Raw genomic sequence first — 72,089 nt, 5'->3', positions numbered from 1 at the left:
CAACCATTTCGATTTCAACATGGCTACCTACTCTGAATAGATAAAACTAAAAAGGTTTCCGTTTGAGAATTTTCCCCCATTTACTATTTTTATTCCAAACCACAGCATGTAATTTGTTTGTTGAGAGATATATTTGGCTGAGATGTAACAACAGGCCACGAAGTGCTGTCTGAAAGTACAAAACTTTCATTACTTCACGGTTAATCTCTTCCGAGTTAAGTTTGCTGTAGGAACCATATTCAATGTTGGGGGCTATTTATATGTTCTAACCTCTAATTCCTTTAAAAATGCACATCTAGTTCAACAGGGAAATATTTTTGGAGGTGCCTTCTCTTCTCTTTGGTCATTTGAGGTGCAAATCAAAGGGAAGTGATTTATGGACTTTCAAGTAACATTCACTGACTTGAGTTTTCCATTATTTTTCTTATCTAAAGTTTGAGTTAATACGTACTATATAAATAGAAAAACCATACCTATTCATGTTTGAGAAATGCAATGTTTCCTGCCGGTTTAATAGGGTGTTATGGGGATCAAACTACCAACAAATGATTGCATCCACACTTTATAGTCAGTCTGCCTTAGCACAGCATCAACTAAATTGATTGATATTCCCCAAGAAAATTGCACTTGACTTGACTAATCATGCTTAATAATATGTTCCGCTATATTCTGCACACATGATGTATGGAGAATATAGATCTATAGTACAAGCCACGATGATGCCCCTGAGACATTGTGAGCTTGTAGATCAGCTATAGACCGATTCACAGAGGGGTGCCCTGGGCGCGGCCATTACTGAGGTGTAATCCATGGAGCAGGTGCTCTGTAGGCCAGGTGTAGCTAATCAGTGCTGTTGCGCTTAATGGTACACCTCAGTAATGGCCGCACCCAGGAAACCCTCTGTGAATCGGTCTATTGGCAGTGCACGACACCCTTGTTTTAAGTAGTAAGTAGCCTTGGAAACGAATGGGTCCCGAACCATGTGGCTCATAGGCTTCCCTATCTGCTGTTTCTGTAGCGTGAGGCGGCTTGATTTACAAGTGTATCCTCATCCATGATGTTATAGTCTTTGGTATGAACACTGTTGTATGCTGAAGTATAAATCGGGCTTCACGCTGAACAGTGGTGAGTGGATTATTATTTTTTCATTCCTAAGCCAATCATTTGATGACCAGCTGCACTTCCGTCTTCCGGTAAGAGACCCAAAGAGTCTCTTTTGAGTCTTCTACCAGAAACACAGCCGGTTATCAAATTATAGGCTTAGGAATGTGAGGGGGGAAAATGAATGAATTGAAGGTAATTGATAGAAATTAAACATGGAGTAGTAATAAGTCATTTTTGGGTGATGTTCTCCTTTAAAGTTCTGATATCAATATTTTCAGTACAGCAGACCTACAGTATTAGTTTGTGTACGCCTAGTCCATGACTATTTCAGAAGACAATGCTCCTCTGGTTAGCTACCGCTCTGTCTTGCGGCAGTTAAAAAGCTGAACTTTTCTCAACGTTGCCGACTGGTTCTCAACGTGGGTTGAGAATCCCTGGTTCAACCACCAGGCGTCCAAATGGATCCTACTGAATACGTAACTCTGCGTACACATGGAACCAAAATAGGCCCTTACGGTTCCATTTGTTCACTCTCAGAATTAAATCAACAGTGTAGATTGGGGTCTCTCTCGAAATAAATTGGGGGTCCTTGAAATACAAAAGGTTCAGAACCAATGTCATAGTAATCCAGTGAACCTCACCACATTATCAGAACACCGAAGCGTTCCGTTCTGACAAAAGCGAATTGTGAATTCAGCCCATTGTCATTTCAAAGCATCAAGAACTGTCCCTGCTATGTTCCCCAGGGTTTGAGCAGGGCCCAGAACAATGGTCGGCTGCCAGTTCCTCGGGACGGGCGGGCAGCAGTCGCCGAGAGGAGGCAGTTCTGCCAGTGGCCCTGCAAGTGTCGGGCAAAGCCTCAGTGTGCACCCGGGGTGAGCTCCGTTCTGGACGGGTGTGGCTGCTGCAAGAGCTGCGCCCGGCAGATCGGGGAGCCGTGCAACGAGCGGGACGTGTGCGACCCACACAAGGGCATGTACTGCGACTTCTCGGCCGACCGGCCCAAGTTCGAGGTCGGAGTTTGTGCTTGTGAGTGATTCTTATGCTTTTGTCACTGATTAACCTCCGTCACCCCGGTGTCACCATTTTCACACTAATGTGTTTACATTTATAATACAATTATTAACACAAGAATAACATTACACACACGCACCTATTCTTGCAGACATGATGGGAGTGGGGTGTGACCTGAACGGAGCCCACTATGACAATGGCGAAGCCTTCCAGACCAGCCCCCTCTATAAGTGCACATGTATCGCCGGTGCCATCGGCTGTACCCCTGCTTTCATCCAGAAACCAGCGGGTCTGCTGGGCCCTGCCCCGCTGATGGGCAACATGCCCGCCGGCCTGCAGGGCTCCAGGAAGCACCAGCAGGATACTACCTACATGGCCATGCCAGGTGTGTGTGTTTGTAGAGCAAACCAGGAGGGGAGCGTTGCCAGCTTGTCTTGGCCTGGAATGCTAATTGCTGTCAAAGTGTCTTGGGACTGGGAGGGACTGGGGATCGGGCGTTTCACTGCTTTGTAGAGTGCAGTGGTGAAAAGTAAGAACAACTTTGAGGTACTTTTACTTTACCTCGATACTCTGATGCTACAGCTACGCCTCAGTGGAGTGATGCTACAGATACGCCTCAGTGGCAAATATTATTTGCAGACTTTAGTAACTAGTTACTTTGTAGAATAATATTACGAAAAAAATAAAACGTATTCCATAGTATACTTCAGTTTCTCGAAAATAGCAGAGCTTGTAGATGCCTATTTTAGCCTTTTCTCCTACATTCTTTCTTTTCCGTTTTTCTTTTAGACATTTTAAAATGTCTTCAGAAAATGTGCACTTAAGTATGTTTTATGCTTTTGTACATTTTGTCAGGTAAAAAAAAAGCCTTTAAATAGTGGAATTTTCCCTGGAACAGAGCTACATTGTGATATTGTTGCCATTAGTAAAATGCACCCCTGTAGTAGAGTGCATGTGAGAGCGACTGGGCTGTGGTCAGCCAGTCTCATAGCGGGAAAAAAAAGAGGGTGGAGTCGCTCACTTTTCATCCAAAGATCTTACACGACTTCACTTTCATGTATTTTGAGGGAAATCTTTTTTGCTTTGCTTGGCACAAAGAAAGGTTCTAGTTTCTTGGGACCTTCAGCCACACAACCGATACTTCTTATGAAGATTTATTTTAAAATGCAAGACATGAATTCAATTCCACTTCAATCGCATTTTCATAGGGAGAACGCGTCAATGTGATTCAACCACTCTGGCGTCCCTATTCTGGGGGAAACATTCAGCAAAAATAGGAGATCTACAAGCTCACAACACATTGCGATTTAACTGTGAGCTTGCGCTTGGTAAGAGATTTAATACAAAAAAGAAAATAGCATATCTAACAGCCCACATGCATTGTGTGCTCGTACAACAGCTTATTTTGCCATGTGTCTGTAGCTTAGTGTACATTTTCTGGAAGGAGGGGTGAGTGGCCAGATGTGTGCTCCCCACCTCTAAAAATAGCACTACAACACTGCTACTGCCTGGCAGTATTGTCTCAGGCCCAGGTGTGTGTTTAGGGCATTGTTGACACAAAGTGGCCTTTAACCACTTAAACCCTATATGGTTGACCGGAGTCCCTCAGGGCTCTACATAGGGTCCTTTCTGTTTTCTGTTATTGTGGGGAAAGCTTTCGCGGGACAAATAGCAGATGGCGGCGGTTATTTTCAAACAAAAGCTTTCCCCACAATATGGATGCTGGGGTTTAAGTGGTTAACTGTAATACTGAAAGCTTACAGGGATCCTCCTTTAGCCTGGAAGAAGAACTGCCTGATCCAGACCACACACTGGAGCCCGTGCTCCAAGACCTGCGGCCTGGGCATCTCCGTGCGTGTCAACAACGACAACGGCAAGTGTGAGATGAGGAAGGACCGGCGCCTGTGTCTGCTGCGGCCATGCGACAAGCGCCTGATCAAGAGCCTCAAGGTGACCAGTAGGGATGCAACTATCCATTACTTTACTTTTTTGTGCGTTTTTCGTCACTCAAAATCCCCATACATGGGGCATTTTTCATCACTCAAATTAAGCCCATTATATGGAGATCCCTGATGTCATCAATATGACTATATGGATATATGTCAGAACCGGTTCTATGTTGATCCTTCCCCATCCATACTTCCTCTTCGATGTCTCCCTTTTGACTGATACCTGTCCATTTAAACTCTAAACTCCTGCCCCAAAGTTATTAGTGCAGCCACGCCAGGCAGCCGGCGAAAACTAGAGTTCTCAACATGCCCGGAAATTAAGGCCCGGCCCTACCTGGGCCAACATCAAACCCTGTACACTCCGCTGCCACCCTTAGATCTCCATATATGGAGAAGACTTGTTCCGACACTCCATATGTTGATCTGACCTCATCAAACCATGTAGAAACGCTCCATATATGGCCAGCGCCCTTTAGGGCGAGGTCGCTTCTCGCCCTCATGTGTCTTACTGGTATTTATGTGTATCGTTGCTGTCGGGCAGAAACCTCTTATTTCCACATTTTAACTTTGTGTTTTTTGGTAAACTAATTCCCTACTTGATCACACTACAGCGTCACATCATAAGTAGCAGATCTGCAAGCTCCAAATGCGCTGCGAAGCGATGCATTTTGAGGTTGTTGATCTGCTACTTCTGATGCTTTTATATTTGGATGAGCATAAAACACCAGTGACCTTAATGCCAAAGCGATCTGTGGAAGTAAGTGAAACAATGCAACAATGAAAAAACAAAGAAGGGTATGAATATATATAAAGAATAGATACGACCCATGCCTATTGGAGACCGTCTGAAACTGCCTTTTTAATATAAAATTAGCAGTGGCTGTATTAATTCTGAAATATTCAATCTCCTCTGTAGATGCCAAAGGGAAAGACTTGCCGTCCAAAGTTCCAGGCAAAGAAAGCAGAGAAGCTGTCTCTCTCTGGCTGCACCAGCACCAAGAAGTATAAACCCATGTACTGCGGCGTGTGCACCGACAAACGCTGCTGTGTGCCCAACAAGTCCCGCATGATCACTGTCAACTTCACCTGCAAGGGAGGCTCCAACACGCGCTGGAAGATGCAGTGGAACACTTCCTGCGTGTGCCAGAAGAAGTGCAACGACCCGGAAGACATGTTCGCCGACCTGCGCTTCCTTTAGCTATATGGACCTGAGAGTCCCTATTCCGGTCAGGGTCAGAATAGGCGAACATTCGCATGAAATAGGCAAACGTTTGCCGAAAACAACAGATCAATAAGCTCACAACACATCGCAGTGCGACGTGTGGTGAGCTTGTGGATCGGCTATTTTCGCCGAATAGATTTGGTGTAGAGGGGAAAAAGGAGGGGACCAAGTAGGGACCTCTGGGGAACCCCAAAGACAGGAGGACAGGTTTGCTGGGGTTACTGTGACAGACTATGGGAGGACTGAATCCATGTGCCTCTGGACAACTTATAAAGAAAACAACCAAAAAAACTAACTCAAAACACACAAAACCTCAATTCATTAAGAAAGAAATGGATTGGAAAAAAATATATGTACTGTATGAAGAGAAAGATGTTAGAAAAGAGGAAGTCACAAATCCTGTCTTCGGCTGTGTGTGTGCATTGCAATAACAGCCTAGAGCTGCACGTTTTATAACTTAAGTGACAATCCCAATTTGAATTATTTTACTTACTTGACCATGCCCAATACTCACATATTGGTGTTGATGGTTTTGAGGAGCAAGATCATTTTATGGCACTTGTATGAATCGAATATTATGATTTTGTTTTCCAACTAAGCTGGAATTTGTAAAGGGGGGGGGGGGTAGTTACATACAGTATAATTAACTGTGGGATAATAGTTATAATAATACAATACTGCCACACCCAGGGCAATTTTCATTGGATAACTTTTCCAGGCGAGTCCGCCTCTTCTTGTCAAGTTAGTCAAATAGAGGTGAATTTTTCTGGGGTGGCAGCCATTTCTTTTCTAAGCTTTTCTGTAGTTACTGTACAGTATGTTGAACGTTGGTTAAATTTCTAAATTAATTATAAATGATTCCAACTCTATCAGCTAGTCGATGTGCAAGAACACAACCCTCCACTGAGACAAAGCCAAGTAGACAACAGATGAATGGTACCATATCGTTGCTGTCGAGAGGAAACCATACTCTAACTCGGTTTTTGATTTTTTTTTGTAATATATCCGTGCTATTGAACGCCCTTAAGTCTGTGTGCTGGATAAAACAATATTGAACCAATGAAAAGTAGTAAAAAGTGCTTCGGACAAAAGGTCTTAACTCAAACTGTTTGCTAAAGCAGCCAACTCCACCACCTCTCCCTCTCTCATGCAAGTAATTGACAATATAAAAAATACCAACTTTGATGGCTCGCTTTGTTTTCAAAATATACGGTTTTCTTAATTTCCTAAAACAAAGCAATACTGCCTCATCCAAGTTGGTATTCTGCCTTTGAATATTGTCAGTTATGTGCATGGGTCATTATATTATCACCACTTTACCCAAATTCAGCTCAAGTGGACATTGGAGGTTTTCTCTGTCATTTTCCGCTATTGATAAGAACAACCGACAATGGATCTCCAAGCACACACAATGCAACGTGTGAAAGAATGGCCCTGTGCTTCACTGACACTGATTATAGGCCTACAATAATAAGCAGGACTTTGAATATTACAATAACTTCTGCAAAGAGAGATTCGCGGACAGAGTTTAAGTAAACTAGCGAGAGAAGTGTGTTTATCTTCCGCTCCGCGAGTCTGACAGGCAGGGCTTTCACAGACAGCTTGAGGCTGTGGAGGTTCTTTAGCGGCTTTTGACACTTTTCATTGGTTCAATATTTTCGAAACACACATACGTAAAATGGTGTTTAATAGCGTTGATTTATGAAAAATAAAAAGCGGTATCCTCTCAACTGCGACGATTATATGATAATGGATGAAAATAGGTGAAGTGCAACTCTAGCAGCAGCACTCAAATGTTTCAATATGTTCTGCTCATCCATTCATTCCATTGCCATAAGTTCATGTAGTGTGTATTTATTTTTTCATCAATATAAAACTTTCTGAAATCACCTCATGAGCTGGATATATAACTTTGACTTGAAGTACAAATAGAATTTAATAAAAAAAAGAGTAATACATACAAAACACTTTTGGTTGTGCCAAGTATTATTTGCAAAATTAAGTCCATTGTATCACGCGCACGCGCACACACACACACACACACACACACACACACACACACACACACACACACACACACACACACACACACACACACACACACACACACACACACACACACACAGTATAGATCGGTAACTATGTTGCGTGACACTGTCCTACGACGCCATTTTTCTCTGGAACTAGTGGCCTCAAAACAGGTCTGTAGAAACCAATGGGTGACGTCCTTTTTACGGTCTATGGTGTGTGAATATGGTCAAATATAAACACAGGGAGATACACCCAGAAAAAGACAGTGTGTGGACCTTCAAATGGCGACGGTGAGTCGAGGTGCGTCGGGTACGAGTCTCCTCTTGGTGGCGTCCAGTTGACTGTACTCCTCGATCAGTGAGCTGAGGGAGTCGGCAGCCTCGGAGAAGAAGCTCTGCTCCATGCCCTCCACGTGAAGGTAGTGATGTAAATGAGCCTGGAAACAAAGAAGGCAATGTCTGATCAAACTGTGTGTCTATGTTCTATGAATCCAAGAACACCTGACATATATGACAGTGACCACTTAACAGACACTTAATGATCAATCGACTGTGTTCCCTGCTTGGATCAATAGAACTATACTTTATCACTTAGTGTGCTACAGTTTCTAGTGGACCAAGGATTTCTGGTGCTAAGCGATTAACTTTTTTGGGGGCCCACAGCGAGGGGCCTCTTATAGCGAGAATCACACCGCATAAATCAAAAGAAAGCCTAACTTGTCCACTTCAATTTAAAAAAATATATATGATTCTACCATCTTCCATTCTGGAGATATTAAAACAACAGAGATATGGAGGCTTGAAGTTGACAGACATTGACAGACAGATATAAAAATGAACACAAATAATATCATATACATACTATACACTGAATGAAAGCCCTGAATGTCTACTTTTAGGAGGAAAACAAATACACATTGATCCCATGTACAGTTTGTCACTAATTGGCTATTGAATGCAGCTTGCGCCCACCAGAGAACTTTAGAGAAGGCATGGACCCGAATAACTATCATTCACAAAATAAGGCCTATAGCGACATGTACATACTATATACCGTATGAAACAGTAGACTCTCTGCTTTCATAAGAAAAATACTAATACTGTAATAATAATAAAAATCACACCCCTGTGAAGTGAGCAGTGCAATTGCACTGCTCACTTCACAGGGGTGTGATGATAAAGCGTACGGGTACGCTCTTAGCGTTCGATGTGTTAAATTCATATTTATTGTTACAAAGAAAAATATTTTTTTCCCAAGGTTTTAAAGAAAATATACCAAAGCTTGTTTTTTGAGTAAGGAACAGCAATGTCCCCATGTCCTTACCTATGTCCCGATGTTTAGAGTACCAATAGGGGGTGCTGTTGCACCACTCGCTGCAGACTGGTCTGATTTTTATATATTATAATTAAATGTTTTGCCAATTATTTGGGCGCTCACTTGCAATGACGGCCCACCAGATTGAGAACAACTGGTCTAGAACACGGAGACACTGTTCTTAGTTTCACAAAGACCAGTATTCGAGTATTCAACCCCAGTACAAATACGACCTGTTCAGATTTACTCCACTACAAGTAAAAGTAGCTCAGTCAAAATGTGACTCAAGTAAGTGTAAAAAAGTACTTGCTTTTAAATATACATATTATATATATATATTAAGTATTCAAGAGTAAAAGTACATTTATATTTTTTACATCAACAAATTGCTGTCATTTCCTCACAAATATTTTAAAGGACCTTGTAACTCCTGTTTCAGAGACGTAAACTCTGAAACCATCACCTGCACTGCATGCACTGGTGTGCTTGCTTGTTACTGTAGAACTACGTTTTTTTAATACAGAATTGATTGCGCAGATCGCCCCCTCTTAAAGGAGAATTCCATGCTAGAAGGCTTTCTTACCTTTATTTGTAGTTGTTACTTCCCCACCAAAGAGGTCCAGGTGTAATTTTGTGCAAAACCTCCTTATTGGCTATTTCCCGTACCATAAGCCCTAAATTAATTGCATTGAATGGAAATTGAATGGGGATATGGGGTGTTGTGCTAATTCGCTTATTTCCATCGCTAATTTTTTTTTCTTTTTGTATATATCCTCTCTTCATAATGTTCTTCACACTTTACTACTTATTTCGATGAAATAAGTGTTAATAAGCGAATTACACCCCATAGCCCCATTCAATTCCCATTCAATTCAATGGAATTCATTGAGGGCTTATGGTAGGGGAAATAGCCATTAAGGAGTTTTTGCACTAAAAACACCTGGACCTCTTGGGGGGGACGTAACAACTATAAAGAAAGGTAAGAAAGTCTTCTAGCATGGAATTCTCCTTTAACAACAAGTTTGGGGAATTAAGCCCTGCTGCTGGTGAGCGGAGGGGGAAGCCACAGACACGGCTAATGTGAGAGCAGAATTAGTCCAGCTGGGGTGTGGAGTGGGAAATTTGGTATATATATATTTTTTTTATTGGCCTAAAATATTGTCTATATAGATTCACTAATGCACCTGCTGACCTGCTATTAGCGTCGAGCAATTATTTGGCTATGGCCACTGGCCCAAATGTGGGTTAAATGTGGATTAATTATATTTTTTTGAGGGGCACTGTAAACACAAACATTGTCCTAACACAAACATTGAATGCCATTCATAATGAATGACGAGTTTTGAGTGTTTGTCCTAACACAAACATTGAAAGCCATTGACAATGAATGGTCAGTTTTGAGCGTTTGTGCAAACACAAACATTGAATGCCATTGACAATGAATGGCCAGTTTTAAGTGTTTGTCCTAGCACAAACATTGAATGCCATTCATAATGAATGGCCGGTTTTGACTTTTGAGCGTTTGTGCAAACAAAAACATTGAATGCCATTGACAATGAATGGCCAATTTTGAGTGTTTGTGTAAACACAAACATTGAAGACAAAAGTGAGGACGCAGATTGTGATTGGCTGGAATGAGATGATGTATGATGATAAGATGCACACAGGTGTGATTTTTCTGATATTAGGTGAATATGTTTAAAAAACAATCCCAAATAAATTATGAAAATACCCGATCCATGTGTTTAAAGATTTGGAATGTAAATAGCCTAAATTGTTTGACGACAATGTTCTGTGTCATGCATCACATTCCATGCTCAGCCAATCAAATCATTTAAAGTTTTGTACACACAGATACACAACAAAAAAGGGGTTATGAATGTGAATGTTCATTATTTTGCTGTCAACACAGAACATCATTTCAGTTGCACAGAAAAAACTGAAGTGGGGGTGAAAAAAAGGAAAAAAGACACCAGACCACAGAATCTGTCCCTGGTCGTCATTTTTCAAGTAAATGCACGCTCATGTGGTCAATTGATTGAAGACTGTTGTCACATTTGATTTGTCAGACTTTGTCATAGCTTCATTTGGCAGTGACCTCCAGAACTCATATTGTTAGAAGCAGACCTGTGGTAACCTAAATAAAATATTGAAAGAGTTACTGCAGCGTTTTTGCTGTGCAAGTGAAAGAGAAGTGTTGGTTGTGATTCCTCTCATACCAATGTAGCTAGTACACATTCACTTATTATCCTTGTGAATAAAATACAGTGGAAGACAACTGCCTGGAGGAAGTAAACATTAAGCCTGATATATACTTCATTGCGCACCAATAATAGCTGATCTCAAGTACGTCAGCTATTTTCAGTAGTGAATGAAGTATAAATTAAGCCTTTCTGCAGGCTAATGTCAGACGCTTTAAATAGAATTATTTAACTCATTATTTAACTCCCAAGGCTCATGGGCAAGTCAAAATCTCGAGGCACCCCTCTATTCATAGCAAAAATATCTGATCTACAGTATAAGCATGTCACAGCATGACCTTGTAGGTCATCTATTTTAACTATTTTCTTTATTGTCTTAGACCCGTTTTGCAATAGGAGGCTGCAACACGAGGCTATTTGGGGGTACTTGGAAAGGTTTGGGAAACCCTGCATTACTGTACCAATTCCACTGCCGTGAGTCCAACGTGTGACCCAGTTCGGAAGCAGAATGCAGCTATTCCTTTTTATTATTCATTATTACATGGCCATAAACATAATAAAAGGGGAACCTTCTTCCGGTAGAGCTTGGTGAAGCGGTCTCTCAGGTCCATGAACGTGGCCGTCACACAGGTGTTGTTAGCCAGGGCCAGCAGGGAGTGGGAGTGGCCCACGGGAGGCACCGAACACAGGCCTGTCTTCCAGCCTTCCTGGTTCCATGAGACGAAGGGCAGCGAGGGCCTCAGTCTGGGAAGGGGTTCAGAGCAGGGAGATACAGTAACCCACAGTGTTAACCCATTACGACTTGGAAGGAATCTATGTCAGTTTAGCCTTTAACCACTTTAAACATCATTTTATACTTTAGCTGTTGAAACATAGCACGTATACAAGCTCATAGCACGACACTGAGTGTCGCGTTACGAGCTTGTTTTTTTAATTTGTGAAAATGTGGCGCAAATCTTTGAATATATTCTTTCGTTTTAACTCATATCTTTGCTTCTGGGATGGGGGTTGGCAGGCAAATACACACAATTGTGGGGCTCCTTGACATGAAAAAGTTTAATAATTACTGACACAGAAAGAACAGTTGTTTCAAGAAACTGTTAGGATTTAGAAGACTTTTTTTGATCGGCCTCAGGTCTTAATGGAAACGGAAAGAAGACAACATAGGTTATTTTTGGGGTGGATTGAATGGGATTTATGTTGAGAAGTGGAGTTGGCCTTTAATTTAACTCTGAGAACTCTCAGAGGGACACCTTTGGTTACATTCGTACAAATGGATACTGTAAATGAACACTGAAGCTTTTACTGTGTGACCCTCAATCCCCTTTCAACACTAAATCACTGGTCATGTGCAAATATGTCCCCTAATACCACCTCATGTTTCTGATTCTCTTGACATGCCACATGAAAACAAAGTCTAGAGAGAGAAATGGAGAGGGGCAGAGAGAGAGCTTAGTGGAGAGGAGGGAGCTGAATGGGCTAGTCATGAATCATGGCTGTCGAAGAAAAGAAAAAAACACACCCGGTGCTGAATGAGGCCAGTATTTGAGCAGCACGGCTAGGAAGGTCATCTTTGGGCCTATTAGTGGGGTTGTGTGGGTGTGCTGCAGCCTTGAACCCCAACCTGTGTGTGTGTGTGTGTTAAGGGGGTGTTGTCTGACCTCTCAATATTCCTGCGGAGGTCGGACACCTGAACGTTGCCCCTGACCATGAGGGCACAGGCCAGATAGAGGCCATGCTTTGGGTCGGCGCGGATCAGCTGGTTGTCTTTACTGAAGGCATCACTGAACATCTGATCCAGTCTATGAGGACGAAGTGGGAGGTTTTTGTGTAGATCTGTTATTTTCTTCTTTTTTTAAAAATAAATTGTTAGAATCCAGTGGTTCTCAACCAGTGGTCCAGGGACCACCAATGAACTCTTATAGATCTTTAACTCTTGAGTGTAAAATGAAACCAAATGGACCCTCTCAAGAGTTAAACAATTGTTAAATATCTGCATTACTTAATTTATAAGAAGTCTACACAATTATAGAATGTAGAAGAATTGTAATTTTGATGAACGTGTCATCTCTATGATACCACATCAATAAAGCATGGAATTGTGGACAATTCCAACGATTATAAAATACTCTTATGTCTTGGGTCCGAGAGGCTAAATCTCATCAAATGGTGATCCGTGGCTCAAATGCAGGAAAAATAACGGACCTCGATATGAAAAGGGTTAAAAACCACTGTTATAATCGATTACATCGATTCGTTAGATTAACTATTAGTGCACTGCAACCCTAATCATAAAACTAGGAGGTTAGAACAGTGATGTAAAAAAAAAAAAAAAAAAGAACAGTGATGTAGAAACGCCGACAGGGGGCAGCATACCTTCTGGTGGGGATGTTGACATCAGCCAGGGTGTACAGAGGAGTGAGGCTTGGTACCAGATAGTGCAGACGAGGAAAGGGAACCAAGTTCATGGCGATCTCATTGAGGTCCATGTTGAGAGAGCCCTCGAAACGAGCAGAGCTGCAGAGGAAGGAGCATGTGCGTCAATCACATCCATCAGCAACGACTAAAGAAGGAGACGATGCAGAACAGTGTTGATTTCCTTGACTAATACTATGACTCGTAAATGTTCGTCGACTACCTTTTTTCACTGACGAAAACTAAATGGAAACTAAATTTAAACGAAGCTATGATGACTAAGACTAAGTATATTGACAATTCCGTCAACAAATAAAAACTAGACTAAAATGTTAGGGACTAGTGGACAAGAGATCCAGTATAAGTCATTTTACACTTGATTGCATGCTGAAAATAGCAGATCACAACATGTGAGCTTGTACATCAGCTACTTTCGGTGTAGTAACCAAGTCTAACCAATTGGTATTGTATTTTATATCGTTGGTTAGTCACCTTTACAACGAGGTATAGCTTGTAAGGATTGGGCATTCCTGGAATGAGCAACACAGCGAATGGGGTAGTATCTCTAACAGGCAAGACAGAACTTGTCATGATTGAAGACAATCTCAATGCAGTGAGATATCGGGATGAGATTCTGGAGCCAGCGGCGATCCCATATCTTCAGCATATTTTTGTGGTGAGTTTATGTAGATTATTAAAGTGAACATTTTAACTAAAATCTTTGCTTCTGGGGGTCGCTGGAACAAAATTTGACATGAATTTTTTTGAGAACCACTGACATACAGTAGAAAAAGCTTTTTCAGAAAACTGTTAGGACTTAGAAGACATTTTTAGAATTGACCTTAGGTCTTTATGGGTCAAGACTGGTGTTTAGAAAATTCCAAAACTTAAACCAAAGTGCAAGGAGACAGTATCATTGTGGCTTTTTAAGAAGGTTGGAGACCACCTGATGACCTCTCCCCCAGGCCAAGGCATCCATTAGAAATGGATTATATTCGCATCTTTGATGTATTTACAAACCACTTGTCTTACAGTAAGGTCCATTCTCTACTTCATCGTATGACAATGTGGCATAGCGAAAATAGCTGGTTTACAAGCTCTGCTGATTGCCAAATAATCACAGGGGTTACAACCTTGGCTATGCGCCATGATGACAGTATAACAAAGGTAAGGTCAGCAAATCCCACAACAAATACTGTAATTCCTGTGCTAGTACCATACATACCTGGTCATGTTGAGCAGCAGGTTGGCCACAATGTTATTCATGGCATCAAAGGGCTTCTCTGCCCCACTGACTCCACCCTGACCAGAGATCACTGTGCTGTCTCTCTTGATCCCACTCCGAGACATGTGCTTGATCTTGTTCACAATGTCAACCAGGGACTGGATCATGTGAGGAATCGTGGACATTTGATGGCGTTAGGAGCGATCGTTAATTATCAACATTAATGAGGTAACAGCATTGACACACAATTATAATTATTATTAAAATGTAATCTGGCTAATCCAGAGAATTAAATGATGGGGAGAAAAAAAAGAAAAACATCGTACATTTGCTAGGCTAGGCTCCCCAGGCCATTTTTGAGCAAGCTCGGAATATCTTATCCGACCCCTTGCATGTGTTGAACCGAGAGTACGATCTACTGCTATCTGGCAAGAGATATAGGACTCAGAAATTGCTAAATGAAAGGAACCATAACTGACTAGTTGCACTTTATCAAGGGAATGTGTGCAATATCTCTGTTTTGAGGTGACATAAATCTGTACGATGACAAGAGCGCCCCTCATTTCACACGGGTGTGATTGTTTTTGTATGTTCTTGTGTTTCTTGGTATTTTTCTTTTTTTTCTTCTGTTGAATTTGTATATGTATGCAGCTATCTCCAAGACAAGTTTCTCCTGAGGGAGATAAATAAAGACAACCTCGAACCTTGATATAAAAAGGTTGAAGTCAATGGCCTGTGTCACACAATTAGTTTTACCTTTTTAGATTTTCTACGTCATAATTTCGGCTATCCAGCTTTTGTCAGTGTGTGAGAACTGAGAAAGAACAAAAATAAAAGGAATCCTTTGAAATGAACTAGTGTTTGTCAATTTAGGAAGAAAAAAAGAAAAAAAAAAAGAAAAAACAGGAATCTAGATGAAGATTCCATAAAGATACAAAGAAAGACAGGCAAATCAAATCATTGACAAATACAGAAACCTGGTTTTCCACAGGTAGCACGCAGTCTGCATGCTCCGTGAGCTCTCTCATGGCCAGGACGCTGTTGTAAGGAGAGGTGATGACGTCGTCCTCGGCAGAGGGGAAGACGGAGGTGACGATTCGACACACCTCTGGGAACTCTTCCTCCAACAGCGTCAGCAATCTGGTCCCCAGGCCCGAGCCCGTCCCTGCATGGCAGTCACCAACCCGGGAGAAACGTCAAATTAGAAACACAAGGAGGGCTACTGCCTTCTAAGTCTGGTGAAGACAAAGTTGTAAGAAGAAGGTGCAATAAATGTTAGTATGACACCGTCTCTAAGCTGTATCACTTCTTTTTGAGGAATTCTGCTAGAGCCTTGTAAACAAGCATAATGCTGTATACATGACACTTGCACATACATACAGTACACACATATTTTAGTGAACTGTTCAATTCATTTTAAAATGGGCGTCCGTTTTTGTGCCTCACCTCCTCCCATAGAGTGAATGAGGAAGAAACACTGAAGACAGTCACAATGTTCTGCCGCTCTCCGTAGCTTCTCCACTATCTGCTCCCTGTAGGCTGAACCATATGTCATGTGACCTACTGCCCTGTGGACAGATGAAGAGCAGGAGACTTGGATTACTCATGTCTCTACCATAAGACCTGACTTTGTTCAAATTCAGTTAAATCTGTTTAACCTGTAGAAGAAGATGAACCTGTTTGAGGTACTTATGTATTATGATCATCAATAGAGAAGAGAGGCAGATATCTCTCCTTGAGTGTATTGTACGTATGTTATCTTATTTTGTTGTTTGTATTGTCAGTCTTTTCGTTTACATGTATGTTTGATTAAAATTCAATAAAAAGAAAATTGAAAAAAAAAGAAGAGCAGGAAAGTTTATTATTGCACCTGCTGAGTGAGTACTGATATATGCCCCATTGTGTAAACCACTTTAACCTTAGCGATACAGAGGCCACTTTACGATAATATCGATATACGATATTGTACGTTGATTCCAAATAATGATCATGTATTTACGTTTTTTTCATTTTCTTTACTCCCCACTCACTACCTGTGAGTGGGGAGCGTTGGCTGATGAATGAATATCAACATCCTAATACAACCTGATACTGGGGTCAAATTGTGACAGGCAATTCCTGCTGAAAAATATGACTCCCCCCAGTCAAAAAACACTTAAGACACTCATGCTTTCCAAGGTGTGATTCATAAGCCACTGGCTTCAGCCTATACCTTTTTGGTCTTCGTGCAAAGTTATGATCAAATGAATTAATGCATTCAACCAAAATAAACTGAACTGAACTGAACATATCGTCTGGAGTATATATCAATATATTGCCATATTGATAAATTGAACCCACCACTAGTTATGCCGGGGCTCCACCGGGCGCGTCGTGTCATGCGTGCGTGCGTCAAAAAACGAACCGGGGCAATTTTAATGCAGTCACGCAATGCGGGCAGTGGAGCCACCCTTCATTGATTAAAAAGGGAACATTCCCTGACGGAGACTCGACGCTGGCGCGCCCGGTGGATCCCCGGCGTTACGGGTACATTGTTCTGCAACGCAATGCTTTCTCTAATAGTTTTCCTAATACAAAAACCTCCATACTGGAGTCGGCCAATACATTTATACAACATTCAGACATCCAAAACAAATCAGGATTCTTATCCTGGATTTATTTTCTCCAATAAAGCAGTTCTAATATACAATAATGTACAATGGACAGTGGAACAGAAAATGAAACTGACAATCCCTGTTCCACAGGAATGCCATACATCGCTATAAATTTGTCACTCTGTTTCTAAATAACAATCTAAAACATTAGTGACCTTGAGGTGGTTCCTCTCATTATCAGTGTTAATTTTGAAAGCTAATTTTGATTTAGTTTAGTCAGTCTTTTGCATTTTAGTCATCTGCATTTTAGTCATCTGAAATAAGATATTGGTCAAATCTACTGTTGATTTAGTCAGCCCAAAAACATTGCTGGCAGGCCGTGATAATAATATATATAATATTCTGGGGTGACCTGTATGGTTGGGATCCATTACGATTCCGGTTCCTTAACATTTAGGACTAAAGCCAATTCTAAAAATGCCATCTAAATACTGACGTAAGTTTTTGGGCATTTTTCAAATATTTATTCAAAAATTTCAAAAATGTTACTTTGCTAGTATATACTGTACATAGCAACAAGAACCCCAAAAGGGGGTCCCGTCCAGAAGGGGTAAAAGACTAAAAGGGGTTCCCGTCCTGAATGGATTAACAATTCCCTCTCAATGGTCCGATTCCTTAACGGTGCCCTTTAACAATTCCTATAGGAGGTTCCAAAGGTACCGTCGCAGGTCTGTAACTCAGAGTGTACGAATTACGGGTCCATTTTGGTTCCATTTGTACTCCTTCAGAGTCACCAACTTACCAGTTGTTTCCTGACCCTGCCACGTCCGTGAGGAGCTGCGTGCGGTCAAACACCTCTCGCAGTGGTCCCTGCAGGATGTGGTTGACCACACCCTCCTCCATGTCCACCAGCACCGCCTGAGGGGACAAAAACACAACTGTCATCTTTGGGGCACTGGGTCTCACACTCAGACAGTGTCTCATTCAAGACGGCATTTATCGGGCAAGCCACAAAGGTACGAGGAGACTTTACCCTGGCCTTCAGACAGCGGATCCTCCCACCAATGACATCACAGGCTCCTCCATCACTTCTCCTGGAACAATATGGACACACAGAGCTTAAAATAGGGTGCATTTTGCATCCCAAAACGCAGTTTATAGTTAAGGGACGCAATAAAACAACGTCCTCTGCATTCACGGCATACACTACTGTACTTTTTATTCTAGTTTATTCCGCTAGCTTTAGTTATAATAATAATTTCTTCTTCTGTTTTCTACATGAATATAACCATATGAAGTGAAATGGGCGTTAAATGCTGCAATTTGTAAAAATGGCAAAATATGACTCCTAACGTCGTTGAAGTGGGACTAAAATATCCCTGGGACTCAACTAAAAGACCATCCCTGCATCCCGGGACTCATTACATTGAAAACCTATTTACATCACTGGACACAGCAGAGCAGAGAACAGCTGAAATACTAAGGGCCGATTCATACTCCTATTTTAGAGCCGAATAAAAGTCGGTTCGGCTCTGTAGAGCCTCCAATGTGACGTCATTTGAGGTTCGGGGGGGGCGGGTACCGTCCTAAAGTCGTCTCTTCAGTGCTACTGAAAATTTCTGACGAGCCGAAATCATTTCGGCTCTACAGCACCGAAACAGCGGTAAAATAGGAGTATGAATCGGCCCTAAGAGTAGCGCTGTGACACGTTATTATGAGCTTGTAGATGTGCTATTTTGGAAGCACAACACAATCGTGTATAATAGACCCCATTCTCAATCCAAGGAGTTACGTTGACATGGAATAGAAGTTTATTGCATCAAAAATGGAGTGTGATTAGTGATTACCTTGATTCCACATTCCGAAAAAAGCTGCTCAGGGCTTCGTCATACACACCTTTCTAAAGGAAAGCAAAACAAAAAACAAGATGGATTTTACACATAAACTTAGCCACATGAACCGGGCATCATGTGCATGTCACATGAACATTTGTGAAAATAGCAGAACTACACGCTCACAACGTGGCACATTGCGATGCGTTGTGAGCTTCAGTAGATGGATTATTTCCCACAAACTAATTTGGTGTAGAGGGGGAAAAAGAGAGTGGACCAACAGACCACCGGGGGACCTAGCCGCAATTTGCAACTCTCGATTTTTTTATAATGGGATAAATCTAGAGTTGCAATACCATTATACTCCATTGACTCCGCATTCATCCAATTTGCGTTTGTGAAATGCTTGTATTAAACAACATTAAACTTACCAACATTTCAATCTGCCAACACTTACAAAAAGTGACAGGAAGTAGCTCATAACATGTCTACGGTGGATTTTTATGAAACAAAAGCTCGGCAGATTGAAAGTGGATAATTCAAGCTTGGCCTAGAGCTGAAATGTTGGTGAGTTTAACCTCGTTTACAAGCAGATCGCAAACTGGATGAATGGGGAGTCAATGAAGGGTATTGCAACTCTAGATTCATCCCATTATTAAAAAATATCTTACCAAGAATTTTCTTCACCAATGTGTTAACTTTAAAGTAAAGGTGTCTACTAACATATCCCACATTGGTTTCTATTCAATGGTTGTTTTTGTGAATACTGGAGAACTCGGCCCGCTGACTCTTCTTCATCTTTGCCGAGATTTCTTCCCCTTTCGCCGACTCTTCGTCACTTTCCGGTCCGAGTTCTGTCTGAGAACTCGGACCGAAAGTGACGAAGAGTCGCCGAAACGGGAAGAAATCTCTGCACTGGAACACGCATCTAGCTACTGCATGATGATCATGCACGCTGATCAGACAGCAGATCAATAAAAGCATGCAAAAGCATTCAGCTTTCACAAGTGTGCCCATATAGAGAAGGAAAATAATTAAGAATTTGGTGGCATTTCTTTCACATTGCAAAAGAGCAATTTGCTCTTTGCTCTTTGTCCTTGGAGATAGATAGAAATGTGATGATTTTTGTATAGTTTTGGATTAACAAATTATAAAGCACAGGGCCTCGCATTTCTCAATGAATAGCTAGCCCAGTGTTTCTCAACCTATGTACGGCGGCACTTGCAGCTGCAGCTGCTGAAAGTGCCCCGAAACGTGGAGAAAACTCGGCAGAATCTGAAGAAGAGTCGTCACGCGGCGATTCTTCTTAAGAGTCTGCCGAGTTTTCTCCACGTTTTGCCGATTTATCTTGATAAGTCGGCCGAGTCGGCAAAAAGGGTAAATGTGCCGAGTATTCTTGTTACCGTTTTTGTACCCCAACTTTCAGCAGCTGTCAAAATTTCCCCTAGGGTGGTTGAATGTTAGTAGACACCTTTACAAACACATTGGTGAAGAAAATTCTTGGTAAGAAATGTATTCCCAGATTTGACATTATTCTGATAATATTCCCGGACTGGACTAATTGGACAGAAATTGCATTCATTCATTCAGAAACAAATTGCGGCTAACGCATGCCCTCTATTTGCAACTCTAGACTTACAAATTGCGGCCACAGTATAGCTAGAGACTACGAGTAGACTTGTTTTATAGGAGGTACTCCAAGTGTAGTAGGCTATGATATGCAGAGTTGTCTTCAATTATATTTTGTGCACAAAAATGTATTTAACTTAATACTTGTAGATCTTGGTGTATCGTGCAGGGAAAGAGTCATGTCGAGACTAAATACCATGTAGCAGTATGCTGGATTATAACGACATACGTGTGCTCTGTTGTAGTTTTATACTTACTTTATTGACATGTGCATGTTCTCTCAAAGCGAGATCCCAAAACCTGCACCCAATTTGGTTTCCAGCCTGCCCAACTGAAGAAAGAAACGTTTGGATGTGAAAATGTAACCTGCACAGCTGCACTACGATGATTGCTATATACAATTGATATACTGCTGCGTTTTTACTTGTTCAGTCACTATACTTACTCACCCTGAACAACTATTGATTGTGTCATCACCGAAGGAACTCAAATAACAAGTTTAGAACACTAACATAATTCAGATACATTTGTATAACTTGCAGATATCGAATAAAAAAGTAGTTTCTGTGGTGATTCAGTTCAGAATCCGCGCGCTTGATTAGCGCGTCGCGGGATGCGAAGACTGTGTCGAGTGTTGATGACGTTATACCATGGAAACCATGGAAACGATAGACGCACGTGTGAGTCCGCGAGTCGGTTCAACGTATGGTTCAACGGTCTGTCGAGAGAGAGAGCGAGAGAAAGAGAGAGAGAGAGAGAGAAAGAGAGAGAGAGAGAGAGAGCTGAGAGAGAGAGAGAGAGAGAGAGAGAGAGAAGACAATTTTCCTTTTTTAGAGCATAGTTTCGTCGATTAGTTTAGTTAGCATAATTTTTATACAGTGTTCAGAACTTCAGTTTGATTTCCAAAACATTTGTGCTAAATCCATCAGTACAGTACACACACATTACCAACATCAACATGTGTTTCATATTGGGGGGTTGCAGGGGCTGGGCTCCACAGCAAAATTACTTCTAGCATCAATGAATTAACCACTCTAACTCGACTATAGCCCTATCTGGGGCAATTTTAACTAGAAAGTATCCTGAAGAAACAGTGAGTGGGATCGCTAAGAATGTTGTTTATTGATTGAAAATTTTATTCGGTTTGTAGAATGGGTAGTTCAAACGAAAGTGTTTACATCAGGGTCCTCCATTTTCAATTCATCAGAACATTTAAAAATGTATTGCTTATATAACTTTTTTACAGGTGCCTGTAGTTTCGAATTGCAGCCGCCCGTGGTATAAGTGCTCTTTGAGAGCGGTTTTGAAGGAGCCTATAGTGTGTGAGTGTGTGTGTGTGTGTGTGTGTGTGTGTGTGTGTGTGTGTGTGTGTGTGTGTGCTGTGTGTGTTGTATTTACCGGAAAAATTGAGTGTTGCGGAGGATGAGAAACATTAGCAAATTGCGGAGTGTTGCGGAAAATTAGCTGACTGCAATTTCCGCAATTTCCGCAATTTCCAAATTCCGCAATTTCCGCAATTTCCACAATTTCCAAAATTTCTAATTTCCGCAAAAACCGATGGCATTTCTTCCTGGGAGGCGGACTATTTTCCGACAGCATTCTAGCCGACGGGGCAACGGTCCGCTCCGTTGGGGGGACGTTCGCTGCGATGCGAAAAAGCGATGGTCCGACATGCGCCATGCACGGCTTGTGATATCCGTGGATATGCTCCTGAGGAGGATGATTCTTTTATAAATCCTAAAGCCTTGTTTATATACTTCACTGTGCAACGGTCCTATAGCAGATATGCAAACTCACAGCACATCTAACTGAACTTGCAGATCTGCCATTTTTGCCATCCAATGCATGCATTATATGGTTAAATGGGCCCTAAGAGATGCAGAAATTAACTATAGAAACAGGTCTCCACCAGGAGAGTGTGTGATGTTTGGCAAAATGTTGAGGAGTAATTTAAACATGTTTGTTTGGGTTTGTGTGTGTGTGTGTGTGTGTGTGTGTGTGTGTGTGTGTGTATGTGATATGCACGGCTTGGGATACACTGCATGTCTTCCTTCTCATAATGCATTTCTTTCATGTGGATTCCAAGGGATTCGATTTCCCAAAAGTTGCGTTAACTGATCTGACTGTGCCTGTTCCTCTCCGACGCTGATGTGCATCACTTCAATGTCCACAACTTCAGTTATGATATTTAGCGTGGTGACTTCTCCTTGCACCAGCCATGCAAATACACTTTCCAGTGCAACTAGTCCTTCATTCAGTCTCTCCATTTTTCCTGTGACCATTTTCCAATATTGGTCTCCGCCAATTAGGACTGGCCCCTTTGCATGTGGTTTATGGAGCTCTGGTGTTGTGATTGTAGACTTCGTAGAAAGTATTTTGACAGGTACATGCCTGGGTATCTTAGTGGTGTAGCAAATCTTGTAGACCAGCATATTGCAACTTTGCAAGTTGCATTATGTCAACCCTAAGCCATTCCAGCCTATCAAAAAGGGCAGGGGTGAGGTGGGTTCTGGGAGTATAGTAGCCTGACCAGTTTATTTTGGGATGTCTGGAGCCTTGTGGTACCATGAGGTGTATTCAGTCGAAGAAAACTTGTTGAGGGCACCTGTAGGGTTTTCAAGATATTTAACCACACCAAGGGGTCTAATGAAGTAGCCTACTAATGAAGTACTGTCACCAATTTAAACAATAAAAACAACCTGTTTGTAAAAGATCATTTATTCATCAGGAGGAAACAGTAAAAAATAAGAAAAAATGATAATAACACATTAAAGCTTAAAAAATAAGATTGAGGAGGTGGAACAGAAAGTACTGAGTTGAGGCTGAATTGAGGCTAACAATGTCTAAACATTGTTATTCCTATTTGAGTGCATGTGGGAATAAGGCATAATGATGAAACACAGAAGAATTAAAATACATTATAGGTACCTTTTAATTATTGTCCACTTAACATTTTCCAATCAGATCACATTTTTGATGGCAGAGTTGTAAAAAAACAAAAAACAAGAAGATAATCAACAAAACACAAAAGACAGACATGAAGACAAACATATGATAAAGAGTTAAACATTATGTCCTCCTGAAACATCAATTTTTGATTAAAAAAACAAACAAAAAAACAGTGTTTGGTCAGTGTTGTGAAGCTTGGGATGATAGTGGTGATTCATTGGCACATACGTTATACTTAATTTATACTCCGTCATATATGACTGTGTTGCGCACCGAAAACAGCAAGCTTATGAGCTTGTAGATCTCATATTTTCATCATGCAACACAGAAGTACAGTCACACATGATCGTCTGCTATGCATCGTGTCACTTCCCGTCCACCCCTCTGGTGGAGGGTGGAGCTTCTGTCTACAAAGTATTGTCGCGGCAGGTGCCATCGTGTGGAGTTAAACTTTGACACACTTGAACTCTTCTCTTCAGTCGTACATGTGTGACTGCACCTTTCTGGCTTTATGCCGCTGGACACGTGCCAACGCTGACTGCTCCGCTGACCAGAGCGGCTTTGTTGAGGCTTGCTTGGCTGCCATTGATCGTCAGGTTCCTCATACAGCCTACGTAACCCTTCTTGGTAGCAACGCCTTCTGGGAGGAGAGAGTCTGGAACAAGGAACAATGCAATGCATTTGAAAACATTTCTTCTGCTTTTCTATTATAATATGTATGGGTGCATAGCATTAGTCCGACGTCCCAATAATCGACACCCATAACTCAGACAGTAACCCTATCCCCAAAAAACACTACCCCTAAACACAACCGCACGTGGAAGCCACAGGGTGAGTCTTAATCGGCCACGTAGTCAGACTAACGGAATGTCGGACTAATGCAAGTCGGACTAACGAGTGCCCCCCAATAGATATTAGTCATACGCTCTGATTCTGCGATAACTGGGAAATGATGGACAATCTAAAAATAGTAGTTGTAGTAGTAGTTGATCCCGGGCGGTCACCCACCTGGAGCTCCACCAATGAAAACAGGCGTGCCGTTATCCGTGGAGCTGTGATTTAGAGGTCCCACCACGTGGTTGACCTCAGAGTCCACATCCAGCTGGACGACGTTAGCATCTCGGATCACTGCCATCAAACAGGGAGGGAATAGTTAATATACAGTGCTTGAATCCTATAACCTCTTAAACCCCAGAATCTGTATTGCGGGGAAAACTTCCACAGAAAATAGATCTTCAGTTCTACAAGCTGTACAGTAGATTGCTTGTAGATTCTTCAGCGAAGATATTTAATGTCGAGTGATGATAGAGCCCTGAGGGACTCCACAGAACCATATGGGCTTTAACCCTAGAACACTAACATTCTTTTTGTTATCACTAAACTCGGGTATATTTTATCCATTGTAAAATATTCCATAAAAATACTTCTCATCAAAATAAATTCAAGTACAGCAATACATGGTAACTTGAGGTACTCTTCTTTCATATTTCATGATGACTTTTCACAAAAAACTAACATTTTAAATCATGGGGGCACCTTATCATAGGGGGGAAAAATCAGTGAAAAACGTGTGTATAATTTTAAACAATTTCCTAAAAAACAAATAATGGAGCTGGGAACTTCTCCTTTGGTCCACCCATTCCTGTGACATGTGAGAATGGTCCAGTGGAAGAAAAAAAAAGAAAATAAAGCCCATTGTGAGTGTATGGGGTTTTTCTCTATTACTCTATCACTAAAACCGGGTGAAATTCACCCGAACACCTGCCTTTAGAAAAAACCAGGGATGTGGGCAGGGAAACAAACCTACCTTCTATGATGTCACTGAGCATCATGAAGGTACTGGAAGACCCACCCACCTCAGACATCAGCAACATTATGGAAATTACAACAAAAATAAATGTGTCCGGACAGTCCGGGTGAAGTGGTCCTCACACACCACCAAGTGCGTTTATTTCATGCGATAAATTGGCATTCACTGCCGTTTGTGTCATGACAAATCCACACGACATCCACACGACAAAGAGACAAATATCTTTCACAATGAGTTGCTTTTCACGGTCACCCACAAATAAAAGCACCTGCACTCGTATCAGAATCAACCTGTATGAACGAGGCATCACCAAATTAATAGTTTGACGTGTTCACGCTCCCGGTGTGCAAGGACCTTTAGTCTTACATGTTTTGGAGAGCTGTGCTGTGTTGTTTTTAGAGTGTGTTCTCACCAGTAATTCTGTGCCATCCTCCAGCACACAGGCCCTGTCTCGGAGACACATGCGTGAAGAAGTCACGTACTCCATTGTTCACCAGGACCACCACCTAGACATATAGGCCAGTATCAGTATGTAGCATCAGCAATCGACATCAATCATTATTATCAAGGATAAACTGTCTTTTTATTGATTGGCATTTTTACTGACAAAAATACATGATTTGTCTTTTGTAAATATCTGTTATATCTGTCAAATCATATTGTTGCTGTCAGGTGGAAATGTGGTGAATGTCCAAAACATTTCCTTTTTTTATTATTATAAAAAACAAACATATTAAAATAGTGAAAATAGCCGATCTACAAGCTCACAGCACAAGTTGTGTGCTTGTAGATCTGCTATTTTCACAACCTTTGTGCGACACTCTTGTACGATGATGCAGGGAATTCATTGAAAAAAACACATAAAAAGCTCAAATGTGGACATACAAGGTTTCTGCCCGACAGCAACGATATGTATAATACTATATCTGTAAGAAAGACCTACCGCCCCTTGATGAATGTACAGGGTGAGATACTCCTGCTCGGCAGTGTACACATGCAGTAGCACGCCAGACGCCACACGGGGGCGCACCTCCACCACCAGCTCAAATCTCTGGCCCAGGTTGAACGTGTCATCTGTGGGAGGAGAAAACCCCAGAGGGACAGAGATGAGGATGGAGTCATTTCAGAGTGTCCATTTCCCTTTGTCTGGGCCTCACATTTTATTTCCTTCTCTCTCAGTGGTCCAGACAGTCCATATATTTATAATATAAAATTCTCTGCACTACGTGCACGTGTAAAAACCTGAGCTGACGGCAGTTGGGTGTGAAATTGCTCGGTGCAACAGCTGCAGCTTGACTGAGCTCACAAAGACCTTGAGGCCTTAATTCAACTCTTCACACCCCTCACTTCAGCCCTATACTTCCCCCCCAGCAACAGAGTCACAGCTGCACTGGGGGTGTCATACAGACTCATACAGTATGGTCCATCCTAACCGAGTTACCGAGTGAGTCTCAGCTTGGTCACTGACAGACCAGCAGGCAGCTGTGGGCATTTTCCAAAAGGAAATCTTAACATAATGTTTTCTAATGAATCTTAACAATGGTATAAAATAGGACTTAGCCTTAGGTGGTGGAACAGGATTGTATGTTAGAGAAGACAAATAAAACCCTATTGATTCTCTTGATTCTTGAATTAGTGCACATGCTGTAATGTGGCACACACCAGATTCCAACTTTCACATTTTGCTCCCCGCTGTCTTATGTTATAGAGTTATTTTGTCTCACTACTCCCAGGGGTCATTCATGGACCCTTGGAACCAAACAGACCCTAATTACAGGTCTGTAACTCACATAGTGGTTTCATTTACGGTTCCATTTGTACACTCTCTGAGTTATGGTGGGGGTTCCGTGACCTTAACAGTAATGCATAGTTTGCATTGGAGCAGAAGAAAACGCTACCCAGGACGACGTATCCTCCCTCCTCAGAGAAGAAAGTGCCTGGCTCAGAGAGCCCTTCAAAGCACGGCGTGACGCCGAACCTCTGAGCTGCCGCGGACAGCCACTGGCCATCGAGCTGCAGGTTCTTCACACAGCCGGTAAAGCTATAGGCAGAGTTTCTCTGCAGGGAGAGAGAGAGAGTACAGCGGAAGTGTATATTATGCATTAACGGCGTGGTTACAGATATGCAGTGCACAATATACAGCCGGTAAAAAATGTCAGGAAGACATATATTAATAACACAGAATGGCGTCTTGCGGAGTTCAAAGTGTTGGGGCAGTTTCCTGCTTGCCTGCTTTCTTGTGGGAACATCATCTAAGTCTGTGCTAGATCAGAGCTAGTGCATCCCAGTATGACCATATATTATGTGCTAGAAAGACCAGTGGGTTATAAATTGCAAAGAAGAATTTTTACTGTCTCTGAATGTTTCATAAAGTTCCTTAGTTGCTACATTGTGAATAGTTTTCCATTCAACCCTGTTGGTTTTGTTGGCTGTAGTTAAAGGGTGTGTAATTGACATTTCTTTGTTCAAATAAGTATTCAATAGCTCTATATCTCAATAACAGTATAATAATAATAACAACAATAATAGTGTTTGTTGAGTAACAGGTACAGTATAGCAATTGTATTGTTAATTAAAGGGGGAAAACTCACACAGGATAGGCTACAGTACACAAACAAGTACAAATTGATGAAGTGATGAAACAAAAACATGAGCAGAGCAGACACATTCAAATGAAGCAGATAAACGATCTTTGAAGGATTGGATTCCCAGCCTGAAGATTTATTCTCTATTTATTACAGAGATGAGAGAGAGAGAGACAGAGAAACTCTTTTTACGGAACAAATACCAAAAATATCTACTACTTTAACCATTATGTTAAACTTTAGCTATTGAAAAATAGCACATCTACAAGCTCATAGCGCGGCACAGAGTGCTACGCTACAAGCTTGTAGATTTGCTATTTTTGAAAAATAGTGAAAACGTGTGCAAATCTTTGAATATATATATTCTGCCACTGCGAACGTTTTTAACTCAAATATTTGCTTCTGGGGGGTCCCTGGCTTTAAATATTTTCAGATGGGGGTCCGTGGCCAAATACAGATAATTCTGGGGGTCCTTAACATGAAAAGGTTTGAGCATCACTGATACGTTTTTCCAAAAACTGTCAGGATTTAGAAGACATTTGTAGAATCTGGTCTCAGGTTAAAGTATTGCCCCATGTCTTCCGCCCCATTTAGCCTTAGCATCGGTCCCCACATCGGTCCCCAGGTGAAGCGTACCTGAATGTTCTTCTGGGCTCTCCCTGGGGGAACGCCACCGACGTAGAGAGGCCCCGTGACGTGCCAGGAGACATTGCTGCCCTGGGCTTTGTCTTCCAGCACGGTGAGCCCATCAATTATTAATCGACCCATGTTTCTGTCACGGATAAAAATAATCTGAAGCAGGGAGAGAGAGGAGAGATGAGGTTGTCACTGTATGTATGAATGAATGCAGACATGTGTTGAAAGCGTGATTTGTATTTATTTATTAATGGGAAATGTATTAATTAGGATAGGTAACTACTAACTGCTCTAAACATTGTGACAGGCTTTGTCTAAATATCCTATTACTATAGAGAATAACAGTAATAATGAGGGATGATGCCTCTGAATTGGAACTGTCACAGCAATTACTGTGACCGTTCCAATTCAGAGGCCTCAACCCAAATCCTCAGTGTTCATTTATCCATTTGTAACTCAGAGAATATACAAATGTCACGTTTGTACGTTAAAGTAACAGGGATGATTTTACTGTGTTGAAACTGTGATGTAGTCCTTAAAGGTGTCCTTAAACCATAAGGTGTTGGGAATGTTCTCAATCCTGACCTTTGAAAAACCTCTACAAAAACTTCTAGTACTAACAATGTGCCTTTTGCTCAAACAGGATAAGTCATGCAACTTACATTGTGCCATGCTCCGTCATTGTATTTCTCGTGGCTCCTGATCTTGACTCTCTGGTCAGCCACGTTGAATGTGTATACCAGCTTCCCATGAGCCAGGAACACAGACATGAAGTTGTCCTCCTGCTCGTCTGATACATAAAAGATGAGGCCGAACGACGACTGGGTCTTCAGAGACAGCGAGAAGTGGGACCTGGGACATGATGGGAGGAGGATTTACTCAAACGTGCGCTAAAGGCACCGACAAACTCTTGAAGGGGAAGTGAGTGAGTTTTTAAACAGACTTGACCTTTAAGGTTATTCCAAAGGGCGCTACCACCATACACTCACCTCTCAGAAAGAGATTGTGGGAGGTCTGTGTACTCTTGTCTGCTATGGCCGACGCCGCCATAGCGGTGGGCTTGGCGGGCAGCTCGGGGCCTCGAGGACAAGTAGCAGGGCATCACTTCTGCCTCGGACGGCTCATGGCCATCGCTCCTCAGTCCCATGAGGCCGAGTGGGAGGCTGAACTTGTCTCTGCCCACCTTAGTGAGAAAGCAGATAGCAAGCATGCATGGGTTGACATTTAGTGATTTGGGCTGAATGATCAATGTCAATTTAGTACTGAACATGTGCCACATTTGATCAACAATGACGATCATGCGTTTTCGATCATGCGAGCAGTATGATTTCAACTGACTGTTTAGCCCTATTTCAAAATGACACAGACCACGTCCTGAATGAAACGTCACATGTGACACATGTGTATAGGCAGAAGAATATATGGCATAAAAGGGACAAAGACTGACAGATGCAGAGATCTCCATACATTGAAATATCATTCGGATCGGATTAGTTTGTTCAAATGTTACAGTACCTTCCTGGACTGGGTGTGTTTGGACTTGGACAGCAGGGCAGCAGGTGGTCCCTCCACAGGACAGTCCTGGAGAGAGGCTCCCACGTTCTCTGTGTAGCGCTGGAAGTCCTCAGGCTCAATGTCCCTGTCCTGTCTGCATGAGAGAGAGAGAGACTCTCAACACAACAAAGCAACTGTGTTTCCATGGCAACAAACAATGTTCTCAAACTCTTAAGTTCAAGATTTATTTGAGTCTCTCTCTCTCTCTCTCTCTCTCTCTCTCTCTCTCTCTCTCTCTCTCTCTAAGCTAAATCTGTAATTACAATGCAGTCTGGAGAGACATGAAACAGATGCCGTCTGTTCCACTGTCTAATTTCCCCAAGGTATGTTCTGTACATTTTCATGTACTATGTACATAACAAATGCCCCATCTCACATATACAGTAGTAGGCTATAGTATCTATCTTGCATCCATCTTGCTCTACGCAGAATGTTTTTTACCCTTTATATAGGAGATGCTATTTTGTCTTCTTTTCTTTATGTTTCTAGTTTTTAAACTGCCCTTGATTATGATTTGCTATATGTTGTTTGTGTTTTTTTAACCTTGTACTGTACAGCACTTTGGAACCTTGCTCTGAAAGGTGCTACAGTATATAAATAAAGTTCATTATCATTATCATTGCATAGATAATTAATCACATAAGGCCAAGGACCCCAACAATTAGTATTTTCAATCAATTACACACACCATGAAGCATATATATATATATATATATATATATATATATATATATATATATATATATATATATATATATATATATATATTTATATATATATACACAATTACACACACACACACACACACACACACACACACACACACACACACACACACACACACTCTGTGGGTATACCTGTTGATGTAGACATAGCTGATGCAGCCTGTGAAGTTCTTGACGGTGCTGCTGGGAGCCCCGCCCAAGTAGAAAGTCTTCACAGAGGGATCTGATGAGGTTGGTGTGGCAGATGATGGACGTTTCTTCTCCTGTTTGTCTTTGTCATCCACTATCAGCTCATACCTTGGATAGACAGGCCAGCACTTAGTCAGACATTTGTTCAAACTGGTTTTTAATCTATCTATCTATCATACCTTTAAATACAGAATCAAGTGTGTGTTTAAGGGGGTGCATACTTAGTTTAGACTGGTCATTGGTTAGACATGGGTTAAGGTTAGGTTTAGGTGTGCTGCCCCATGGGAGGTTAGGGTTAGGGTGAGGGTTTGAGATAGGTTGTAGTTGTAGGACTAATGACTGGTCTAACCAATGTCTAGTCTAAACCAAAAACTGTCGAAACTAAGTACTGCACCCGTGTTTAAGTTATTCTTCATTTTGCTGGGGACCCCCCTGGAACCCACTCAAAGACCCCCGGGGGTTCCGCGGACCCAACTTTGAGAAGTACAGTAGTGTTTTAAAGTCTGAGGGTTTGAGGGTTGTGTACATCGGAAGGAGCTTACTTCTGGTTGTTTACTGACGCCACAATGAAGTGAGTCCTTCCATCGTGGTACTGCCTCTTGGTGGACTTGACTCTGGTCCCTTTGGTGTTGAGCACCACAGCTCCGTTCTCCAGGGAGATGCTGAACTCATCCGTCTGCAATGGAATGTTCACTTCACAGGTGAGATCCAGCTACACTGGACGACGGTCACAGTCTATGACGCTGGTTCTCAAACACACAATTTTAATGGTAATATAACATAAATAAAATAAATATCATGGTATGTTTTCTTTACAAAAATGATTTTGGCAAAAAAAAAATTGCACCGGCAGATTGGCGTCTGGCTAACACGGCCCACCCATTCAAATATCCAGTACGGTCTAAGCTCTGTCGTTAGCATGAGATAGGTTTGGTGGTCTCTTGAAATGGGCAGGGTGGGGTATGATTTTATTATGATTTGAACATCCAGTGTGAGATCAAATCACTTATCAACACAATTTTCATGATACTTAACACTTAATTTAAGACATATATAGAGATGCGTTTACCCCCTCTTTGTGGTAGAACAGTTGTCCAGACTGTTGCAGAGTTCTGAAGTTGAGTCCTCCCTCAAAGGAATCGAATGGTGAAATCTTGGCCGTTGACCCCAGGTAGCCTGCTCCAGTGAAGTAGGCTTTACGGGACATCTGTTTAAAACACACATCTCACTCTCACATCACATCAAACTGCCTCGTCCTGTTAGCTTACGTTTCAATGAGCCCACAATGGGGATATTGATTGGCTCAGGTACCAGCTGCACTGACATCCAATCATTCTTTCTCACTTGAAGATGATTTGAGGTATTGTGTTTAAACTTTAGTTTTAGTGTGGGGGGTGTGTGCGCGTGTGTGTGTGTGTGTGTGTGTGTGTGTGTGTGTGTGTGTGTGTGTGTGTGTGTGTGTGTGTGTGTGTGTGTGTGTGTGTGTGTATGTGTGTGTGTGTGTGTGTGTGTGTGTTCTAGATCTGCTATTTTCACTGCTTTGGTGTGACACTCTTGCATGACAAAGTAGGGCACTAACGCTCTCAAAATGTTACAATTATTATTTTTGGTATTCAGACAGCCAGTAAAACACTCACAATCTCTGTGACACATCTAGGGGCCACAATATAGATTCAAAAATGTTCCTATAAGCTTCGTCATTGGTCAAAAAAAAACACGGTTGAAATGACTAACCAATCAGGAAGTAGACAGGCAGGAAAAAGAAGAAGAAGAATATGGACTCACTTACGCGGTTTCTACCCGACGGCAACGATATGCAAGTATGTGGAGTGACACTGTACTTACAAAGGACTCCTCTGGGCATCCGTTGCTGATACCAATGGTACCGGGCTCCTCCAGAAGGTTAAAGTCTTTCTTCTGGAACTGGAAGCCTTTGACGCAGCCTTTCAGGCCCCGCACAGAGGACAGCTCAGGCCTGTGGAGGTGAAAGTAACCCGTTCTTTAAGACTAAGAGCATTGACGGGTGCAACACTTAGTCAAACTAATTGATTATAATACATTTTAATAAACTTATCAATAGTGTGTTTTTTTGAATAGCAAAAACAGCTACAAGCTCAGTTTCTAGATCTGCTTTTATTTACCATGAAGCAGAATGCATGAAGTTTACAGTTGTTGCAGTGATGCAGGCTGGCAGTGGCACACTCACCTGGAAAGGAGGATTTGTGAAGGTGCTCCTCCGATGTAGAGGTCTGAGAAAGGCAGTGTGGTCTTTGGATTCTCCATGGACTTGACGTGACTCTTGTCCACCAGTAGGATCACCTTCTTTGACTGATGGTAAATCACAGACACCTGTGGAAATAAAATGGCCAAAAGTGAAGATTGTTATAATTGTATCGTTTCTCACTCTCTTTGCGATGGTTTGCTTCTGGCTTGTGGTGAGGATGAGAGGCCTATATGTACCTCATGGTAACGTGCATCGTTGATCTTCAGTTTTGGTATGTTGTTCTCCATAAGATTTGGCCCGTTGCTAAAGCCAAAGTCATACATGAGGCGCAGGTAGCCATTCTTTAATTCCAATAGGAAGAATTTATCCTGAGAAAAAAAAAATGTATTAAAAAACATAGCTTCTAAACAGCCGTGTTAAGCTTCGGAACAACAAATATTTAAATTTGGGATTAACTATAACCTCTGGTTAAACTTACTCCATTGACCATGAGCAGTAGTACACCATTGTTTGCTACCGTTCGTACAGCGATGTCAAATCTGGTCACAACGCCAAACTTGCCCCTCCTCTCAATGTTATTGATGAGTGCATAGCCTGTTCCATCAAACAGGTAGCTGACAATACGACTCTGAGAGAATGCCAACTTGTATCTGAAAGCAAAAGCAAAAATAATTGAATTATTAGTTAATTATTATTAGCATTATCCTTAGATATTTATTTTCCTTAGAAAATAAATGTGAACCTGTGAACTTAAGGAACAGCCACAGTAGGGGTACCTGGGACATGGTGCTGATGTGACCACATCAACCTTGTGGGTCTCTTTGAAATTATACAGGCTGATGACGTCGTTGTTGATGGAGGCCATCTCGATGCACCCCACAAACGGAGCAAGGCTGAGAGGAGGTGGCAGCTAAAAGGAATACATAATCAGCATTTAAATTTAAACATGAACTCTACAGTATCCCTATTATAGGTCTGCTGTACAGTCAGCAAAAAATTACAAGCTAAAAATAATTGGTGTAGAGGGGGAAAAAGGAGGGGACAAAATACCTGGGGGACCCCAGTCAATAAAATATACAGGGTTTAAGTGGTTAAGGATCAGTTGATTGTGCAACACAATTTGCAGAGTATCAACTAAACTAAAGTCATTGCAGCAACATGACCGACAAACTTAAATCGGTCGACATGATTAAAAGACAATCTCAAGAGCATTTTGACACGGTCCAAACTCAGTGGTGGTACCTTGACATCGTTCGGAACGCCACCCACAAAGAAGACCACATCTTTGGGGTCGATGTCAAACAGTGCGTCCGTGCCCGGAGCTTCCCCTTTCTGGATGAACTTCTGCTCGTCCGTGGAGGTCTGACTGGGCACGGTGAGGAAGAGCTTTCCATGTCTGCCCAACCTGCCGCCGAGAAGAGAGCACGGAGAAACAAACACGTCACGATGTCGTCGTCGACACTTGTTACAGGCATAACCTGCATAACCTTGATCTCTAAAGTCAGTGCTTCCATAACCTTGGATCTCTAAAGTCAGTGCTTCATAACCTTGGATCTCTAAAGTCAGTGCTTCATAACCTTGGATCTCTAAAGTCAGTGCTTCCCAAACACTGGGTCGGGACCCATTTGTGGGTCACGGACATATTTGTATGGGTCCCTTTATATTTGGTTTCCTACATTTTGTTTTTAATTATTAGTATTTCTAAACATTCTCAATAAACATTCCCCCAAAAAGTTCATGAATTAGATTCAATGATTTGAAAGAAAGAAAGAAAGAAAGAAAGAAAGAAAGAAAGAAAAATCTAAGAAATGTTATAGAAAGAAATGTTTAATGGGGTAAGTAGTTATTTTTCACTAGTTTGGGTCCCGGGCAAACATCTAATCTCTCTTTTGGGTCACAGGCTAAAACGTTTGGGAACCATTGCTCTCTAAGTAAGTGTGTACAGCAGTACCTCTCTACTTTGATGTAGTTGAAGACTGCAGGCCACTGGCTGACAGGCTTTGAACTCAGCGGGATCTCCACGTCGTCACTGCCGAGGTTGTACACGAACACCAGGTTGTCATTCTTGATGGCCAGGCCCATGTAGTCCTTCATGCCCTATAGTGTAGGAAGACACAGCACCAATCATTTAACACTACTATGTAGAGTGTTGTCCCTTATCGCCAAATTCTAACTTTTTGTGTTTTTCGTCCATCAATCCATCTTCAACCGCTTATCCATATAGTCTATCTAGACTTCCCTCTCCAGGGCAACATTAGTGACTTCCTCCTTGGGGATCCCGAGACGTTCCAAGGCCAGTGAGTTGTTTGTTCTGCCCCGGGGTCTCCTCCCAGTGAAACATGCCTCGAGGACCTCCGTAGGGAGACACCCGAGAGGCATCCTAACCAGATGCCCGAACCACCTAAGCTGGTGGTGGTTCGGGCACCAGCTTAGGTTGCTCCTTTCCAGGCGAAAAAGCAGCGACTCTACTCTGAGTCTCTCTCGTGTGACTAAACTTCTCGCCCTATCTCTAAGGGAGATGCCAGCCACCCGTCGAAGAAAACTCATTTCGGCCTAACTTGAACCATACTCCACAAGCTCGAAACGCAGTGCGAAGCGACGCGTTTTGAGCTTATAAATCTGCTACTTTTGACATTTTTCAATGCGAATCCTGAAAATGAACAGATTTGGACATAGAGGTTTCCACCCCACGGAGACTATATAACTACTACATAATCATACTAGCCTACAGCAATATATTCAGTGTCCGCCTCTTACAGCTCAAATCAAAAGTCTTGATTATGTACTGTATAATAACTGTATGCATACTGTATATGGACAAACATCGACAAACTTAAATATGACAATATTTCTGATCAAAAACCTCAATATCGATAATAACATACTGTGGGGATGACTAGTGGAGCTTTACCAGAATATTTGCACAATAAGGCTTTTGATACTGTAGTGTACATAATCATTCGTAGTGCTATGCAATATCTATGTCGGCAAATGCAAAAAACTAGAACAGTCAGGTCAGCTCAAGATGACAGGACAACACGTACTGTACATGCCATATCACAATATTACTACGTGACATGCAGCAATTAGGGAGGTCAGCAATCTTGGTATTTAGGATGGGGGACTGCACCCTCAATACCCTCATACCTGCCTGACTACTTCTAAAGTGAGTGACACCCATAGCCACAACACTAGAGGGAGCAACAATGACCAGGTACCGTAACCACCCAAATGCAAAGCAAACCAGGGGAAATTCTCACTACTCTGCCACCAAAATGTGGAACGCCCTGACACCATCCATTAAAGTTAAACTAAAGCATGTGTATGTCCTGAAACATCATCTATCAGGAGACCACAAGGGGAGGTCAATGCAAATTCCCGTCGAAAGGAGGTGTCACTCGCTGCTGCGTTTCTCCTTTGTACATAGTGCTTGTATTTGTTGATGACATGTATTTTTGTGTAAATGCTTTATGCTATTTTGATTCATTGAATATATAGGACCACCATGGAAACAATCCCCAGGACATTTTTGTGTTTAGCCTATTTTGTCTGACTCATTTCTACCGAATACAGTATTCAATAAAAAAAATAAAAGAATAAACCTATACCAAATCCTATACGATATCCATTCTGGGTCACAGTGTTGACATAATTATATCAAATATGTCCAAAACCCTAATTATGAGATACTATCAATTACACACAAAATAAATACAGTATAATGACATTTCTGCGGGACATCATTATATTTCTTTCCATGACTATTTAAAAACACGCCCATCCATCATGTTTGACTGCATGGATGGGTCATGCTGGGAGTGATTACTAAGGGCTCAATAGCTGTGAAGCAGAGCTTCTGCATAGATGCCAGTGGCTGTGGAATCACCATGGTGAAGTACCGTCAAGCCTGAGTTATACGTAGCTGCGCGTGGGTTGTTGCGCATGGAAATAGGCAGATCTACAAGCTCTCAAAGCGCCATGAGGCAACGCATTGTGCACGTGTAGATTTGCTATATTTTCCGATGTGCAACACCGGCCCACAACCAAGTATAAATCAGGCAATATAAACAGAACAGAGAGGCCCGTAGTGTGAAGCCCTTCTGTCTCTGTGCCCTGGTGGGTAGCGATCCAATGGTATTTATGCAAATGATCCCAATCTTTGATGTTGCATGCACGCAGAAATGCACGAGCACACACACACACACACACACACACACACACACACACACACACACACACACACACACACACACACACACACACACGTTACAGGCGTCTCATGGAGACCCCTTGAAAAAGGCAACAGTGTACTTTCAAAGGTGTTCGTTTTTTTTCTCCTCTTACTCAGATGATCACAACAAAGTACAAATTATTCATCTCCTGTTCTGTTTCATGTATTTTTATCTTTACCCTTGTCCTCTGGTTCCAAGTTTGCAAAGTAAACAACTAGTAATGTACAAGGATTAGGGATAGGGTACCAAAAAGATTTAGGGAGATTTAGGGTTCTTGCTTGGACCACCCCGGATTTAGCCCTCCTCCAATTATGCTGGTCCGCTTGACTTTGACAACCATCCCATGCATCTCTAGTTCAGCCTAAATTTGAATGATGTCTAGTCAATTATGTTTCGTTGTCACTGCTGTGAACGGGCTGCAAATGAATAGCCTCTGGTGACTGGAACACAGCTCACTGTTTATACCGTTATCTATGCTTTCAAATGTTTCCCAGCACCTAAAAAGAAAACAAGATATAATATCTCACATTTCTGTCTCCCAGGTAGAAGATGAAGCGGTCCTCGATGGGGTCCGTGTCGGGGTCCACTCTGATGAACAAGCTGATGGACGTCACCGTCTTCAGTTCCTCCAGGTTAGCGTGAGGATGCACCTCCACCGAGGAGTGGCCATTGAACTTCATGGACACTTGCACCTGAGGTGAGGATGACGTTTGATGGCCACAGAGAAACGACAATTAGAAGAAAACTAGGATTAGGATCCATTCCACACAAGCCAATATATGGATCTTGGACTTGACGGAGTTGACGCCAATGTGGACCAGCCTGTGACATCAATCCTATATGACGGTATAAAAGAAAAATAGTCTTTTATACCCTGTTCACATATTACTGTATGTGAAAAAATTACACTTGTGTGAAGTGAGGAGCGCCCGCTGTGGCTGCCACATTATATCACTGCTTAAATCTGTATACCTGTGTGCCATATGACGTCATGTCTGAAAGCCAGACATTGGAGGGGATATACATACTTCCCCACAAAAAAGCCATGTGGAGCTACTTCTGTGGCCTACTGGCAGTGTTAAATACAAAGTGTGGTGTTGATTGGACTATAGACTTTCAGCAGACAGACACAGCTTAGTGTGGCACTGTGGGAGAATCATGTAGAAAATATATCTATCGTCCGCCCTAATGTACAAAATCACCAGCGTTCAACTGCTCCATGCTGACCTTTTTGGCTACACTCCTAGCCTGCGCTATGAGCTCCCTTATCCTCAGGATGTTGGTGGTCACATTGTTCACTGGTTTCTTCTCCTCCACCACCTTCAGCTTGTCCAGCAGTTCAGGCATCATCGTGTTCAGTTGATCCACTGTGAACCACGTCAACAGAGAGGAAACGCCATTTAAAGTGATACCAAACAAGACTTTGATAAGGATGCATCCATTTATTTGCCCCTAGTGTAGAACCTCTCCGGCAGTATCTAAAATCCTTTGTTAGGACTGGCAGCCTCAAATGCCAAACACGGCTCTAACCCCAAACCCCAAATGAATAGAGCCCATAGCTTTGTCCATAGCTTCATCATCTGATCTGCTTCATGATTTGATTCATCTCATCTCATGTCACGTGTAGCCTATCATGTTGTGTCGTGTCATGTCACGTCTCATCTAATCTCCATCCAATATGGTTTTCTCTCAGCACAAAACTTAAAACCGTCCAATTTTGAAGTTTAGTTTACTTTGATTATTATTACAAAACATACAGTAAACCCTTCAGCACTATATACATATCGACTATTTGAAAATAGCCGATCTGCTATTTTCAAAATATTTTGATACATTTGAAAACTTGAAATGAGACATTCTGCATAGTGAGTACTATCTACTTTTGGTACTTTACGTACATTTTGATGCCAATACTTTTGTACATTCTGAATTTTGGACTTTTACTTGTAACGCAGTAGTTCTACCTTGCAGTATTGATACTTCTACCTAAGTAAAACAAAATAGTATTTATCCCATTCTTCCCACCATTCCCACCATTCTTCTGTGCGTTAGAATCTGATCTCAGGTCAGAATGGCTTATTCCACCACTGGGTTCAGGTACCTGCGTCCCCGGCAGAGATGACGGCACTTTGGAAGGCCTCTGTGGAGTACTCGTTGTTCCTCATGTTGGTGGCCCACTCCTCCACCTTGGTGCTGATGGGGCTGATGGTCTGGAGGACCTCCACGGAGCGGTTCAGCGTTCTCCCTGCGATTCCCTGGGTGTCCTCCAGACGCTTTGATGTTCTGTCTACAAAGTCACCATGAAGAGCACGTTAGGAAACGACGGTCTTTGAATTAGGTTTCTTTCTTTACTTTCTTTCCTTCTCGATCTTTGAGCGGTGCATACTGTCCCTATGTGACTGTCCCTATGTATGTTTGGAGTATGAACAGCCGCAATACCGCTGGGTGAACTAAAGTGGCACTATTGTGTGCCTTAAAACACACACGCACACGTGCACGCACACACACGCACTGCACTGCACTGCACTGCACTGCACTGCACTGCACTGCACTGCACTGCACTGCACTGCAGTTCACCCGTGTGAACTCAGCAAATGAAAATGTTCCAATATCATCTGCACTACAGTATACCCTTTCCCATTTCATAATTCTCATTTCACAATAAACTAGACGTGAAATAATGTGAGTTCCTCTTACCCGGCTGAATGCCACTGATGTCCTGGACAACTTCAGCCAGTTTCCTGCTGTTCAGATCCATGGTCTCCTGGGTCTCCTCGATATACTTCAGCTTGTCGGTCACTTCGCCTTCTACCTCTGTCAAGGAAACCAGACACCACAAAGCATGAAGGGAAGGGTTGGATTTGCAGGAGGCATAGGGGGAATCCAAGGCTCTACTTTTGATAATAATATGATTATTATAAAAAAGAAATTACAAATTGAACTGTGGGAATCACAAGTGAAATGCTTCGTACCAAGTTGTTCCGAGCGTAGCGTGACAGATTCCTTAAAAACATTGTCGGCCTGTGTCAGCAGGAATCCAAGCTGCGTCTTGATCCCTGCAGTAGCCTACAACAACACAGAACCAGGAATGTAAATGGAACAAAATAAAAATCTTGACTGATTCAAATCTTCCATCAGTGGATTTGTTTTTGCGCCCAGATACCCCGTCCAGGACAGGCTTAAGTTCAGACGCGCCTCCTCAGGATTCTTTGATTTAGCATTATGAACCCGTTGAGACGAATACTGGACAACTCACCCCGGTGCTTGCCCGTTTTTCCTCCCAGAATTTTCCCCAGTGAGGGGGATAACTTTGAATAATGCTATTGGCTGTTTGTATTCTTTTTGGAAAAATATAAAAAGATACTCCTGTGGAAAGGCTATATTATTTTACTTATATTGACCCTATAAACAATTTAGTATTATTTAGTATTATGTAAGGTTTTGCTCACTCAAATGGTACCTCATCAAATAATCCCCACATATCCTACAACAACTTCTGTGAACAGACTTCACTGTAGTAGCTTTTCATAAATTATATTAGTACTTAGGCTGTCTGCTGTCATGAAAGTTTATAGTTAGAGAAATTCAAAGTCCAGCCGTCTGCTGTCCAGCCTCTCCCACCCCTCACTGGGGAAAATTCTGGGAGGAAAACAGAAACGGTGTGAGTTGTCTTGTTACCGTTGAGACTGCATGCCCTTGCATGACCCAATGCAGGGTTTCGAACCCACAACCTTCCGCATGAAAGGCATATGCTCTAACCACTACACTAGGGTGGCCCCAGGGGGGCAGTCAGACAGATTTTTTGTGAAGCCACTAAGGAAATGAAAGTTCATATAATGGCCTGTTGTGGCGCTATCATTTGGGCCCAACTTCACCTAGACTGTATTACCTTAATAAACATGGTCATGAATACTTCCAGTCACTAGTTTAAAGTCTCATTTCTAATGTCATAATATTCTTTTTGGAAAATGATGGCCCCATTTATAAAAAAAATGACCATAAAGTCGCGCATGTTCTGAGGGGCGTGGCTACCGTTACAGTTCATGAACGGGATCCCCCACCCACTCGAGTCAAAATAAAAACCAACGAAGAAGAAGGGGGGAAGTCCCGCCTCGTTGTCTGGGCCAGCCAATGGCCAAACTGGGCTCAAACGGATCTTGAAAGATGGCGACTTACAGTGCAAGGGATTTCAGGCTTCATTTTACGTCCATGTTAGACCCGGGGAACGCTTTGTCCATATTTTTTACAGTCTATGGGTGGCCCCTAATTAAGCAAAAATATCTTCATTTAAATCTGAGAGTTAGATGCAACTTTTTGACTGCACAGTTTTTTAATAGGGGTTTCCTACAACTATTTGATGAATATACAGTAAGTAACAGTAGTGTAGTAGACAGTTTACATGCATATACAGTACAGTAGTATTTGTTTATGTATGTAATTGAACATACATCCTCAGCTCTTCGGGACGCATCCAGGGTGGTCAGTGACGTGATGTTGGCATCGTCGATGTATTTCACAATGTTGTTGTAGACGTTGGCGGCACTTATAGCCTTCTGGACGAACCCGTTGGCATCACTGCGCTTCAAATCCCTGCATGGGGGACAACAGAGTCCAGTGTTGATTTTGTCGGCTAAAACAATGACGGGAAATGTTTGTCGACTACCTTTTTTCAATGACGAAAACTAAAAAACAAAAAAAATAAGCTATGATGACTAAAACTAAGACTAAATATATCGACCTATAGAATTTGCCAACAAATAAAAGGTATACTAAAATGTTAGGGAGGGACTAGTGGAAAACAGATCCAATAGAACTAAAAGTGATGTTATGTTTGGTTGCGCTCACAACCAAGTTATGGCCAGTCAAAACAAATTCAACTGATTTAGTCGAATAAAACTAGAACTTGTCAGATGACTCAAGCCCACCACACACCGGCTGCGTCCCCCGCGCGGCGCCGCGCGGCGCGCACAGCCGCCTCCATTATTTTCAATGAACCTAACGCACACCGGCTCCGTCCGCCGCGCGGAGCCGCCCGGCGCGCCGATAGAACACAGTTCTATTTTCAGGCGGCGCCGCGCAGCAACGCGCCGCGCCGCACACGGTCGCAGACGGTGTGTGGTGGGCTTAAAATAGGACTAAAACTAAATTACATTTTATTCAAAAGACTATGACTAAAACTAAATGATGTCAAACCAAATGAAGAAATGTTACAAATTAAATGATGTAATTGTATAGTAGATGTTCTTAAATAAAGTATATAATAGGCCTATATATTAAAAAAAAATCAACCCTGCATATAATCATCATTTATCATGTCATATGTTAATTATTAATGCACTAAGCCAATGCAATACTGCAGAAGACCCGATGGAAGTGCTATTTTAGAAATGGGTTTGAATCAGTTACACAGCAACATTGTGAAACCGAACATTTTTATTCTGTAGCATAGCCATTTTAGCTGAATTGCTCTGTCCTTTCCACCATGTCATATTTAGTAGGCTTACTTGTAATGATGTGAATAAGATTTAGACATTTTCTTTTTCTTGTGTTGCATAAATTGTAAATGTCTCTGACTAAAAGTGTCAGCTTAAGCTTAACCGGGGACTCATAATAAATTCATGTGTACTGTCTCTTTCTCTTACTCCTCTAAGTCGTCGGCCTGTCTCTCCAGGTGTTCAGCGTGGTCGTCAGCGCTCTGGACCAGGTCTCTGTCTGCCAAGGACAGGCGCTCCGTCTTCTCTGCCAGCCGGCCGGCGGCCCCATCGATCGCAGCGTGGTACTCGGTCACATTCTGCACAGATTCATAGTGTGTGTGTGTGTGTGTGAGCGTACAGGCACAGACACGCACAAGTGCACACATACAAACACAAGAGGGTCTCAGGAACCCTATGTATACAAGATTTGTTTTTTTTGTTTTGGAGCGGTGCCTAACCGTATGTTTGTCTGTCTGTATGTCTATTTGAGTACGGATGTGTGTCTATCCATATGTCTATTTGACATATGGACACCACCACCACCCCAGTTGAGATCCACTGCTTTATAAAAATAAGGTTTATGTGCAATAACCATATTTGCTGCATTTGTTTCCTGTGAAAGATATGGGTACAAGATGATCATAAACACACACAGGCAGACACACAAAACACTAATGTGTGCACACGCACGCACGCACGCACACACGCTAACAACATTACTTCAGGTTGATTGTATTTCCCTGCAGACTAACTCAATAGAGAGCCACTTGACTAAAAAGGTGGAGCCATTTGAGAACACAGCTTTATCCGACCGCCCCTTAATCCACAAATTGCTCCCAAATTAAATTGGCCTCCTTCAGAATTTGACACCGACTCAATCTCTGCATTGCATTTCATGAATAAATTCAATGTGAGTGCTACAGTAGGATATTGCGATCCATATCATAGTCCATTAGATTACGCTGCATACGGCTTCATGCACTGAGCCATAAATAAAAGTCCAAACGTCAAGAAAGGGGGAGGACTCTTACAACTTTTGTTCAAGTCTCCGGAGACAAAATGTCAACCTGTGTGACCCAAGCACATTAAGCCATCATGTGCCATGACCATGAGTCATTTTGTCATTTGTCAGACAGTACAGAACTGGCTCAAAAAAGCCAGAGAGTATTATCTGTGTGGGCAGAGAAACACAGGAAACATTTTAAAAAGCATATTTGTGTTCTGACCAAAACATGTTGATACGGAAGTGCATGCATGCACAGTAAAATCATCTCCATTTCCTATTCCTTGTTTTTTTTTCTCTCTCCTTTCCTCCCACAGTGTCTAATGAAATCCTGGGAGCCGAGCCGCTTCTTTTCACCTGACAGGGGGGAGTTTCCCCTGTTGGACGTAACGCGTGGAAGAAACAACCAGTTCCTTTCCTCTCCATCTGGCCAGGGAGAAGCAGTATAGGCCTACCCTATTCCTAATAGACATTCTAGGGACTATTTATTTACATGTACATTTGTACACTCTACTGTATATAATTTATAGCTTTGAAATTGAACGGACTAATTATTTCTGATGGGAAATGTAAACCCTTCACATGACCTGTGACCATTAACCACACTGAACCATAGCGACACCTTGGATTCATGTGGTTAAAACACAAATACTGTAGTAGCATTTTATTGTATTTTTGACAAAGTAATGTAGTCTCACCTGCACCATAGCGTCCACCTCAGCCACTGTCCTCTGTGTGTTGGAGATGAGGCCTTTGGCCATATCCAAGGTTTCAATGACAGTGCCGTGGTCTTCTGTTACCAAGTGTAGTTTAGCCTGGGGGAGGCAGAGGGCATGGAAAAAATTAGGAACTAGAAACACGTCATTGCAGTTGTACTGTATGCCTCCCACAACCAGTTGCCGCTTACATCTGTCTGTCCAGACTCTTAATATGAGTAAGTATATGATAGTATTAGTAGTGAATTTTATGAATGACGTGTTTGGTGAGTGTCACAGTGACCTTGACCTTTGACCAGCTACTACACCAAATTTAGTTCATCCTCAAGTCCAAGTTTGTGTGAAATGTTATGAAATTAAAGACAGACAACCGCCGAAGAATAATGCCTGGCGTAGACAATTTTATGAAGAGGAAGCCTTTCTCAATGGTACCTCCATGACTGCCTGCCTAGATATGTCCCAAACTGCCCCTTTAGGTCCTCCACTGTTGGCCTGCTCGATGTGCCTAAACAAATGGCAACTACAAAATACGGGCCTGCTTCTACGGGCCGACAGCGTGGAACAAACTCCCACAAACCTTCGACAGGCAGCCTCTGTAGACATCTTAAAAAGCACAGCTCAAGACCTACTTCTTCACTCTTGCTTTTAGCTTTTAAAATCCTTGTCGTTATTCATGTCCTCACTGTATTGCCTTATTCACTGCTATTTAGTTTTAACGTTTTTTGGCCTATATGTACCTTCAAATGGTGGGTAATCCCAACAACTGCTTGTGATTTCACACCACTGGAAGTACTTAGAAGTACTTAGTCTGTATGTACAGTAACCTAATTTGCTTGACTTGCATAACTTACATACAGTTGTATCCATACAGTTGCATGACTTGCGTACTGTATGGATGTGGAACTGATTTCATTAGTTTACCATCTACTGAGCAATACATGATATTATTCCTCTTATACAGTAATAACCAGAGTGTTCATTTATGTTGGAGATTCTCTCTGATATAAAAACCACTTATGTCCTACTTTATACAACGGTATCGCACCGTGAAAATGGCCGACATACAAGCTAGTAGATCGGGCCATTCGCTGTTTTAATTCACAATTTTGTCCGTCTATAACGACTTGACCAAAACAGGGACAGCAGGTTGAAAGTGGTGTGTATAAACCCAGCAGCACAGTGTACTGTATTGCACTGTACTGTGATTGTGTTGCTGGGGTTGGCCAGTCCCAGCAGAGGGACTGAAGGAACACAGATTAAGGGATGCTGCCTGTTTGGACAGTGGCCTATTCACTGCATTGATTTACAACAGAGGGCTGATCATGGAGATATGCCTGTCTGATAACATGCCCACGCATGTGCACACACACGCACACATGTACGTACATGCTTATCCAGGCATGCAGGCATAATGACAACAATAATCCACTCTCCCTCAATACATGCACGCAGGCACGCAGGCACTCAGACACGCAGGCAGGCACGCACGCACGCACGCACGCACGCACGCACGCACGCACGCACGCACGCACGCACGCACGCACGCACAAAGAGCGTTGCAGTAGACCCATAATGTCAATTAGGCTTTGGTGAGGAATCTTAAATTGTGCTTCCGTACTCCACAAATGAACTGCATTCCTGAGTTTTGGGATGAACCAGATTCCTTTGTACAGTAATATTTCTGGGTGTTTTCTGCTCTGGATATTATCATGGGAACACAATGTGCGCTTGCACTATTTGCAGTTTGGGCCTCCCAAGAACCCCCAGCCTCCCACAGCTGGCTCTGCGTTTCTGTTCTCAGCACTTAAGAACCCCTCGGCGGGTAATAAGACTTCTCTGGTATGCTCTGGGAACAACAACCCTATCTTCACTGGTGTAAAGTACTGTACTTTCTTTTTACTTTACCAGAGTATTTCCAATTTTCTGTACTTTTACTTTGACTACATCTCAGAGGCAAATGTTGTACTTTTACTCCACTACCATTTTAAAACTTGAGTTACTATACTTTGTAGATTTAGATTATTATTACAAAACATACATTTACCACTTAAGCCCTATATACATTTTGTGAGCTTGTAGATCTGCTATTTTCAAAAGATTTTTGTACATTTGAAATCCTAAAATAGGATGTTCCGTATAATGAGTACATTCTACTTTTGGTACTTGATACCAATACTTTTACTCAAGTAAATGTAGAATTCTGGACTTTTACTTGTAACAGAGTAAATCCACATTGATACTTTTACGTAAGTAAGAAATGTAATCTTCCACTACTGACCTACAAACAGAGGGGGTCAGACTGTGTATCTTGGAGGGCCAGTTGCCTCCCTGAGAGATCAGGCACAAATCAACCCTGACGGGAGCATTATGAATGGAGATAAGGGCATGCTGTTTAACGCCAAGAGGAGGCAATCAACACTATCACACTCCCCCGCAGTGGGTGAAAGCATTTACCGGACACTTGAACATAGGATGCTATCTCGTAGTAATGAAACCAGACACGAACATAGAACAAGTGGTGATAATATATGGGGCAGAGAGTAGGGAGTCAGAGAGAGAGAGAGAGGAGAGTAATGATGCTATGAGAAAGACAGAGTGAGTATGTAAAAAAACATTTCAACCTTTAACCCTAACTCTTATTTTCCAAATTCCACACCCCACTGCGGAATTTGCAAATTCACCCGCACTACAGATTCCCTTTTATTTTGAGAGGTGGCACACCGTCTCCAAAGAAGGCTTTGTGTGTCCCTATGTATGTATGTACAGTATGTGCCTATGTACATGCATGTATGTCCGCTTGAGTATGGCAATACCGCTGGGTGACCTAACGTGTCACTGTTTCGCAGCGTAACACGCACACGCACACGCGCACGCACACACACACACACACACACACACACACACACACACACACACACACACACACACACACACACACACACACACACACACACACACACACACACACACACACACACACACACACACACACACACACACACACACACACGCCAGAAAGGAGGGGTCATTACAACCCCCCCCCCCCCCCCCAAAGCCACTGCTCACTTCACATGGTGGTGTATAATAATGAGGGAGGGGGTCAAAGAGAGCTCGTAGAGGAGGGTCCTAATGGGGCAATCATTCACCTCATTTCGCTGGGATTTGAAGAGGTTGGCTCTGTTCCTGTCCTCCGCCTCCTGCACGTTGCTCTGGGCTCTCTGGAGGAGGGCCTGGGCGTCCGACAGCGTGGCGGCGTGGCGGGACAGGGCCTCCTTCACGGGGGACACCCGCCTGTCCGTGGCGTTCAGCTTCTTCGCCAGCTGTACGATACGCGTCAGCACTGGAAGGACACAGCGCGTTACTAGACCACTCAAACTCTCCACAGCACTGGAAGGACACCGCACGTTACTAGACCATTCAAACTCTCCACAGCACTGGAAGGACACCGCGCGTTACTAAACCACTCAAACTCTCCACAGCACTGGAAGGACACCGCACGTTACTAGACCACTCAAACTCTCCACAGCACTGGAAGGACACCGCACGTTACTAGACCACTCAAACTCTCCACAGCACTGGAAGGACACCGCACGTTACTAAACCACTCAAACTCTCCACAGCACTGGGGACCCCACGGTTGGGTCGCGGAGCAATTTTTATGGGTCCCTATATTTTTTTATTCCTACATTTTGTTTTTAATTTCAGAACATTTTCAAAAAACATTAGCAAAAAAGCACAAAAAAAGTCCTGAATTAAAAACTAAATTCAAATGACAATATATAAAGTCACAACACCAACTTTGACGAGGCAGCATATTGCTTTGTTTTAAAATATATACGGTTTTCTTCATTTCCTGAAAAAATTTGTTCAGGAAACCGACAGCCAGAGATATATATGTTGTGTCCGCTCACGCTCATGGGCCTCGGCGGTCTCTGTGGTGGCGATGGGCTCTCGCGGGGAGAGGTCCATCTTCCTCATCCAGGTCACCATGTCATGGGCCATCTCTGTGTTCTGACGCTCCATCTCTGGGTCCACCTCCTGGTGGATGCTGTACAGCTCCCACTCATGGATCATATCTGCTCACACGCACACGCACATGCACACGCACGCACATACCGTATAGATACAAACACATACCGTACATGAGCAGACAGCAGACAACTTCAAAACATACAGTAAGAAAAAAAGAACAAAAAGCAAAAACTGAATGGTAATGCTAAATAGCGTGTATTAACATTGTGTATAGTCCGATGGATAAGTACAGTATTTTACACGTACAACAACCAGTTTCCAACAGGGCACAATTCTTTCATCATGTAGTACAATGCATATGCATAGATCAGTTAGATTAATGCCGTTCATAGGTTACGATGCTACGATGCTAAGAGTTGCATTCTCTCCAGTACCTTCGATGAGGTAGTTGAGAGCGGTGAGGTTTGCGGTGAGCCTGTCAGCCACGCTGAGAGTCTGCAACGTGTCCTCGACCACTGTGTCCCTCAGGCTCTGCACTATCTCCTCCTGGAACATCAGCAGACCCACCGCAGATCAATACCCATAGCTGACACAAATCAATGACTTCAAGCCTGATTGATATAGCTGTGCACCGGTGTCACGCACACCGGAAATAGCAGATATACAAGCTCACTACATAACGCCATGCGACGATTTGTGAGCTTGCGGATTTGCTATTGCCTGTGTGAGGTACGATGCGCAACAAAAACTCAGACATCAAGGTAGGCGTTGACTTTTAACAGGAGCCAGTTCCGAGTTGCAGCCTGTAAGTGCCCTTTTAGAGCACTTACTACTACATAAGATGTAGTAGTAATAATTAATTGCATTTTTATATCGCTTTTCCAAGTGCTCAAAGCGCTTTACAATGCTTCATTCATTCATACATTTGGAGGTGAAGCGGCAAACAGTCGACGCGAGCGTCCTCACTTCCCACATTCACACACCAAAGGTGGCGAGCTCACACCGACCAACTCATTGGAGGCAATGTAGGGTTCAAGACGCCCAAGGACACCTCGACATGTGGACAGGAGGAGCCGGGATTCGAACCGCCGACCCAGGGATCATTGGACGACCTGCTCTACCTCCTGAGCCACAGCCGCCACAGATGGTAAATAACACATAGACCTCTGAAGCCCATTCTAAAAATGCCGTCTAAATCGTGACCTATAGGTTTTCTGTTGTTATCCCATTTTGAAAGGTAAAAACCCCAAATGGGTTCCCGTACTAAATGGGATAATAGAGCATGTTAGCACTGCTAACATGCCAACAATGTTCAAAAACAATAGTGTGCCCATAAAAATTGTAGTTATCTTAAGATGTTGAACTGAATAGAAGTTAGTTTAGGTTGGATAAACTGTACTGTGTGCTTGTCAACGTCTGAAACTTTCCCTCCAAAGTGTAATGTGTAACATGAGTAACAGATGAAAGACTAGGCTTTCTGACTGCTGTGCTGACCATGTCTACCAGATGTTTCATGTCTGACACCACAGCATCTGTGGCGTCCTCCAGCTCTGCAGTCTGGCTCCTCATCACAGAAGACTTGTTCCTCCAGCCCAGGAACTGATTCTGGGAACAGAGGGAAAAGTGACATATGATGTCAATGAAATGGTCATAAAACACAGCTGAGCTTTTCATCACAGAAGACCTGCTGCTCTTTAATGCAGCCCAGCAGCAACCAGAGTGTGAGAGCAAAGCAAGATCAGGATCATTCTGTGCCAAAGGAACAGAAAAGCCAATTTGAAATAGTGATAGTAGAAGGAAAAGTAAACGAAGTGTTGGTTTATTGTGTAAAGTGTTGGTTTATTGTGTAAAGTGTTGGTTTATTGTGCCAAACCGTTATCTAGGTGTAAGGGAGAGGTACTATCAAGAAGTATAAAGACATTTAACATTTTTCAACAATCACATTCTGTGAAAATATTGCATGTTGTATGGATATTGGTATAGAGCATAGCAGTGGGTGTGGTTTTCTGGACCCACTGAAAAATCTGCCATTCATTTTTCCCATAGAGATTTACAAAAATATTGATATCAATTATTTTAAGCCTATAGAATCCAGCCATCCAGGATCCTGGTGAATCATGACCATAAAACCTTTGATTCAGTGGGGAAAAAAAGATTGAATAATTAATTATATTATAATACATTTAATAAATACATGTACTTTTACGGTTTTCATTTTTCTTTCTTCACAGAATTGATGGTGTTATGGTCATGATTCACCAGAGGGTCCTGGCTTGATTCGAGGCTTAAAATAATTGATATAAATATTTATATTTGTGTAAATCTCTATGGGAAAAATGAATGGCCAATTTTTCAGTGGATCCGGAAAACCACACCTATACTGCTATGCTCTAAAGTATGATAGGGAAAATATGATACAAAATACAGTTGGCCCGAGCCCACATTTTAGAGAACCCCTGGGCTATCATATACTTTACTTTTTTATTTATTTTTAGATGTATTTGTAATGGAATGAAATCACAGGGTTACAGCCCATTGCGGAATTGTACTTGTATTGTAATGAATTACCTGCAGTCTATGAGCAGTGTAGTTGTAGTACTTGAGCCTGTCGTTAGCAGCAGCCCCGGTGGAGATGTTCAACACGCTGACCCTCAGCTCGTCCAGAGTCTTATTGGACACACGCAGGTCTCCAATCAGATGCCAGATGCATTCATCACAACCTGAAAGCAGGGGGAAGGAGTGATGGTAATGGCGGATCTGTGTGGAGGGTTTGTACCTTTCATCTTGAACTGCACTCTCTTGTAAAAGCTTTACAAGGGTCGGTGCTCAGGAGCCAGTTGCACCACCTCAGAATAAGTAAAACATCACACCGTGTGAACCCCCCCCCCCCCCCCCCCCACCCCCCCTGCTTCTCTAACGGGGGTCTGCAGCCAAATAACATTTGTGGGGATCCTTGACAAGAAAATGTTTGAGAACCACTGGACTAGAAAGAGGACAATATGACGTATGATTTAATTTGTTATATTCATAAATATTTTGATACAACATTGTAACAAGGTCCTTGCTATTACTGTAAATAAAGCCACTTACTGATGTTGCAGAGGTTTACTGTTGCAGCCTCTGGTAGACACTCCCCAGTGTGCATGTCACAGTGGCCACTCGCACAGTCACACTCTGCACGTAGGAAAACACGCACGCACGCGCGCGCACACACACACACACACGCACACGCACGTCAACTTACAAAGGTCGGAACGGACATATGGAACATTTTGGACCGCAGCCCGAATACTTAGTCAGCTGGACATGGGCTGAGAGTGCAAACGATCATGCTATATATGAAAAGACCCAGGGATGGTGTTTTGGCAGTGAGGCCTGGACATCTGTCTTGTGTATCCCCAGTGTGGGATTGAATGGTTTTGGCAGCTGTATGTGTGTGTGTGTGTGTGCGTGTGTGTGTGTGTGTGTGTGTGCGTGCGTGCGTGCGTGCGTGCGTGCGTGCGTGCGTGCGTGCGTGCGTGCGTGCGTGCGTGCGTGCGTGCGTACAGTATGTGTGCGTGCATGTGTGTGATGTGATGTCATTCCCTGGTCTCCACTGGGAGCTCTCGTGGCCCCTGGGCTGCAGCTCTGCGCAGATGCCTTCCTGACATCATAAACCACTACTGTGATAGTGGGTGTGGGAATGGGGTGCAGGCCACAGCCGTCCCTCTCTGGGAAAACCTTATCTGTGCTCCGTGTTATGACTGATGGTCTGGGTGGGCGTCGCTTTTCTTGGGAACTGAGATGGAATTGAAAGCATCACCTTTGACATGTTTGATCCCCAGATACAATCTACTGTATAGGGTCTGATCCCATACCGTCTCTATGCCATACAGGGAATACATTTTCGTAACCATGTGTCGTACAATAAATATAGCGAAAATAGCCAATCTACAACAAGCTCACAATACGTTGCATCGATTAGCTATTTTCACTATAAAAAAATCAACCATTCCCACTGACTGGTGATGAAAATGTATGGACCTCATCCCCGACAAATTGAACCCTGTCTACTCCCATATTTTGCTGGTAACTATGTGGTATATTTATTGTTGATGCTTTATACAGTATTTGCTATGCTGTATCTGCTCGGCAGCAATAGAACGTTGTGGTGCTGTAAGGCAGTCTTCCAGGTGTGAATAAATACGACAGCAAGGTCAAATCCACATTCTGTCATTTTATTCCTGGATAATTAACAGAAACGTGACTCACTGTGGCAGCCGGAGGGGCCATAGTTCCAGTGTCCCGGGAGGCAGCGCTCGCAGTAGCGTCCTCCGGCCCCCGGGCGACACTGCAGGCAGCTGTGCGTGAGCGGATGGCAGGTGGGACGCAGGGAGGCGGGCCCGCACTCACACCGCCTACAGCCCTGACAGCTGTCGAAACCCGAGTGGCCCTCCTATAGGTTACACAGAATGACCACGACAAAAACACACACACACACACACACACACACACACACACACACACACCACGAGATCTCATTAAACAATTGTTTAATTTCAGTCAGGGTTGAGCGGTTTTTGGAGACGGTCCAAAGGCGTTCTGTCACCCAGAAATGTGGGGCTCATTAATCACCATTCCGGCGATGATGTGACACCTCGCCATCAGGCTGCTATGAGCTGTGATGCCAAACAACAGCTAATGAACTTCTACACTCTGATAGAGTTTTGCATATTTAATACTGGAGATCAAAGCAGGGTTTGATTTTTAAAAAGAACAGAGGGGGGTACATTTTCCTAATCCCTTAATTCGTATATACTCCATTGTACGACATGGAAAAACAAAGGCCAATCTACAAGCTCACAAGGTCCCATCGCAATGCGTTGTGAGTGACCTTGGAGATGTGCTAATTTAGCTATTAATAATAATTATTTGAAAATGTCTTTATGGAATTTATGGAATTGAAAAATGTATTAGCGGGAGGGAATCACAAGGATTCCACCCCTAGCAAAACAAACCCCAATAATGACATATAGCCACACACCTTGCACACCATGTAATAATGATTTGATGATTTCTAACATTAAACATTCTTGAATCACACAAGAAATAGTGGCTGACATTTGACATTTCTTTCCGGGGGGGCGGGGTATATGGTCATTGGCCTGTGAGAAATGGAAAACATGGAAACTAAAAACCTCTGCTGGGGAATCCACGGAAGGAATGCCAAAGAGCCCATGAAGTGACACGACCGTGAGAGATTATGACCTGGCGTCCCCGAGTTCCTCACCTCACACTGGTCACACAGTCGTCCCGTGACGCCAGGCCTGCAGTGACACACTCCGGTCCTGTCGTCGCACGAAGCCGTCCCGCACTTGTTGCACACACAGTCTGCAGCAAAGACACAGGATACGTTGCAAAGATGAAGGTGAGAGGTCAAACTTTACTATGACATGAGTAGAGGAGTTATTTTTATCCACGGTCGGCGCCGGTGACTTGAAATATACACCCACCATAATCCCATCCATGATCTGGAATTGTGACCCTTTATATTGTTCTAATGCATAGTGGGAAATCTACTATAATAATCACCATCTGATTCCGTTTATTCCGTTCTTCTCTTCCCCTGCAATACTATGACACTAGCTTTACATGAACTTAATTCCACTTCTTCGCTGATGCCAATACGCCAATATGCTGTCTTGTACTGTCCTCCATGAATGAGTTCAGTGGAGCTTAACAGGAATCCTCAGCAGCCAGTCGGCCCAACTGTGTCAACAAACTATAAGGACCTTCCCGCATTCATTATACCTGGCTTTGTGATTGGTTTAGGCCCATATTACACCTAGGACACGCAAGGGGAATTGTCAGAGCCTTGTTTACGATGAAGCCGTGTTCTTGCTTTATCTTTACTTGCCATATAAGCCCTACATGCATTTTCATATATGACAAATAGCTAAATTGGGGACACCATGCAGGGTCAATGTGCCTAACCTGCGTTTTTAATTAAAATGTTACATTGTGGATACAGTATCATCAAACCCATCAGACAGTCTATATTTCCCAAAAGGAAATGTATTTAATTCAGTCTAACCAAGCAGGGATAAAACAGTGATAAAAATGAATTACCAGGGAGAAATTCATTGATAACCAATTTGTTATCAAAAGCAGAGGAATGGATTTAATACCTTACTACTCCATCAGCAAATTGAACCCTGGTTGCATTCATAGTAAAAGGCTAAGTGACTCAAAATTGATATACCGGTAAGCATCACCCAAAACTTCAAGTCTAAAATTGTTATTGCGACCGCAAGTTGCATTTACTATGAAAACCTGCATCTCCCGTCCGTCCGTCCGTCCGTCCGTCCGTCCGTCCGTCTGCCCATCACCCACACCTTATATGGTCAAGCCTCGTGACATCACATCTCCATATAATATATATAATTATGGATGCGTGACCATATTATGGTCACGCCTCGTGACATCTCATGACATCACGTGACACATCACGCTACCATATATGGCCATCTCCAGATATGACGATCACAACACTGACCTCATCTAACCCTGCATAACTATACATGGAGAAGGCTGGATCATCATCTAGATCTGCATATATGGAGCCGGCCAGCAACTCTACATCTGACCTCAAACCCTTGGATCTCCACGTGTCCGTCCCCACACGTCCCTCCTGTCCAGTGAGTAACACCTAGGGAGGAACATCTAAGATTCGCTAGTGGCACGTCGTCACGTACCTCTGCAGTTTCTGGCGCTGATGGCATCGCCATAGAAACCCGGGGCACATCTCTGGCAGTTGGCACCGGCCGTGTTGCCCCAGCAGTTCTGGCAGTGGCCCGTCACGTTGTGGCACTCGTTGAAGATCAGGTTGGGGTCGGAGTTACCGTTGCAGTCGCACCTCTTACAGGAGTCGCCGATGACCATGGGGTTTCCATGGAAACCAGGAGCACACCTAGAGGAGGAATAGTGAGCTGGGTGGTGCTGATTGGTTGGTCTAAAGCCTGACGTATGTGTCATCGCGACATGGTGCGTCACTCGCGGAAATGAACAGACTTTGATTTTTGCTTGAAAATCTGTTTTTTACGAGAGACACCATCAAATAATACACATTTCTCCACAGGGATTAAACAAAGTAAAGTATAAATGAGTAAAAGTATAAATTATAAAATTATAAATAAGTAATAAATAATAAGTAATAAAGTATAAATTAAGTATAAATGTCTTTCAAAAGAAGATACATTAAAGGTCTTCCGATTACAAAATGTCCATTTGTCCAATGTCGATTTAGTCAGGAGGCACCCTGTTACCAGCTCAGTGGCCATGTGCTTGGAATGTCCGCCCTGAGACTTGGAGGTCAGGGTTCAATCCCCTGGCAAAGTCATGCCCGTTGCCTCTACTGTATTCTTGGAACTACCGTAAACATCAAGGGTTGGATTGGGCTTAAGTCACTGTGACAAACAGTACTAGAGTCATGTCCAGGGGGTGTATTTATACATGAAGCTGCCTCACGCTAAGGAAACAGGAGATTTAGATCCTGACCTATCAGGCCACCTGCCGCGGGAATGGTAGCTCCCAACTACAGTACGAGTGAGAAAAGTGAGAAGTGAGAAATACAGTATCTGCCCACATCAAACTGTGCAGTGTTGAGACTGCATGCACCCGGAAGCTTTATTGGTGCAATGGCTTAATTTCAACCGGTCGTCCAAATCCCTGTCAACACTGACCTCTCGCAGAAATGTCCGGCATAACCCTGCTGGCACTTGCACCGCAGGATGGAACCTCCCCCGTCACAATGCACCGCGAAGCTGGACAGACACACGGGGGACAGAATGTCACAGATCACACAGTGCTTGCCGACCGGCACACAGCCTGCTGTGAGCATCGACACAACATCAACAGCACTGCATGGGCTTACTTGTTGGATGGGAGCGAAATGGGGCACGCGCACGGCCGGCAGGTGTGGCGTCCATCCAAGCTGGGGGCCAGTGTGTAGCCATCCTCACACATTTCACAGAAATCCCCCATGCTGTGGTCCCTGCAGTCCTGTATGTGGGCAAATGACATTTAGTTACCAAATGGACCTCAGGACCTGCAAGGGTCCATTAAGGTTCCATTCGTACACTCTTTAGACTTATAACATTTAGTGTTTTCGTCCAAAGCTATCTTAATGGCAAATAAAATGATTGGGATTTGATCTTTCAACAAAATAATTAATATTCACTAATGAATGAAATAAAACGCCAGTGATGTCAAGTATGGAGAACTTACCATGCAAATGCCTGTGATATCGTTACAGTAGTCTGCGTGGCCCTTGCAGTTACATGGTAAGCATTTCTTGTGGTCACTAAGGAAATATCCTCTGCCACATACCTACAGAAGGAAAAGAAAGAAATGAAAACTTTGAAAGTCATAATCATTACTCTTTCTGATTTAGATCATATGAAAATAAACCCTGAGCAGAAGTTGCACCATACTTTGGCTAGAGTGGGATTGGATTTCAAGCACTGACGCAAAATTACTAACAAGGACCAGAATTGTATATACTGTAACAGCCAAAGGCTGGAATCACTTTTCCATTAGCCTGTTTTTGGTTTTCTGAAGAGGAAAATGCATGTGAATGGACAGAGGACAGACAGAGTCTTCACTGAGTCACAGTTCACAAACATGCTAATAAACAGCTCATTACAGATTGACAACCCATGAGAAAATGTGTGAGAATGATGAGGACAGTCAGGACACGCAAGACTTTTCTTCATTTTATAGTAGGATTTATAGTACGATTACTACTCTGATTTTGATCATATAAAATAAACCAGTTTAATAGTAACAGAAACCATACTTTAAGAGGCTAGAGAGGGTGTGGATTTCATGCACTGATGCAAAGTTACTGAGGCCAGACAAAATTATAAAAAAATAGCATGTCACATTGAGTTTGAGATTGTAGATCTGCCATTCTGAATCCTGGAAAGTAATAGTTTTAGACATATATGAGAGGAGAAGACGGGCACCTGGAATCACTTCCAACGAGTCTGTTTTTGGTTTTACGTAAACAGCGGAAGATGTTCTTCATCCTGTAAGAACATCTCCTCCCAACATTACCCTTTGATGACTCGTATACTGCTGTTTAACTCATGGCTGTACGAAAGCACACACACACACACACACACACACACACACACACACACACACACACTCTTGTTGCATGTGTGTACGGGTAGAAAACAATGAACCACCGTGCCGCAGCAGTCCCTTGCTATTTATGAAATGTCGGTTTAAAATGTATATCCTGTCTGACATTCGTGCTATGAGGTGGAGTTTCTGGAACCTGCTTTACAGTGGACCTGTTTGCGCGACAGAACAGCCCACCAGTTGTGAGCTTGTAGATTGCAGCCTATTGACGTTTGTGACACTGCGCGCCACCAAGTATAAATTGGGGGTGAGGGTGGTGTGATGTCAGAGTTCAGAACCCTGACCTCCGCCTCCACCCACAAATACATCTTTCAACTTCTGAAGCAGTTCCATTCAAAGACACACACAATACCACTTTGTTCCTGTCTGCATGTAAGAAACCCCATGTTTGTCCTCCTCTGCTCAATTGGACGTTTATGCTGGCCGTCTAGAACAGCTCGTAGCTGGAACATTCCAGAGATATATGCCCGGCTGTGAGGCATATTTTCCTTTGATTTATTTTCAGATGGACCGTGAGACAAAGAAATGCCTTTCACATTGGGCCGGCTAATGTGAAACATCCTGTGACTGGACAAGGCTTTACATGGCCGGCACAGATTCTTCCTGTAGCCCCTTTTCCTGTGGTCTCCCCTGACCCATGGTGCACGGTGCACACACACACACACACACACACACACACACACACACACACAGACACACACACACACACACACACTTAACAACAGCAGGCCCATCTATCACAAGCCGTATCGAGTCTCTTGAGTATGTCAACCTGCCATGTAAACATGTTAGCATTCTAACAGATGATGTACGAAATGGAAAGGCGTTCCCATCTGTTATAGATGTTAGATTACAGGTTAGTGGCATTGTTTTTCAGAGCAATTTACAGTAAGTTTCAGTTTCTACTATAGAACACCAACACTACAAGTAATCAATGGCTTGAAATTATTGTAAAAATAAGAAAATATAAATCTGGATCTAAATGGCAAGCCACTAACTAAACTACAGTAGATTATGGGAAAAGAGTTTGGAGTTGGTCTGCACCTATTAGCTGTGTGACACTCAGTGACGGCTGAAACAGCTGCAGTGTGTATACACAGGACTGATGGTCCACTCTACAGGATATATACAGTACAGTATTCACTATGTCAGCTTGCTCAAATCTCTTGTAATTACATCACCTCCACCCCCATCCCATCCCCTCTGTGCTTGTTAAATCACTGAACACCACACCACACAAGACTTTGCATTTGTATGCTCTTTCAAGTTTCAAGCGAGTGTTCCCTATAGTTGGTTCCTGCAGAGCAATGCTGAACTATTGAAAGTTCTACTTTGAATGGGACCACATTGCTGATTCTAATACACTTTGTTAAACAAGCATGGCAATTGAAACAACTGACATATGTGGCCTTCTGTCCTAATGAGTTCGCTCTGCAATGCAAACTATTTCAGTGATCCTTCTCAAAGTGCCCACTTCAGTGGCAGAACAAAGATGACATTCAACATACTGTAGCCTCTCTCTGTTTTCCTGTGAGTGTAGTGTACAGTAAGTGTATCTCACAGCCAATGTTTTATCCAGGACTGGATTTGTTATTATTAAAAAAACAGCCAGCAATCTATTTCTTATGCAGCAAAACAATAGAGAAACTGAACGTTCCAACTCTCTGCAATGAGTGCTGGGCAAATTGAAGCTTTTAACCATAAACTCTCCTAATTCAGAACCAAGTATATGGCTTAAGTGGTTAATTCCAAATAATAATTACTGGAATGAAAGTAAATAAGAATCACACTTGTGTAAAGTGAGGGTGCTCTTATCATCATACATCATCACATTCCGGCCAATCGTTATCTCATTATTGGCAACCACACTTTTCTGTCCTCACTTTTTATCCAATTACGTTGCTTAGCCAATCAAATCATTGCTATGGGGTACACACAAACACACAAAGCTGGGCATAGTCCCTCAAAAAAATCATGAACTTTTACTCATGTTATGAAATGTGTGTCACAACCGTTTCTTGCAAACACGTTAGTGAGGTTAGTTCATTAACAGAATGATATGTATGCCTTCTAATGTGTGATAAACTATCACCATAATGGTGCTGACCCATAAGCCTCATATATCTCCAGGATACAGTGCTGAACAAATATATCGGGTATCAGGCAAAAAAACAGGAGTTGGCTCCACACTGGAATTCTGTCCAAAGTCAACACTGCCTCATCCCGTGGGCTGTGTGACCATGTAGTCATGCATTCTCTATATTAGGGGGAAGAAAAGCCTAGCTACTTCATTTAACCATTAGTCGATGGTTAATTTGTATAGACTTTTAACCTATATTTATTGATTGATTGTGAATGTTTTGGGGAGTTTGTATCAGGAGAACCTCAATCTATCATTCTCTGGCTTTATAGGATAACATGGGCATGGCAGGGATCTACATTCTACAATCTACAGTATAGCTGCCTGTATTTAAATGTAGCTCCGGCTGCAAATTAAAATCTTTGAACAGCGAACCCCTACCCCCTATTCCCAGAGAGCTATCTGCTGTATTTGTTTTGGCCACGGTAAGGGGTTCAGACAGAGTCTGGGTTTTCCGAAGATCCTCCAGACAGGATATACAGTGGAACACGGGTCATGAGAATCTCTGCATAGCTTAATAACGCAGCAGGAGATGTGTCTTATAGCCATGGACGGACCCTCCCCGCTCAGCCGACAATCTAAAGACTCTGAGATTTACAGCACAAACAACGGAGGGAGATCAGAAGCTACATGGTTCTGTACTGTGTAACCTTATAGGAATATATACTGTAGGACAGTCTAACCCAATAGGACAGAGCATGTGAGCATCAATCATACTGTATCTTCACACTTGTTTTGGTTAGTTGACCAATATGTGACAGCTATGTTTTCCCCCCAATGAGTCCATTAACCATTGCCATTCTAATCTATCATTGCGAGAGAGAAATGCTTTGAAAGAACTGTCTAATGATCAATCTATTGTCATCCGTAGAGCCGATTAAGGTGGTGCTATCCTTCTACAGGACAAATCTCACACAGTTGAAATAAAAAGACAACTGAACAATTCAGATTATTATATTTTGTTAACATGTGACCCTGTGTACCATCAAATGATTTAAAGAAACTAAAAGCACATTAGATAGAGCTTTGTCTGATCAACTTAAGATGAGTACAATTTCATGTTATGTGAACAGTATTAAAGGGGTCCATTGCTTGTGTAACTTAGCAGGTATTCCGTGCACAGCAGAAACCTAACCTTAGGGTTAAAATGCAACTGCTTATACTTTATAGCACACATCTAGGATCCATCCGCTGTGTATTTGGAATTCTTACCTTAATGTAGCTATACATCATGATGGCACTATAAACAGTGCCAGGGATTGTGGTTTCACTTTCTATGTAGGTCAATGTGGGCACAACGTAGGTATCTGAAGTTTTGGGCACGCATTCAAAGCAGAGAGTATGGTGTTCGTATGTGTTTAATTCCCACGGGGGATAGCCATACTAAAAATATAAATGCACTCTCTTGATGCCGTAAGACGCCCTTCAGATGAGTGGTTAAAGTGGCACAGTTATGATGATGAGTCGAACTCTACTGTCCTCCATTACAGGAGACCTCGTTCAGATTTCTGCATTTATTCTGCATTTATTCCTATGCAGGCAACACACAGATCTAACAATATCATCAACTTGAGTCTTCCTCAACACTAATACAAGTAAACTACCGTTAGACTTATTTGAAATGGGGCATCTACACAATATAATCATGTTCATTCACTCATGCATTTGCAGAGTGTCCATTTGGTCACTTGAGATTCACAAAAAATAAACCCTCAGAATTATAAAGAAGGATCATGCTCTTCGTGACTGCAGATAGTTCTTGTGACCTCGCTGTTGATTTGGTGACTGTGTGTGTATACGTTTCTCATTACTGCAGACAGCGTATTCTCTCTCTCGTTCTCTCTCTGCTCTCTCGGGTGTTTCACAACACTTTCCAGCTGCTTTCCATTAGTGCTGCTCTGTCAAGGTGGGGTGGGGCTGGGGTCAGGGTCTGGATGGGAGACGGAGGTGCAGGGAAGTAGTAACCCACCCAGACCCCCATCGTAGACTGATGGCTGATTTACTCTCTGTCGTATCACGCATCGAATATAGACGATCTGCAAGCTCACTACTGTACGTGTCGCATCTGTGAGCATCTAACGCGTTGTGAGCTTGTGGATCGTCTATTAGAGTGTATCACTGTCGTGCAGTGATGCATATGAACCAGGTTTCACGCTGTGCTGGGGATATCACCATCTGATGATTACTGTCCTACTTGTACTGTCATCTCCAATTTCTGACATTTTTGACATAATTTATTGCCCATGTAAAAGTAGCGACAATTGCTGATCTACAAGCTCTCACAATGCATTTCCACAAGACAGCAACGATTTATACAATCTAAACTGAGACACCAGGGGGACCCCAGAGAGCTTCTGAGACGGCCCTTTCCATAACATGGCCTCCATTACGTTAACATAAGCTCAAATTGTTGAATGCATCTCCATGTTTTCACACAGTGGGGTGACAACGGCGGTTTGGATCACCAGTGGGAAGACCTGAGGAAGATCCCACTGGGGATGGTAATGTCACCGTCACCTTCATCATCGTCACAAAGCAGCAGACAAGAACACTTGTGGCTCGTCTTTCTTATTTGGATGCCTGTGGCTCAGCACCAGTGTAAGCATGCAGGACAAACCAAAGCCCTGAGTTTCCACAAACAAAACATGTTTCCAACATGTCTCACATACTGCCACATTATGTACACCTATCAAAGTTCATATGCATGTACTGTATAGACCTATAGAGTATGTACTGTGTATGTACAGACAGTACAGTATGTGTGTATGAGAGAGAGACAGACAGACAGACAGACAGACAGACAGACAGACAGACAGACAGACAGACAGACAGACAGACAGACAGACAGACAGACAGACAGACAGACAGACAGACAGAGTGGAAATAATTTTACATTTTGTTGAATCTTTAATATTGCTATGGCACTGGAACATATACCAACCAAAAAGAGAAAAGAGGGGGGGAAAAGAAAGAAAAAGAAAACAATAAATAAAAGTTGTCTTACTTTCAACACAGCCTCTTGTTGGCCCCATAATCGAACGGCAGAGGCTGGGTAATCAATCCCTGAGAGGATGCAGAGTAAGCAACAGAGGCAGGGCAGAGACCTAGCAGCCATGTTTTCAGTGCGTTGTGCCCGGCGGAGCACTGTTCCCTCTCTCCCTCTCTCTCTGTCTGTCCCGTCTCTCTCCTCGCTGTCGTCACACGTCTCTCTGGGACAGAAGCAGCTCCCACCCCCTCAGCTCTGGCCGTTGGTTTTGTACTTTGTCCAACTGGTGCTCTGACCTCCAGATGGAGGGCTGTGCCTGTTCCAGCCCAAGCCCTGAGTCCGCTAAAACAAACTGTGTGGACTTCCCTCCCTTCCACACACCCACCCACCCCACCTCCGTTCACTCATTCACTCCCTAACTCACTCCCTTGGCTCCTCTCTCTTTCTCTCTAACACCCCCCTGCCCTCCCCTGGTAGAGTTGCCTCTCCCCTGAGCCCCTGCCTAAATCACATACAGATGGGAAATGGAGAGAGTGAAAAGGAGAGATAGAGAATCAGAGTGTGAGAGAGAGAGAGAGAGAGAAAGAGAGAGATAGAGACTAGAGAGAGAGAGAGAGAGAGAGAGAGAGAGAGAGAGAGAGAGAGAGAGAGAGAGAGAGAGAGAGAGAGATAGACTAGAGAGAGAGAGATTCTCTCTCTACACTGACAGTCTGCTGTGCACAGTGTTGTCAACCAAACTCTGCCCTAATCAGCCCATTCAGATTGAATACCCTTCTACAGGTCCATGACAGCCTTTCACCTTTGGCTCAACAGCTCTCTCTCCCTCTCCCTCCTCCCTCCACTCAGTCATGGTCACAGTGGGCAGAGGGGTTAAAACCTCAACACTCACCAAAAAGAAACATCTGCTTCTGAAGCAACCTCACAGACAGGACGAAACCTAGCAATCGGTCCCTCTGTTTGTTTTGCTAGAGGTCAGACCATCATAAGGTGCTACATTTATGAACACCGTGCGAGGCTCCCAAACAGGAAGAGGCTGACTGTGATACTTTGAGCACAAAGGAGGTATTGTCGGGGCCACACACACCATACAGACAAAAAACAAAAATGTGGCTTTCTTAATGTGAGAGCTGTTGTAAACAGTACATGTGCACATTAAAACGTTCATGTGCCTCTACACACGTGCTGGAACCCATGACCGTAAACAGGGTGAGTCATGCAGGTCAGATGGCAGTAGTGGATGTTGCCCCTCTCTCTCTTGCTCTCTCTCTCTCTCATCTCCACAAAGAGCATGTTGTAAGCAGTTCCAAATGCGTCCGAGTTATGTAGCACTCATCTGTAGGACCATGTGGAAGTTATATGTCTCGTATAACCAATAAACAGGCTGTCACGTTTCCAGCCCGTATGGCAGGATCGTTGTTTTAACTCTCTTCTGCATGAGAGCAAAAATAAGGCCTAAGCAACATGGCCTCTCTCTGTTTACTACTCTGGTCATAACTGCACGCTTGACTACCTGCACCCATGGTGCGTCCCTTTTCTGGAGGCTCCACTGCCTATTATTCCAATGTCCCAATATTCCGACAAGTGTTAGCTTAGTGTGACGTTCTGCTTATGTTTAGGCTTAGTTATAATGGGGGGTTGTCGGTTCGACGGTACAATACTTCAGAACAAAGGTACCGTTGGACTAATGCCATGGCAACCAAGGTTTCTGCCATACTCCTTTGCACCCAAGGCCAGCTCAAACACCACATCAAAACAGCGTTTGCTGATGGCACAGTGGCGGTGGGCCTCATCTTAACGACGATGAGAAGGCCTGTGTGGAGGAGGTGGCAGGCCTGACTAACTGGTGCCAGGAAAACAGTATCTTCCTAAATGTCGGAAAGACCAAGGAGATGATCGTGGATCTGTGCACAGAGGCAGAGGTCTTACACCACCAGTGGAGAGGTGGTGGGTAGCTTCAAGTACCTCGGGGTGCACATCACTGCACCTGATGTGCACCTGTTTGAGCCCTGAATGAGGACATAGTTAAAACAACAACAAAGGAACAAAAATAAAACAACGGTAAAAATCCTAAGCAGCTGCACAAGATTGCACTCTACCCTTATCTATCTCATCCAGTATTACAAATTGTATTCTATTTCATTGCTATTGTCTTATGTTAGCACAGTTTCTGCGAAACATGACCCACCAACATTTCACTGTTTGTGCCGGTCCTGCATAAGTTGATTGGGTGTAGTAGACCCTTGGGAGAGCTGGTCAATGAAGGAATTAAGTGGTTATGTCATTTTGTGTGCAGTGTGCAGTTTTGGGAATCCACTTGACCGATATATAAGGCAGATATTTGCATATCGTTGCCAATATGGTCATGTGTTTATTTTGAACACTTACATGTAAATTGTACACTCGTGGTACTCTTGTTGTAATTTGTTAATATTGATTAAATTTCTAAATGGTAGACTATAACTAGGGACACCATTCTTTTCAGTTGTTATGGAGCTGTCTCTGCTTTATCTGCCAACTATATTGGCGAAGATTTTCACATCAGTTTTCCTGTTCTCTGACCTCCACTATTGCTACCGAGTTGAAAACGTGAAAAATAGCACAACCATACAGTGGAACTACACGTGTGTACTACAACGATCATGAAACATCCTAGGGAAGGGAGGCGTAAAGAAGAGATGAGTGCTCAACATTTGGAGCATTTGAAGACAGAGATGGATTTACTTGGATGGATATACAGTGTTTTAAAAAGCACAGGGACTGAAAATGACAGTCCAGTCAACGGAAATGGATACGGCATGTTAGGGTTAGCTCAACCACGAGGTGTTTATCTCACTAGGTTATGTATACAAACAGGGCTGAGAGGGGAGCTGGCTAAGTGGCAGACTGTGGGGCTGGCTGTTCCTCTCTTTCCTTGTTTGGCCCGCTGCACATTGGTATTCTGAGCTCATGGGCAGTATAAACACAAGAGGGGATCACCGACAGGCCACGGTCATACTGGATAATCAGGGGTGGATTTCACAACGGGAGTTCACATTAATCTCCAGTGCCATAAAACGCCTGGGTTGTAACCGATAGACTCTCCAGTCACCTACCGTGGGTCATTTACTGTACATAGTGCTTTCATTACATCTTGCCTCTGTCTGTGTATCTTGTTTTATTGTGAACATCTGTCTCATTTTGTGTCCTGCTACAGATTTACAGTGTTGGGACAATAAAGCATTGATCAGACAAAAGTAGCGGTGTATTATTTCCTGTATGTGACAGCTTTGTTATGGATGAGACTTTACGGCAGCCACTCTGGCCTGTGCATTTCTTGAACTCTGAATCTCCTAACAATGAATTCATTATACTGTAGAGATGACCATACACACATGCTCCAATGTGGCTGCATGACCAAACTGCTTCTAGCATCACCTCCTGTCTTGCAATGATTCAGTTGTAGGCACTATTACCTCCTGTCTAACATACAGTATAATTAACTGTACAAGTGCAATGCATGCATGCTATTCCCTTCTGTTAATACAAGTGTCAATATTAAAGCACTATATTGTACAGTACGTTTACTGTACTTGTATATCTATATTTTTGAGAACTCACTGTGCATGAGCTTGTTGTTTATTGCATGTTAATACAATATAACTAGCACACCTGCAGTGAAGTGGTTGGAGGTGTTCTCCCTGCTCTTCCACTGAGACATATTGACGGTATAGTGTCTGTTTAGACCCTGCTGGGCAGGACACTCACTCATTGACAAGTAGCCCTGCCTGAAGCTCATACGCCCAATATCTTACATTATATCTCCCCACACCAAGGGAAGATTCCGTATAGGATGAGTGGAAGTTTGGAATCCCGGGTGTTATGGCTGCAATTAGCCCTCTCCTTCGGGAAAGTACGTTGATACTTTGACGTAATTTCGATGTAATGCCCCCAACCGTTGCCAAGTCAAATGCCTGTTCCTGGCATTTCATTTGTTACATAAAGCATTTTGATGATGCTCGCAGCCACCGACTTAGGTACCATGAGTGAACAGGTAGGTAGGGCCAACTGTTTTGTCTTCCTCATAAAAGGTACTTAGGTACCATGAGTGAACAGGTAGGTAGGGCCAACTGGTTTGTCTTCCTCATAAAAGGTACTTAGGTACCATGAGTGAACAGGTAGGTAGGGCCAACTGTTTTGTCTTCCTCATAAAAGGTACTTAGGTACCATGAGTGAACAGGTAGGTAGGGCCAACTGGTTTGTCTTCCTCATAAAAGGTACTTACAGTAGGTACCATGAGTGAACAGGTAGGTAGGGCCAACTGGTTTGTCTTCCTCATAAAAGGTACTTAGGTACCATGAGTGAACAGGTAGGTAGGGCCAACTGTTTTGTCTTCCTCATAAAAGGTACTTAGGTACCATGAGTGAACAGGTAGGTAGGGCCAACTGGTTTGTCTTCCTCATAAAAGGTACTTAGGTACCATGAGTGAACAGGTAGGTAGGGTCAACTGTTTTGTCTTCCTCATAAAAGGTACTTAGGTACCATGAGTGAACAGGTAGGTAGGGCCAACTGTTTTGTCTTCTTCATAAAAGGTACTTACAGTAGGTACCATGAGTGAACAGGTAGGTAGGGCCAACTGTTTTGTCTTCCTCATAAAAGGAGGGCGTTTATCCCCAGGGTGGTCTGCACTGTTGCCGCTGCTGCTTGACCAATTCAGCCCCTGGACTCAAAGCAAGTGAGGCCAATAATGTGATCAAAGGCCTTGGCTGTGTCTGCCAGCTCAACAACACATTTGGCATTCTGCATGACACTGCCCTCAGAGCCAAAGAGAAACAACCCAAAAGAGATCCATAGCAGCGTTTAGTCTAAAACTAAATGACTGTGCACAATGGCGACCGCCGTACCTATTGTCATTTTTACTCTAAAACGTTTAGAGTAAAAGTTAACTCTTGTCTCAGACTTGAACTTGTCCCTATTCTCAGCATGTCATAATTGCCGAACATGCAAAAATGGGTGAAGATTTGGCAAAAACGTGTTGCATTGTTGTGAGTGCTGTGAGCAGTGGTGGAAATGGAGTGGAAGTTTGAGGTATTTGTACTTTACTTGAGTATTTCCAATTTCCAATACTTCTACTTCACTAGGCCTACAGTACATCTCAGTGGCAAATATTTTACTTTTACTCCACTACATTCTGCATAGTGAGTAGTGAGTACTTTCTACTTTTGGTACGTTATGTACATTTTGATGCCAGTACTTTTGTACTTTTTGAATTTCAGACTTTTACTTGTAACAGAGTACTTCTACATTGCCGTTACCGTATTGATATTTTATTTGAGTACTTTTTCCACCACTGGCTGTGAGCGTTGAGAATATTACAGACTAATCTTTTTCCCCAAAAAAAACAATAGAACCAAAACATGATTAAAAATGTTTCTTAGCAATTCCTTGAGGATACAGCAATAACAGCAATGGTTCCTGCAGGAACCTATACTTAACATGACTGTTAGCCGGAATTCTGTCTTCAGGGTGAAAAAGAAATCTAGAAATAAACAATATTAAATTTAAATACATATTGCAAAAGTCCCAGGTTTTGCTTCATGTTTGTTCCATTGCCAGGACAAAATGTTTTTCAACCTGCCATATGTTTTTTTATCTTGTTATTCTAAGCAAAATAGCTGATCTATAAGCTCACCATGCATTGTATGAACTTGTAGATTGTGTGACAACATCACACGACAAAGTATAGACACTCTTGATGAAGACCCAGAGGGACCAATATTTGAATGATCGTAATGCTGCTGAGAAGTGTTTAGGAATAAACAAAGTATAAAATGGGCCATAAAGAGACAAGAACGTTTTGTGTTACAACCTGCTAATTTGGAGGTGCTGCTGTGTAACATTCAGGATAGAATAATGGATAGACACAACAATCTGCACTCAAACCTTTTGCACAAGCTTCAGGAAGAAAAGAAAAACAGCTGAGAAGGTGATTGTTGGCGTGGGGAGCTCGCGCTGGTCTGGAGAAGCGTTTGTTGTGATAGAGGTTACAGTTTGCTCTGGTATGTGTTCACAGAGTAAGAGGACACCACAGGCTCAGGGTAGAGGGCTGACCTCTCGGACCCTAAAGACCCAGTGGACTCTCTGACCTCCCTCAGGTATCCTTTAGGAGGGGATGCCACTCTGGAGGGGTGGGTGAGGTGACCCCTGGAGGGGTGGGTGAGGTGACCCCTGGAGGGGTGGGTGAGGTGACCCCTACTGAACCACAAGCATGAAAGAAAACACACACACACACACACACGCACACACACACACACACACACACACACACACACACACACACACACACACACACACACACACACACACACATGCTCACATCTAAAATCCCACATGTTTTTAACTCTGAGAGTGTGCAAAATGTAACCAAATGGAGCCGCAAGGGAACATTTGGTTACATTCATACATTTACAGTGCTTCACTGCTTTCATGATTTGAGGCTTTTTGTTTCAAAAGGGCCAATCCTGCAAACTTTGAAAGCCAATGTTAGCCAATTAGGATGGAATATGAAAAATCGGACAGATCCATTGTGAAAACATGACTATAGAGATAGTGTGTAACGATTTGCGGAATTTTTGGACAGAATCTGGAGGAGTAATATAAAATAATGTGTTTTTCAAAAGGCCGTTCTGGAAATTTGGGGGCAGAGGTTCATCGTTGGCATCCAGAGAGTGTGTGTGCAAAATTTGGCATCGACTGGGTTCTTAAAGCAATTTCCGGCATGTGTCTAAATATTTTTTGTGCGTAATTACATGCTTTGCATCCAATGTCAACACCCTGTGGGTTATTTACTCAGGAAGAAAGGGGAGGCGGCAGATTTGAACTCACAACCTTTTGTTGCTCAATATTGATTCATTTCACATTACAGGAACCCATAGCGTCCATATTCTGGGGGCAACATTCAGTGAAAATAGCAGTTCTAGATCGTTAGGGGAAGAGGTTTGGTGTAGAGGGAAATACTAGCACACCTATTCACCTTTCATGAGTTCCTTACCCCTTATCCCTAAACCTCTTTGCCTTTTTTACTATTTTGAAATTTTTCAATAGTTCAAATAGCCGAACTACAAGCAATGGGCCAGATTCACAACGGCGAATCATATCGTGAGCGTACGGACATTTACGAGCATTCCCCCGTTACGTGTGGAATTCATCATTTGAACTTGGCCGGATGTTGGTCGTAAATTCCACTCATTTCCGCGTCAGCTCAGAGGGTGGTGTACCAGTGATCAAGGCATTCGTATATGTATTTAGAAGGCTTTAGTCTTCATGCTGAATCAATTATATAGTCCCCAAACCTCAAATAAAATATGTAGGCTACAGTATGTCCCCAACATTGATCAGCACATAAAATAATTATACTACTGTAGCCAAGTATCGCGCAGCTTGCGCATTATTCATTATTCTGGGCACAGAATAATGTGGCACATTTCTTCGTGGTATTAGTTATAATAAATAGGCTACTGTAGGCTAGTATATTGATCTCATCATGAACGGCATACCTCAGCACCGACGTTCCATCATGCCAAGTGGCAAATGACTGCAAATGTCCCACGAATCATTTTAATATTATTGACGACATCGTGAAATGAACCATTCATATAGCCAACTTACCTCTGAGGAAGAGGATATAGGCCTATAGAGCGTCGCAGGCCCGCCCCCTTTCAGAACGACGAGTGGCCCAGGAAATTATTCTCCATAGGCTTTTCAAATAGTATTTATATAAAGATGGTTATGCCGCGGACAAAGCCAACTCGGATCGTGACAAATCATGACAACAAACACAATATTTTGTGCCGATCAAATAATTTGAAAGAAGAAAATAAAGGCAGGATACAACACTATTTGTTTTGTTTTTCTTCTTACCAATTATTTGATCGCCCCAAAACATTGTAATTATTGTCATGATTTGTCACAATCCGAGTTGGCTTTGTCCGCGGCGTTACCGTCTTTAAATAAATACTTTTTGAAAAGCCTATGGAGAAAATGAATGGAGAATCATTTCCTGGGCCACTCGTCGTTCTGAAAGGGGGCGGGACTGCGACGCAGGCTACCCGCCGTATTACAAATAGCTACATGTCCAGAACAAATCTAATCCCCATGGCGTTCAGACAGGCGACAGTGATGATAGTTACATAAGAGAGAGGGAAATCCGTCAGAATAAATAGTTAGGAATAAATTAAGGGGCAAGGAACTAACAGAAATAAGGCCCTAGGTCTAGAGCCTTGAGGGACCCTGGTCAACTAAGTATATCAAATTCGTTCAACGTACTATAAAATGTGATGGTGTTTTGTATGTGCAATTTCAAACTAGATTCCCTCCCTGTCGGTACAGTATTCTACTTGGACAGTGATTCCCTCCCTGTCAGTACAGTATGCTATTGGACAGTGACTAGATTCCCTCCCTGTCAGTACAGTATGCTATTGGACAGTGACTAGATTCCCTCCCTGTCAGTACAGTATGCTATTGGACAGTGACTAGATTCCCTCCCTGTCAGTACAGTATGCTATTGGACAGTGACTAGATTCCCTCCCTGTCAGTACAGTATGCTATTGGACAGTGACTAGATTCCCTCCCTGTCGGTACAGTATGCTATTGGACAGTGACTAGATTCCCTCCCTGTCGGTACCTGCTACTTGGACAGTGACTAGATTCCCTCCCTGTCGGTACAGTATGCTATTGGACAGTGACTAGATTCCCTCCCTGTCGGTACAGTATGCTATTGGACAGTGACTAGATTCCCTCCCTGTCAGTACAGTATGCTATTGGACAGTGCTCAATCGACAGTGCGGCCAGTCGGCCACTGCACCGCTCAATGTGTGCGGGTGCACCTCACCCTCATCACATAACTTATGGATTCTCAGAAGTTATGAGAACTCATAAATTACGAGAATCCACAACTATTTCCGTTGTACTATATATTGCTGGTTGTCATCTTCCATATTTGACTTGGCACTAAGCTGCGAAAAGTTGGAGCTTAATATCTTATGATTATTTCTGTCTGGGTTGTAAAACAAACTACCTTGTGAAAATGCCTGAGCCGTAACCCTGATCCTAAAAACCTGGTAACACTTTAGAATGGCTTCATTCCTGCATTACCCTGAGCATTACTTTATGAATAATTCCTAGTATACAATAACACTCTGTG

General features: G+C 42.8%; 3 protein-coding genes across 5 annotated transcripts in view; 1 reads left to right on the top strand and 2 right to left on the bottom strand.

The window, feature by feature from the left end:
• Positions 1-7,248, top strand: part of ccn6 (cellular communication network factor 6) — an 8,012-nt gene extending 764 nt beyond the window's left edge. Inside the window, exons 2-5 of one of the 2 annotated variants that reach the window (XM_080790378.1) lie at positions 1,851-2,133; positions 2,270-2,503; positions 3,896-4,068; positions 4,984-7,248. In XM_080790378.1, coding sequence (XP_080646504.1) covers positions 1,851-2,133; positions 2,270-2,503; positions 3,896-4,068; positions 4,984-5,265 — 972 coding nt within the window. In that variant the 3' untranslated portion in view covers positions 5,266-7,248. Of the gene's footprint in view, positions 1-1,850; positions 2,134-2,269; positions 2,504-3,874; positions 4,069-4,983 lie in introns of both variants that reach the window. The other variant, XM_080790377.1, reaches the window with a different exon arrangement.
• A 272-nt stretch (positions 7,249-7,520) lies between these two features.
• On the bottom strand, positions 7,521-21,107 carry tube1 (tubulin, epsilon 1). Of its 2 annotated transcripts, XM_080790550.1 has the most exons (12): positions 20,980-21,107; positions 20,788-20,861; positions 18,917-18,969; positions 18,103-18,163; positions 17,872-17,987; positions 15,922-16,043; positions 15,453-15,640; positions 14,476-14,633; positions 13,212-13,352; positions 12,497-12,637; positions 11,405-11,579; positions 7,521-7,756 (listed from the first exon to the last, which is right to left on the bottom strand). In XM_080790550.1, the coding sequence occupies exons 1-12, from the start codon at positions 21,002-21,004 to the stop codon at positions 7,598-7,600; spliced, it is 1,413 nt and encodes a 470-aa protein (XP_080646676.1). In that variant the 5' UTR covers positions 21,005-21,107; the 3' UTR covers positions 7,521-7,597. The 2 variants fall into 2 exon arrangements, with proteins under 2 accessions (XP_080646676.1, XP_080646677.1); XM_080790551.1 differs by lacking the exon at positions 12,497-12,637.
• Positions 21,108-23,232: 2,125 nt separating this feature from the next.
• lama4 (laminin, alpha 4) lies at positions 23,233-63,264 on the bottom strand. The gene is made up of 40 exons (XM_080790749.1): positions 62,930-63,264; positions 56,865-56,966; positions 56,512-56,639; positions 56,321-56,401; positions 55,334-55,548; positions 53,869-53,969; positions 52,851-53,034; positions 51,690-51,773; positions 51,168-51,319; positions 50,094-50,204; positions 49,034-49,145; positions 48,539-48,703; positions 47,774-47,967; positions 44,610-44,726; positions 43,077-43,225; positions 41,883-42,024; positions 40,407-40,500; positions 40,132-40,248; positions 39,536-39,721; positions 38,662-38,801; positions 37,962-38,126; positions 35,154-35,299; positions 34,445-34,607; positions 33,979-34,112; positions 33,681-33,852; positions 33,439-33,570; positions 33,185-33,327; positions 32,824-32,953; positions 32,048-32,185; positions 31,521-31,654; positions 30,922-31,086; positions 30,026-30,158; positions 29,500-29,693; positions 29,173-29,362; positions 28,511-28,666; positions 27,188-27,347; positions 26,233-26,363; positions 25,702-25,795; positions 24,488-24,607; positions 23,233-24,134 (listed from the first exon to the last, which is right to left on the bottom strand). Exons 1-40 carry the CDS (start codon positions 63,038-63,040, stop codon positions 23,989-23,991), a joined length of 5,631 nt encoding a protein of 1,876 aa, XP_080646875.1. The 5' UTR covers positions 63,041-63,264; the 3' UTR covers positions 23,233-23,988.
• Between the last annotated feature and the right edge of the window lie 8,825 nt (positions 63,265-72,089).

This window comes from Protomyctophum bolini, assembly GCF_963924005.1.
Source record: "Protomyctophum bolini genome assembly, chromosome: 19".
Taxonomy (NCBI): domain Eukaryota; kingdom Metazoa; phylum Chordata; class Actinopteri; order Myctophiformes; family Myctophidae; genus Protomyctophum; species Protomyctophum bolini.
The sequence above is the reverse complement of the archived record's forward strand: the minus strand, read 5'-3'. Positions and strand labels throughout refer to the sequence as shown.

Excerpts from the sequence above, each read along its gene's own strand:
- lama4 (XM_080790749.1), bottom strand. The coding sequence starts at position 63,040 with ATGGCTGCTAGGTCTCTGCCCTGCCTCTGTTGCTTACTCTGCATCCTC. Across the intron at positions 56,967-62,929 it reads AACAAGAGGCTGTGTTGAAA|GTATGTGGCAGAGGATATTT; the intron begins GTAAGACAACTT and ends TTCCTTCTGTAG. Across the intron at positions 53,970-55,333 it reads CAGCGCCAGAAACTGCAGAG|ACTGTGTGTGCAACAAGTGC; the intron begins GTACGTGACGAC and ends TCTTTGCTGCAG.
- tube1 (XM_080790550.1), bottom strand. The coding sequence starts at position 21,004 with ATGACACAATCAATAGTTGTTCAGG. Across the intron at positions 20,862-20,979 it reads ACAATCAATAGTTGTTCAGG|TTGGGCAGGCTGGAAACCAA; the intron begins GTGAGTAAGTAT and ends TTCTTTCTTCAG. Across the intron at positions 7,757-11,404 it reads CCAAGCTCTACCGGAAGAAG|GCTCATTTACATCACTACCT; the intron begins GTTCCCCTTTTA and ends CTTTGTTTCCAG.